The sequence below is a fragment of the Cynoglossus semilaevis genome, chromosome 15 (assembly GCF_000523025.1).
Source record: "Cynoglossus semilaevis isolate Cse_v1.0 chromosome 15, Cse_v1.0, whole genome shotgun sequence".
NCBI lineage: Eukaryota > Metazoa > Chordata > Actinopteri > Pleuronectiformes > Cynoglossidae > Cynoglossus > Cynoglossus semilaevis.
The window spans coordinates 11,864,810-11,935,538 of record NC_024321.1 but is presented as its reverse complement, the minus strand read 5'-3'; the positions used below and the strand labels follow the sequence as shown (position 1 = coordinate 11,935,538).

The 70,729-nt window shown below is 39.0% G+C and overlaps 4 protein-coding genes and 1 long non-coding RNA gene across 7 annotated transcripts; 3 read left to right on the top strand and 2 right to left on the bottom strand.

Moving 5' to 3' along the window:
* Positions 1–18,459: 18,459 nt before the first annotated feature.
* smu1a (SMU1 DNA replication regulator and spliceosomal factor a) lies at positions 18,460–23,795 on the top strand. The gene is made up of 12 exons (XM_008327175.3): positions 18,460–18,614; positions 19,405–19,615; positions 19,951–20,103; positions 20,390–20,500; positions 20,580–20,708; positions 20,797–20,916; positions 21,002–21,118; positions 21,271–21,398; positions 21,721–21,847; positions 22,100–22,267; positions 23,018–23,170; positions 23,371–23,795. The coding sequence occupies exons 1-12, from the start codon at positions 18,589–18,591 to the stop codon at positions 23,467–23,469; spliced, it is 1,542 nt and encodes a 513-aa protein (XP_008325397.1). The 5' UTR covers positions 18,460–18,588; the 3' UTR covers positions 23,470–23,795.
* On the bottom strand, positions 23,502–26,404 carry LOC112488158 (uncharacterized). The gene is made up of 3 exons (XR_003051954.1): positions 25,709–26,404; positions 25,263–25,309; positions 23,502–25,140 (listed from the first exon to the last, which is right to left on the bottom strand). It is a non-coding gene; the product is annotated as an uncharacterized LOC112488158 (long non-coding RNA).
* Positions 24,873–34,352, top strand: LOC103391056 (probable carboxypeptidase X1). Of its 2 annotated transcripts, XM_025063099.1 has the most exons (15): positions 24,873–25,179; positions 26,415–26,567; positions 27,844–27,953; positions 28,028–28,167; positions 28,390–28,474; positions 28,576–28,735; positions 28,818–28,909; positions 29,586–29,709; positions 31,453–31,649; positions 31,743–31,922; positions 32,138–32,335; positions 32,418–32,514; positions 32,594–32,733; positions 32,819–32,921; positions 33,416–34,352. In XM_025063099.1, the coding sequence occupies exons 1-15, from the start codon at positions 24,900–24,902 to the stop codon at positions 33,718–33,720; spliced, it is 2,364 nt and encodes a 787-aa protein (XP_024918867.1). In that variant the 5' UTR covers positions 24,873–24,899; the 3' UTR covers positions 33,721–34,352. The 2 variants fall into 2 exon arrangements, with proteins under 2 accessions (XP_024918867.1, XP_008325396.1); XM_008327174.3 differs by lacking the exon at positions 26,415–26,567 and having other exon boundaries at positions 33,416–34,350.
* An 8-nt stretch (positions 34,353–34,360) lies between these two features.
* Positions 34,361–44,213, bottom strand: elp1 (elongator acetyltransferase complex subunit 1). The gene is made up of 36 exons (XM_008327172.3): positions 44,117–44,213; positions 43,484–43,679; positions 43,258–43,410; positions 42,988–43,069; positions 42,787–42,867; positions 42,582–42,667; positions 42,301–42,491; positions 42,057–42,180; positions 41,708–41,801; positions 41,260–41,490; positions 41,011–41,181; positions 40,360–40,438; positions 40,115–40,270; positions 39,888–39,994; positions 39,499–39,602; positions 39,337–39,390; positions 39,158–39,263; positions 38,644–38,759; positions 38,467–38,540; positions 38,242–38,320; positions 37,965–38,044; positions 37,743–37,880; positions 37,539–37,624; positions 37,280–37,428; positions 36,972–37,095; positions 36,777–36,874; positions 36,475–36,676; positions 36,013–36,074; positions 35,850–35,912; positions 35,699–35,759; positions 35,507–35,620; positions 35,196–35,295; positions 34,991–35,118; positions 34,753–34,904; positions 34,580–34,664; positions 34,361–34,503 (listed from the first exon to the last, which is right to left on the bottom strand). The coding sequence occupies exons 2-36, from the start codon at positions 43,631–43,633 to the stop codon at positions 34,439–34,441; spliced, it is 3,945 nt and encodes a 1,314-aa protein (XP_008325394.1). The 5' UTR covers positions 43,634–43,679; positions 44,117–44,213; the 3' UTR covers positions 34,361–34,438.
* A 2,743-nt stretch (positions 44,214–46,956) lies between these two features.
* arhgef37 (Rho guanine nucleotide exchange factor (GEF) 37) lies at positions 46,957–64,909 on the top strand. 2 transcript variants are annotated; one of them, XM_008327171.3, is made up of 16 exons: positions 46,957–47,044; positions 49,480–49,655; positions 49,969–50,068; positions 51,249–51,724; positions 52,562–52,691; positions 53,232–53,379; positions 53,480–53,679; positions 53,851–53,981; positions 54,525–54,629; positions 55,173–55,286; positions 55,576–55,745; positions 56,147–56,294; positions 56,412–56,540; positions 57,184–57,379; positions 58,081–58,250; positions 60,483–64,909. In XM_008327171.3, the coding sequence occupies exons 4-16, from the start codon at positions 51,260–51,262 to the stop codon at positions 60,696–60,698; spliced, it is 2,322 nt and encodes a 773-aa protein (XP_008325393.1). In that variant the 5' UTR covers positions 46,957–47,044; positions 49,480–49,655; positions 49,969–50,068; positions 51,249–51,259; the 3' UTR covers positions 60,699–64,909. The 2 variants fall into 2 exon arrangements, with proteins under 2 accessions (XP_008325393.1, XP_008325392.1); XM_008327170.3 differs by having other exon boundaries at positions 49,966–50,068.
* The last annotated feature ends 5,820 nt before the right edge of the window (positions 64,910–70,729 follow it).

Here is a 70,729-nt window from a genome sequence, read left to right as displayed (position 1 = left end):
TTTTGGACACCAGATCCAGGCTCATGTTGCTCCTTTGTGTAAGTTTTTCCTGTGTTAAAAATGGCCAAGTCGTGACAGTGCGAGAACACAACCCACAGAAAATAAATATTTCTTCTGAGTTGGAAACTTCGAAAGCGCTTTTCTTTATGATAAAAGTGACATGTATTCTTGCACAGCGAGAGGGGTGTTTTCGAGATACAGCATGTGCATGTCCTGCCTGTCTGTCCCAACAGGAGGTGGAGACAGATGGGTGGTGACAGACTGACAGCACATCTTTGTGGGGAGAAACCACACAGTTGCAAAAGGCATCCGGCTCTGCCACATATATATTTAACAAGTTTAGTCCGGCTCTGCCACATATATATTTAACAACGGTTAGTTTAATATTGCTTTTTGTGCCTGCCATTTAGTCAATGCCCACGCTTAGATGTGGCACCAAAGATTTCACACAAACAATGGAAATAAAGAAAATAAAGCATACATTTAAAAAGGAAATACTAGAGAGACAAATAATTAACAACTACCATTATTATTTTTTAATATAAATTTGTATTTGTATATGTGGCTTTTACTTGGAAGTATATCACATCACCTCCTGCTACCATTAATATAAGAGATGAATTAAAAATGTCCTAGCTGCACTACATACATTAGAAAACCACACTCTCTGGAAATATTTCCTCTGCCGTATAGAAAATTACAACCAGCGCTGAACTAAATGAAGTGGAGATAGAGTCGCATAGACTCAGTGAGCAGAGTCGACAGAGCCTTTCTTCATACTGTGTTATATAAAAAAATGATTGACGAGTTTTGGTTCATATGGCAAAGAACAAATCCCAGTTCTTGTAAGTGGCCTTGGGGCTGAATAATTGCCTCATGGTCCCAGTGGTCAGGAGTGGAAATTACACACTAATGGTAGCTGACTGGCTCCTCGGATCACTGATGGGGGGAGATTGGACTGACAACACTGATAAGTTTGATCGCTCCATCTTCCCCACACTCTCGTTTGTCAATCTGCTCTACCTGGATATAAAGGTTACACATCAGTCTGTATGACTGAACCTGCGACTGTCATCTCAGAGATGTCCAAGGTTTCCTTCCTTGTCCCTTTTTTATTTAGTCTTAGACCTAGGTCCTCAGTCTTGAGTCAGGAGTTATTAAGTTCCAGAACTAATGCTTGTTGTAAGTCCTAGAATTAGAGGCAAAAATAATATTTGGCGTCTCAATCAGTACTAACAGTAACTATTTTGGAGGAATGTGTGATCAATGTCTCAGTGACAAAATCATGTTTTCTTCTCTCTCTTCCGGCTGAAGAAGTCTTCATGTTTAACTCATCTGTGCCCTTTTTAATTTGACACAGGCGACATGATTTTGCTCTGCCACACATGGCGTGCTCCCATAGGGAGAGCATGACAGTTGCTTGGAGACACAGACCTTCAGCTGCACTTCAGCTGCTCTGCAGTGAGAACATAAAAGTGCACTCTTGAGCTATTAGGCAGTGGAGGGTGGCATCTTGACCTCCAATAACTCCCTGGGCATACAACAAGTCCAGTAAGAGTTCACATACAAGAGCTGCTGCAGGTGAGATAATAATAATAATAATAATAATAATAATGGATGAATATTTTTTAAATATCATATGTAAACCACGCTGTAAATGCAAAAATAAAAACATTTTTGTTTTGTATTTAAGAGATTCTTATATTTTCATACGAATGTCCTGGATTTTATTCATACTTTCATCACTTACAAAAACCCCTAAACTGAGGGCCTCTTTGAAATTCCCATAATCCCATCAGAGCATGTGCACTTGAAATTCATCAAAACTCAAGCAAAGCTAAATTACTTTTATGGCAAGTGTTTTGGTATTGCAAAAGCATCTTGAGAGAAGTACATGTGGTAATAACATGGCTGACTAGTTACTATGTCCTGATTTTACGCTGTTTAAGAAATGCTATTTTATCATCAGACCAGTGTAAGGGAAAGGGATAGAAAAGAAGGCAAAGACATTCCAGTCCCTGGGGAACAACTTTCTCTGGAGGAAATGCTGATGGACCAGGACACATCAAAACATTTTTGTCCACAGCAGGAGCTGCTGCCCTGAATTGCACAGATGCCTGGTGGGCTAGACTTAAGCATATTTATGATGTGGAAAAATGTAAAAGAATTCAACCCAGAACATAATATTTTCTTATAGTACCTTTAGTATGGTAACTGCTTTATAATTTTCCTCAAGCACAGCTTTCAAAACACTATTGATTTTTGGGAAACTCTCTCAGTTTCACGCAGAAGTCTCATTGACTTCTAGGTGTAAATTGCACTGCAAAATGCATGCTTTCATTGTGTGGAGCCTTTCAACAAGATGGATATCAGGAGTCTATCATCAGCCATAATAGAGTGGAAGGTGGTGAACTTACAGCCAGGACTGATTGTACCAGGGTTATGAGAGTGATATCCTTCACAGTGTGGGAGCTGAGTGTTGGACAACTAATTCCATTACTCTATAGGGAGCAAAAGGAGCAACTTTCACCTTTACTTTATTTGATTCTCATATTGATCTGGTAGGAGATAGAAGCTCAATCCTATTGTACAGTCTGTCCCTACAATTGAACCTTAAAGTGTAGCCTTAAATAGTTGTTTCCTACAGTGGGGGGCGGGGTCCTCAGAGGTACACTTCTTGAAATGGGAATTTTCATGAGAGAAAATAATGCAGTGCATTTATTTAGATTTTTTCTATTCCTGATAAAAAATGTTTGGTAACATTAAAGGACACAGAGGTTCTTCTTCTTTTATTCAACCAGTACATTTGTATCCTGGTAGATAATTGTTATTTTTTTACCTTCTTCAAACCAGCAACCTATGGCCAATTCCTATATACTCAGTTCTATTAAGATTGATGGTGTATAATATTTTTCACAGGATCTCAAACTTAGATTTTATCCACTAACACTTGTAATTCAGGTCCATTGGGTAGATGGTAAAATGAGAAATGGGACTGTAGGAGTGTATGTGAGCGGCTTACCCGAACTGCATGTTGAAAAGATTTATTGCCTTGAAAGAAAATAAAAGACAAGGGAGGGAGTTAATGTGAGCAAAGTAAAATGACCTTTAATATCGCACTGAATCTGACCTGAGTTTCCCCTGAGATGTTTAGATTGTGTTTGTCATGTTTTTGCAGCCTGGCGGCACTGAGGCCCACTGCTGTGAGAATGAGTCTGATAGTTGATAAAAGAAGCAGGAAAATGAGCTTTTTTAGATAAGATAAGATCTGCAGAAGGCAAAGAAGGTCATTTGTCACCCCCGTCTGCAGCTTATATTTATAGCTTTTCTGACTCTTCATCATTAAGTTCATTTTTATAAACAAATGTCACATCTCACCATCAGAGTGCACGGTAATCACAGAGAAGATGTAGATAAATCATGATTATTCAAGGTAAATTGTCCTTTGTGAATATTACAAAAAACTGCAATGTAGAGATGGTGGATTTTATCATTACTGTGCATCTCAATGTTTTTTAACATGTGCACCAACTGTGAATATCGATAGATTAATGACATGGAATTATTAGATATACAGTGTACCTCAATCTGCCCCATGCGTTAAAAGTGTAAGGAACTTTACTTAACTGAAGTGATATAAATAAACCTCTGCTGCATGGTGGGTGTAGTGAGGATGATAAAGTTTCACTTTTAGGCAGCAAGAGGGAGGATCACAAAATGGGTGATGGGTGATACTATTTCACCCACAGGACATTAAATATTAACACTGTGATCCAGTCCTGAGCCCCTCTTATCAGAATAGCTGGGAGAGAAAAGTTCATCTCATATTCAACAAATCACTGGAGGCTATCTCTTCATCCCTTCAAAGTCTTTTTTTTTCTTTTGGACCCAGTAGGTTGTTGCCAGAGCTGTAGTAGCCACCACCATCATCATCATCATCATCATCATCATCATCATCATCATCATCATCATCATCATCCCACGAGAGGACAGAAAATCGTAGTAGAGCAGAAATATTCAGGCAGTGTGAGCCCCTCATGTAGAGTTACATTGTCAACTTAGGTGAAGCTTTAGTATAATGTGCCAGATACTCAGCCACAGCTCCATCTCTACAGATCCCAACCAAAAACTGAGTGGAAAAAGCGTTCTTGTATTAACACATCTTTCTGCTACAGTATATAATTTGTTACAACCAAGTTCATTTGTCAGCGCTGTGTAAGGAACATTGTAAGGAACAGGCCCATCATGAATTATGTGCCATGAAGGCAGACTACTTCAGTGACTAAAGGAAAGTTGTGTGTATAAATATGGTCCAGTAGTACTGTGTTATCATCAGGACTAAAAAAAGAGGGCTCATCTGAAAGAAACCAGTTGTCATTCCTGTAATAAACACACACAAAAAAAGGATCAAAACCACATACTTATCTGCTCCCCCACAGAGAGACCTCACCTCACTCTCCCTGCATCAGATTGAGTGGAAAACTATTTCAAGTGTTCCCTTGAGCAAGGCAGTCCAATGCTTATGCAGCTGCGGTTGAGCCAGCGTTCAACAGACAATGTTTTCATTGGGCTGCATCCTGCTGCGAAATCATTTCGCTTTTAGTGAATCTGATCACATTAGTGATAAAGAGAAAGCCTGCTCCGTCAACTTTCCCTGGAGAAATAAGATAAAATAAACTTTATTGATCCCCGAGGGGCCGCAGGCTACAGCAGCAACAGCAGCAACAGCAGCAGCAGCAGCAGCAGCAGCAGCAGCAGTAGTGAATAAGAGGCTGTATTTCTTGGAGGAAAGATCTAAAAAATTTTATCAAAATGTAATGATGGGATCTTTTAAGAAACAAATTATTTTTACAGAACATTGGGTACATTTAGTTTAGTAAAATGCAATAAATGCTCAGAGCTGTAATTTGGTACTGCATTTGAACCTTTATTTTCAAAAAAGGGACAATGTGTTTAAAGCAGTAAAAGATGGAGTTGGAGCTAGGTTTTTATGATCAAATGTTTCATGAGCATTTTAAAGGCATAAGTGTGGAGGTCGAAGTGCAGGTCTTCAATCAGGTCATAAGACCCGAGAAATGTTCGAAACTGCAAAAAGACACAATCATTTATTACCTGAGTGTCTTCAAAAAAATGTTCTACCTAATACTTAATTTACTATTTAAAAACATAATTCAAATCTCCACAAAATGTCTAGTTTTTCATCTTTAATCTTGATCTGACTGTTGTTTCCACAAATCCAGTTTCCATGCATACAATCATGGCTGTGAGAGTGAAGACCTGGCTCTCTTCCCACTGATTTAAAGCAGAGCCTGCTCTTGTTAGTCTAAAAAAAACTTGCCTGGAGGCTAAAACAAGATGGCTGCCAAGCGGCAGGACATTTCCTAGAAGGACTCTACTAACACCAAGTCTAGTTGGACTAACTCTATCATTCTACAAGACACATAGTTTGGCCCCAAGGCACTGACTTCTGCTGTTCACTGTCAGTAAACCAGCAAATGGCTGAGGGAACGGGGGGAGGTGTGAAAAAAATGTGCACTGTCTGAAAAATGTTTTCTTACATAACAAAAGAGGAAGCTGCACTAAAGTTTTTAGAGAATAAATATCACCATTCAGTATAGTGTTCATGCTGTTCTCATTCAGCCAAAAGTGTTATGGTGAGAGCGATCAGTGCATTTAATCATTAGGAGCAGTAGAACAATACACTGCAAAAGTGATATACTGCACACTCGCTGCAAATTTGGAATATAAGCACTGGTGTGAGGAAAGAAAACATGGTAACTATGGAAACAAAAGTGCAGTTTACAGACTGAAATAAATAGAGGGATCTCTGTCACAGCCGACACCTCCGCAGATCCTCAGTAATATGAGTGTGTTGAGCAGCAGATGAGAGGTTTATTATGAAACCATAATATAGAATGCCCTGGTTCTGTTTTTGTTTTTTTATTAATACTGAAATAAAGACGATATGCACAAGTTCTTTTCAGTAAAAATATGATGACAAAATGGATTCATCAAATCCAGGAATCTTCAAGCAGCACATTTTCTATGCAGATGACATAAATACATAAATTGTCATGAGCATTTTAAAGGCATAAGTGTGGAGGTCGAAGTGCAGGTCTTCAATCAGGTCATAAGACCCGAGAAATGTTCGAAACTGCAAAAAGACACAATCATTTATTACCTGAGTGTCTTCAAAAAAATGTTCTACCTAATACTTAATTTACTATTTAAAAACATAATTCAAATCTCCACAAAATGTCTAGTTTTTCATCTTTAATCTTGATCTGACTGTTGTTTCCACAAATCCAGTTTCCATGCATACAATCATGGCTGTGAGAGTGAAGACCTGGCTCTCTTCCCACTGATTTAAAGCAGAGCCTGCTCTTGTTAGTCTAAAAAAAACTTGCCTGGAGGCTAAAACAAGATGGCTGCCAAGCGGCAGGACATTTCCTAGAAGGACTCTACTAACACCAAGTCTAGTTGGACTAACTCTATCATTCTACAAGACACATAGTTTGGCCCCAAGGCACTGACTTCTGCTGTTCACTGTCAGTAAACCAGCAAATGGCTGAGGGAACGGGGGGAGGTGTGAAAAAAATGTGCACTGTCTGAAAAATGTTTTCTTACATAACAAAAGAGGAAGCTGCACTAAAGTTTTTAGAGAATAAATATCACCATTCAGTATAGTGTTCATGCTGTTCTCATTCAGCCAAAAGTGTTATGGTGAGAGCGATCAGTGCATTTAATCATTAGGAGCAGTAGAACAATACACTGCAAAAGTGATATACTGCACACTCGCTGCAAATTTGGAATATAAGCACTGGTGTGAGGAAAGAAAACATGGTAACTATGGAAACAAAAGTGCAGTTTACAGACTGAAATAAATAGAGGGATCTCTGTCACAGCCGACACCTCCGCAGATCCTCAGTAATATGAGTGTGTTGAGCAGCAGATGAGAGGTTTATTATGAAACCATAATATAGAATGCCCTGGTTCTGTTTTTGTTTTTTTATTAATACTGAAATAAAGACGATATGCACAAGTTCTTTTCAGTAAAAATATGATGACAAAATGGATTCATCAAATCCAGGAATCTTCAAGCAGCACATTTTCTATGCAGATGACATAAATACATAAATTGTAATATATATATAAATATATATATATATATATATCACACAAAGAGTTACATAGTGAATGACTAAAAATTACGTGAGCTCATCAATACATGTAAAATATTCAGTGTGCAGGTCTGCAACCTGAAGGAAGGAGCCACAACTAGTGTTTGCTAGACTTGCCAGGATGAATTGATCGTTTCTAAACGTTCTTACCTTATTCATGTGATAAACATCTCTGACTGAGTACTAGCACTAGCAGTTTTAATGTTCTCTCCTTTACTGCTGCCCATCAATATCTTAAAGTCAGGATGAAAAAACACTTTGGAGCAGAGTGTATGTGTGTTGGCAGGCTTTCTCGGAGACTGAATCAAGATGAGAATAGAAGCTCAGTCTGTTGTTGTGATGGCTTAATGACATACATGTACAGTATGTATGTATGTATATAACTCATGATGAAATATAAGTCATTTCACTGCAACACATGGCTGCTGAGCCACATGTAGCTCTGGATATTAGATAATGTCCATGTATGTATTCTGGGTTAGGCCTGGCTGTACATTTAAGAAAGAATTATGTCTTTGGTAAACACATCAAATCAGGCAGTTGGTTGCTGTGGAGGACTCGGCTCGACTTGGTTTTTCAGTTTACTTGCTAACAACAAAGGAGCATAATGTTACTGTTCTTGCTTAAGATTAGGGGAAGTAAAAAAATTGAAATAGTTGGAAATAGTTTTAGCTGTTAGCTCCAGCTCTTGTAAACGGTTAAATAAATAATTAAATTGTAAACATCTTTCTCACATCTTACTACATCAAACTGATTATGAAAATAGTCCTGAGTTCAACTGATGTTCTCTTATGGTACAAACTTTGCTATTTTAATCTAACATTTCTATGTGGTGTTCAGGGGGAAAGAAATAACATCCTTAGTATTTTCACCAATGAAATAAATATCCAGAACAATATTTCCTGTTTTCAAATCCAGCTCCTCGAAAACAATTACATAAAATGCATTTGAACGTCCAACGCAATTTTCAAGTCTCAGAAATCTTAGATGATAAACAAAGAAATCAAACAATATGCTTGACTTTTTTCTTTATTCTACTTCACAGCCCTGCTGTTTCTCGTCTCAGTGACACAGGTATGAATGTGTTTGTATAAACCTGACAATGTCAAGAAACTATAGTGTGAGAAAAGGGCACAGTTTTCAGTTTTTCCTGCCTGCAGGGAGAAAGCAGCATAAGTTCAGTCCCCTCCCTGCAGTGGCTGTAAGTTTCTGCAGCTCCACTGTGTCGACCTTGTGTGGGTTTTAGAGTTGTATAAAGTTTTCATTCTTTTTTTTTTACTGAAATAAATGGAGCTTTAGAAACACCTCTGCTCTTCTCCCACATCATTTATTTCATTCTTCTCTGGCACAAAAGACTCACATTAGAGGCTTCAGACTGAGAAACCTGCAATGTTTCTCTTAATGTCTCTTCTCAAACAAGATCCAAGGTAATGGGTTTGATGATTTGCGGACTAAACATCTATTCAAACTACTGGAGGGAGGTGCTTGTGCAGCACTTGTTCATTGACGAGTGCTTTTAATTTACTTTGTGTTTGGACAAAGTCATCATACTGGGTTCATATTATTAGTTTTATAATCTTAGGTTAAAATGTGTGATTTGAAATATACTGAGAAGTTTATAATGTCAAGGTTTTTCTACTTCTTTGTCTTATTACCAACTGATAAATGAAAAAAAAGCATAATCGACAGTAAACAGACGACCATCTGAAATCCAATGAATCAAATGTCACAATTAAATTATTATTTCCACTGCAATGTACAGTATATCTGACCAACAGGAAGTTGTATGAATCATACAATGGATAACAGTAACAACACCAATGTTGTGACTGATGTTTGTCACACTATGTGCAAGTGTCAATCACCAAACATTGTGTCAATCTGAGAAAGACCACTGTGGCAGAACGTTCTATTGAAACTGTTGCCTGTGGGTGAGATGCTCTGCTTTTACTATGCAAGAGATGAAGATGAAGATTTTGTCAAAATGTTACATTGTTAGCTGGAACCTAGTGTTATTATGCACGGACACTACAACTGAAAGGCTTGGAGGTGTTTTTGAAACCAACTGATGTAACCGTCTACCTGCTTATAATCCAGAAAGAATACACTAGCCCTCTGTGGCTCTGATGAAACCCAGTGAGTAACTTTCTTAGTAATGTCTAAAGCAGCAGCAACTGTTGTTAATGATGTGTAGATTTACCAGTATGTGGCTAGTCCAGTTCTTTGGTCCTTGAAGGCTTTCTCCTCCTCTTCCTCTCATCTCTGCGAAAACCCGCAGAGATGAAAGGTGTGCGATCACACATCCTTCAGGAACTGCCATATGGCCATGAGCTTCAAAGTTGGGGGAGAGGGATCAAGGAACGGACTAGTTTGAATCAAACTGAATCATTTAAAATTTTAGATTTTTTTTTTTACTTAAGAAAACATGTTTTTAAAAATGCTTTGCCTGTTCATTCCATGCAGGAGGCAAATATTTCATTTTTACAAGAATTTCATTACATGTTTAAGTCCCAACCTCTGTGCTACCCAGCATGTATCACACACACTGTGAGTTGCATCTTAAAAAGGGATTGTGATCTTTTAGTGTTGCAGTGTTGGCTCAGCAGAGGCAGAGCAACGTTAATAATTCATTACAACATCAATGAAGAACACCCAGCGATTATGGCATTAAAATAAATCCATCATCCATATGCAAGTAGAGCACATGGAATTCCATTTTTCTGGGGGAATTCCTCTCTCCTTGTGCTATGTGAGGGAACTGCAGGTGACCCTGAGAGGTAGCTATGGGTGGATGGATGGATGGATGGATGGATGGATGGAGAGTTTACCGAGCATGAGCCTTACTTCGCAGCTGAATTTGTTATTTATTCTATATTTTTTTTCCAGATTTAAGAAGATAGATCCTAGATCAACAGTGATGTTCTAGTCAAGTGCAGGTTGACTTGGAACCAATCAACTTCCTTCACTGCAGCAGACATCTGTAGCAGCAGATAATGCCACATGATGCAGTGGCGAGGAACTTCTCTTTCTCCTCACGTCCCTCTGATTGGATTCTCCTTTGAAGCTCAGTGATGGGTTGTGGTGAGTAAGGTGGAGAGACAGAGACAGAGACTGCATTAGTAAAACTGCAAAACATGTACAGTGTGTTTTTCTATGCTCTGCATATGCGTCGGTCTGGCAGTTTGTACACTGACATATGAGAAAATAAGGGAATATAATGTGGTTATGTCTGTGTGTCAATCAAAGAAAAGCCATGCAGCACTGAAGACATTCAATGTTAATTCAAACTGGGCAATGTAGAAGTACAGAATTTTTTTTTTATTTTAACCATTAAATCACATCAGCCACCAGAAACAACAGAAATGACTCAGTACTTCATTATTCATTATTTCCTTTAGTTAACCTTTTCTCACAGCTGTCTTTGATCCTTTAAAGAAATGTTGAAGCAAGAGAGATATTTCTTTCTTAATTCTGATTCAGCTGCTTTAGACTGACAATGATGCAATGACCTGTCTTCACCTAAAGGATCAATCACTGGATGCACAATGATGTTGCAGGAAAACCACCTGTCCATATTTGTCAACTGTCTTTCAATATTACTTTTCTTTTTGATTTTTCTGTACCACTACATTGTTGTGTCCAATACAAGCAATGAGTTGTCAATGGTGAAGAGACGGAAAAGACAGCGACTGCAGGCCAGGGACAAAGAAGAGCAGATGGCCCAGGTGTACCACTATCTGCAAGAGCGAAAATGGGTTACAGCAGGGAGGCTGGGCAAGAAGAAAGAAGTCAGGCAGGTATCGTCTGGGAATTGGGAGCTGAAGTAGGCCAGACAACCTGCAGCACCACCACTGCCTAATGGGGACAAGAAACTGGTAGACTGACCACTGTTACCATCTATGACTGGACGTTTGGAGCAGCAGTTGGTCCAAAATTGCTAAAGTGCCTGCATGAGGTGGTGCAAATCACATGGAACTGAATCAGAGCAGCTCAGGACCAGGATATGTACAGTAGCTCTTGACGATCATCAAGCAAGAAGGCACAGAACGTTGTGCCTGATGAGTCTTTTTTATATTTTTTTACCTCTGTCTCTCCGTGATCTTGGAATACTCAGATGTCTCTGCTATCAATGCAACAATTATTTCTATTTGTCATTAGAGTACTTTCATTATACAGCTTCAATGAATGATAAGAAATTGGAACCTAACAATCATTTAAAATTATACTGCTTAATTATAATTAGCAAGGGTGGCACAAATAAACATAAACTTTCAAACTAAAACTGAAGTATGTCATGCTCTCATTACTGCACTACAACCTTTGCAAGATGCGTTGTGAGTCTGGCGGTCATTCCTGTGGAGACCGAACGCCACAAAAAGTAATAAAACACTGAGTGGTGCTGAGGAACCGTTGAGAAGGAGAGGCAGTGACATTTGAGAAATCTTCTCCGAGACCTGCACTCAAATGCACTGTTTGAAAAAGGAGCCCTGCTTGTCTCACTCCTGCTGCTGTGGATGACAACTGCCATGGGGCACAGTGACAGTCCTTACACCATTATTTCAGCTTGAAACCGTCTTCATGCTGTGAAGCAGCAAAAATAGCCTCAGTTCACAAAAAACGAAATGTTTGAGGGTCTTTCTTTCAAAACCGTTTGAGCTTTAGGGGCCAATTGGTCTGTTGACATTGTGTACGGGTGTCTGTCTATGTGTGTGTGCGCACATGTGATGGGAGGGGCCTCAATAGACAGCTTTTTGGCTTGACATTTAACAACACCATCTGCCATTATTTTGATAACTTCAACATTTGTGCGTGTACAGAAACTCAAGACACATTTTGTTTTAATTCAGAAACAATAACGTCACCAACATTAACAACAAGAGGGCGTAGCACTCAAAAATTCCAGACACAGAAAACACTAAGTAGCTTACTTATAGACATAGTGTGTCATGCAATGATCTTATAAGATAAAATCGCTCAGTGTGTATAGGGCCATTACATCATTGAAAGATTTAGATCTTAGTAAACAAAACAGATTCATAAAATATTACACCAAATCACACCAGATGCTTAATCGTAACCATTAGAGAATTGTCCTTTTATTTCCTAAAGCAGTTATACAGTTGATCTAGCCATCCTTTTGAATTTTATTGTTTAGAGTATTTATATTTCATCAAAACTGCTTTTGTTCTACTCCAGCAGCAGACAACAATAAAAGCACCACAATGAATGTATTCCATTATTGGATTCTCTACGCCGGTTAATACACCAAATGTTTCTCAGTCCCCCTGCACTTCATTTCTGTTCAGTTTGGTGGGCTGGGACTGCACCGCAGAGAACAATACAGATGTAATCCTTAACAAAAAACCAAAGAAGAGAATTGGACCTCCATATGTTCTCTCTCTTTCCCACAGGAGTGCTGTTGCTTCAGCGGGGACGGACAGAAGATGGATTTACTTATTATCGTGCCTGTGCATGCCAATGAGTGAGGACCAGGGAATCAATAACTCTCAGGGAGGAGCGTGAGGTGAATACAAATACACGGTCAAAGCAGTTTAAAAACACAATCGCTTGAGCAAAGGTGAACTGAACAACAGAAAAACGAAATAGCCACATCCACTCCATTGTATAAATTGCTGGACTACGCTAAGACAATTAGCACATTAATTAACTACAAATGGACATCATTTGTCCCCTGTTTTCCACAATGACCCCATTTCAACCTGCTAAATCTTCCTATTCTGGCTTCCTGGAGACAGTTAGGATTTAACAGTGAGTCTGAATGCAATGATTTGAGTATGTTTTATCCCTTAATTCAGGTTAGGTTGTCACATTATTTTGTAAGGGAGATGTGTTTGAAAGAAAGAAGATAATCATGTCTATCATCAACCTGCAGAGGAGCTGTTGTGCAGGGTCTTAGATCTCCTAACTGATTAATAATTGTTTGACATCTTTGCGACTAATGTACCGTTAAGCCTGGTAGAGTTACGTGGCATAATTAAACATTTGTTAATCTTCTATGGTGTCTTAAAATCATATTACAACTCTTGAGCACACGTTTATCTCTTGAAATCCACCAGTCTATCACCTTTATTTTAATATCATGGCTACGCGTTATCTAATTACACTAACACCTACTATATAAAAACACCAATTTAAAAAGAAATGTCAACTAAGACCTCTAAATCTAGATTTTTTTTAAATAATCTGTCATGCACACATGTAAAGGACTTATCTTGTTACTGTTTGCAACAGCATTTAAGCACAAATTGCCATTTAACCAATATGCGTTTTTGTAAGTATTTTACTGCCATGCATTGCAAATGCACAAAGAAACATACATTATTAATATGTTTACTTTATCATTACATAATATTTTTTTATTAGAGCTGTTTAAGATTAACCTAAACCATCTTGTAGTGATGGTGCTACAGGTCTAGACTGCAGAGGGAACTCCCACAAATCACTTTTTATGCCACTCCCTGTCTCCCTAAATTTCTAAATATATCTTTCTTAATTTGTAATCTATCTCTGTTTAATTAAACAATCTCTACACTACATCTTGGACTATACAAGCATAAAAGGGAAACATTTGGAAAGGCAACTAGCCCATTTTTTTTATTCTTTGTACAGCCTTTTGGAAAAAACATGTTATGGGAAGGAGGGCTTGCCAGCGGCCAGAATCGAACCTCGACATCTTTGACAGCTTCAGCTTTCTTTATCCAGGTAATCTCAAAGCACCTGCACTCCTTTAATATTCAGTTGCAACAGTTCATTCTGTCAAACCATTGAAAGTCCGTTTTATGGCACTAGAATCCACTCTCTGGAATTCTTGCTGCTACCTGGTCTGTTCAGCCATGCTCCACTTGTTGCTCACATTTCAGTACTAGTGCATCGTTGCTGTTGTGTTTCCTCCCTGGCTTCTTAGTCTTTGCATAATTCAAAGGTCCTTTTGTGCATTAAGTTTATTTGGATTTGGAAAGTTACTCTCTGCTTCACTCTTTTATAATGACTGCTGGGATTGGTTCAAGCCTTGCCTTCAACCCTAAAAAGGAATAAGCGTAGGTTGACTGAATGAAGTTACACCCTGCAGCTTTTTCCTTTGTCTATTTTTTTTTAATTCCCTTTTAATTAACTTTGGTGTTCAAAATTATGCCCGTGGTAGACTCTTTTGTTCTTTCCATTTCAACACAGCTTGTTATCATCACCAGAGGTGTGTGGCAGGGTTTTTTCACTGTGGCCTTTGGGAGGAGTTTAGAGTTTGTCCTTCAGATGTTTTCAAATACTTTGTCATATGGCCTTATTCATTTCAAGCACACTGAGAATAAAGTATCTTAGTATCAAAAGTTCAGCAAGTATAAAAGCACAGAAAAGCCTTTGAAACTATTATGTTTTTTATGGCCTTGATTTCCCAGTCTTCTTTCACCTTTGAATCCTGTCCATGATTTTCACCTGAACTTTTTTTGTGTGTGTGTTTCTCAAACACAGCTTACCAAACGCTCATTTTTATTGCTCCTTCCTTTAAAAGATTTGTATATGTGTGGCCCCGGTAGCCATTCAGCTCTCTGGTGCATTTTAAAATGAAAGAATAGAAAAGAATATACTAGAAGTTTTTGATGTCAGATGTGCATGAGGTCAGGCAATTTAACAGTAAAGAAATAGACCAGTGAGCATAACTCCCCCCACTACATCCCACTTAAATCCAACCACTGGTGTCTAGCCTTGTGTCAGTGTTGTGTTGTGGTTTTTGTCTGTTTTTCTGCTATGGAGCATTTACAGTCAAGTGAGAGAGGTAGTCATATTCAGGCTTAAAGAGATATCTTTCTTCTCATACGTATGCATTGTCGCAGGTAAAAACATGCTCCATTGTGTGTGGCCCTTATCCAGGCAGCTTAGAGATGAGTACATATCAGTTCACATATGCACTCTCTTATGTGCACAATCCCATTTCCAGCTCGGTGCTTCGTCACCTCAACGACCCGTAATTCATTGTGCGTCACTGCACCAGAAAACCAGATTCTGTCTTTGTCTGAGTGTGTGTATGTGTTTCCTCTCACCAAAATAAATGCCACTGTATAGCCAGAGCAATAGTGTTTATTTCTGTGTTTGTGTCGGACGTTTGAACACATCAATATAGATTTCTCAACGAGTCCCTTTTGTCTTTTCCAATGCATCTATTCAGAATAGCAGACTTGTCCAATAGATTGAAGCGCAGACCCGAGAGGTAAACAGCCTACAGGGGCAAATCCCTCAAGCTTTATTGCCTTACTGCCATCAGCAGCAACCCCATTACTGACACCCCCCACTTATACAAACACTTCCACACAGACCATAGCTTTTGCCAGCTACCTTTGCTACCTCAGGCCTGATTGATTGATAAATTACACATGAGCTAGGAGTAAAAAGTTGTTTATCAAGTTAATGGACCCTTTTCATTTTATAAGACGGCCTGGTTATACTCCAGGGCAAAGATTTTGGAAAAACAAAAGTAGAATAAGATGGAGAAAAAAGCCGGTTGTTTTGCTCAGCTGGTCTGTATCCAGCGGTTAATGGAAACCCTATGAATTGTACAGCAAATTTGAATTGTATTTTTGTATTAAGTTACTGTGGATATTCACATAAAGAATGGTTGAGTTGGTTTGACTTCATGTCCAATATTTATTTTTTGGGTTACATAAATGCTAGATATTTGGTACAGCACAACGATTTGGAGTGAAACCATTAAAATCTAGAGAAGAGATATTTAATTATGACTGTGGTGTCTAATGTCACATAGTTTGAACTTTGACCTCTGCAGATATCCTAAAACTTACATGTACCCTCTAACTAAACCAATAGAATATGACGATTGCATTAGTAATGTTGTGACATTTAAGATTGATATTTAAGATTGAGAACGTTATGTGAGTTTTACTGAGAATTATCTTTAAAAAATGTCTGCAAATGATTCGGAAACTCTGGTATGTCTGGTACATCAGTTATGAACATATAATTTTGCTCTGTAATAGTTAAAAGAATCTAGGCAGAAACAGCCAACATTCCATTTGTTAAGGACACAGTGTTATTTTAAAGTAATCTTTTTTTCCCCTCCAATCATCAGCATCTATTCAGGTCACAAGCATCTGCTCAGGAAGTCCATCATGTACACCTGTGTTTCCCCAATCAACTGGGCTACAAGGCAATGAAATAAAGTAGTGCTGCCAGCTCATTTGAATTTTGATGCTGTAGAGTCAACTGCAGTACGACTCTCGGTGCTCTGGGGTGTTGTTGTTTTTATTTTGTTTTGTTCTCGTAAAAAGGTTTTTGGTTTTCAGTTTTCTGATGGTTTTGTCTGTTTTCCAACCCCCTTGCAGTGAGGTTTGTATCAGTTTCCCACTGTGCTTATCCTGCACATTCACATTTGTTAATATAAACAGTGATGCTGCTTAAGTCTTCACATTTAGAATTGACTTTTGTGTGATGAAGTCGTCTTCCATCACTAAATATTACAAAGACAAGATAAATGACTCCAACACTTGTGCAAGATTGTTTCTTTGGTTGGTGATTCATCAAAGGTTCAACACATTTGTGAGTTCACTGTTGCCTTAGCTTGGTCAGCTGTTTCTTGTTTCTATTAGAAACACTGTAGTGCTGTATCCCAATGCTTGGGAAATTACAGTTCTAATTAGCACAAGAAATGGATAAAGAAGAAAGGACAGATGAAAAGACTAGAGGCAAGTACAGAAATAGGAAAGGCAAGGGGGAAGGAAAGAGAAAGAGAAGTAGGAGGGATTGGAAGGGAAGAGGGATAGAGTGAGGAAGAGTAGAAAGGGTTACAATATTTGCTACTATCAACCCTATTTAACCCAATGGCATAATAATAATAATAATAATAATAATAATAATAATAATAATAATAATAATAATAATAATAATAATAATAATGCAGTCAAGATTATTCCTTCTGTAAGAGTTTCTTATAGGTTCTCAGTTAAAAAAATCTAAAATTTAGATTAGAATAATTATTGAATACTATCTCTAAGAATTTACTTCAAAAAGGGATTCTACAATGTTTTAAGGTTGCATGGGATATTCAGTCAAAGTGTCTTTGTTGGTGTAATGTGCTCTAATTATGATAATTTAGATGGTAATCTAATTAAGCCTCACAAAAATGTAGAAGTCTCCTTTCTTTTCTCGAAAAACATTACGTGATTACATTACAGCCTATTGTGTAGCTGTCATTCTTCCAGCATGGTGGTGATGCCTCTTTCACTAATTTTCCAAACAGTCTGCCTTGTCAGTCCAGTAGAACACAAAATCATCCCTGATGTCTCTCTTCTGCTCATGTGGCCATGCATTCAGAATGACTGCTGCATGACAGCACTGTATGGTATGAAAACACTCCTCCCTTCTTCACGCCATCCCTTCTCTGTATATTCCTCCATCTGCAGAGGCTAATGATTCCAAGCGCTGTCTGCTGTGTTCTTGCTGCCAAATCCATCTCTAGTGTGGATTGGGCTCAGAGTGGGATTATGTCATGATTGCAGAAACAACAGGCCCTGGGACTGCAGACTGAAGTGGTGCATCGTCATCATCGTGATCATACCCTTGAACGACCTTCACTGGACGGAGGGAGAACCTTTGAGCAAAAGCTGTGCAGATAGCACCTCCCATTGGTCATCTTGGAGGAAAATGAAAATTCAAAGAAATGTTGAATGTTATGCCCTTTAAACTTAAGATAATAGTCTACACCAAAAGCATGCAACATTTTTAAAATAATTTAATAGAAACAATAATAAATCATTAAAACACCTGTCAAACAGAATGATATGAATTAGACAATAAACGTTTTTATTACTCTAAGCCAAACACTGATTATTCAAAGAATATAAGTAACAATTTTAGTGAAAAGAAATAAAGGGCACAATTTAAACTCACCTATATGTATTTGTTTAAAAAAATGGCTATTTGTATTTTGGCTAAAAATGTATTTTTGATTACCCGTTTAGATAATTACTTCTGTGTTTCAGAAAACATAGTTTCTTTAGTTTTCCACACCAAAGCGTGTCAATAAAACAACCAATTTTTTGCTCTGATGTGGTTTTAGTCCAACAAGAGTTAAAAATTACTTTTGTGTCATTTAGTTTTATGAGTTTTATTTAGTTTTTAGGCACATCTTATTGTTCATTATTTTATGGTTAAGTGTGATAAATATGGAGAGGTGCAGTTGATCAACATCTTTGTATAAAGATTCAGCATGTACGGAAATATGCTGAACTTGAGACCACATTTACATCGTTTTTTTTCTCAAAACTTTTATTCTGAAAGTCCCAGACGCACTCTTTTATTTCCGTATTTGCGTCCTTCCTGCATGCTGCCTCTTCATTGCTTCTTTATACTTCATTCTGACATTGATCCTAAATAAATAATTATGTCTCTGGAGGTGGAATCTGCGGAGTAAGTCATTTGCGTTTTTTGGAACGTTTTTCTTACCTACTTCTTGTTATAAATTCCACTTTGTAGATGTTTCTGCTACAAGGGCCTACAGCAACTTGTGTCGGCAGTAGTGACTCAAGCTAAGCTAAGCTAACCCAAATCAGGTTGTGAGCGACTCTGTGGACATTGTGCATGCACATTTTCTATATAAAGTAAATGTTTAACATGTTACTTGTTGCAATACATTGTATTGATTGTATTTACACTTTTACTGTAAGTCTGTATATTGTAAACGAGAACCAAACGGACATTAATGGTGAGCAAAGAACGTTAGCATTAGCTATAGTAGCACTCCGGGTTTTTGCAACCAGTGACCTGTAGTAAAATTATCGCGGAGACACCGTTCCGTAAATAAATATCGTTGTACCCAATAAACAGATCTCTCCTATGTCACGCACGTGTGAGATGTATTCTAAATTATGCATTCCAACCATTTGAAATAAGACAACAACCAAAAAACACTGTCAAAACAACAAATACAAGGAAGCCAAAATACACATTTATTAGTTGTGCTTTTTCTAATAACTATTTGAATGCATGCAGTTAATTGCAATTAAAGGAGTTGTAGGTCCTCATTCTCACAATTGGCATTGGTCATTTTAATTTAATACTATTTTTGACAAGTAACCAACCAACTTGAAAGTATCGTTTGCAAACACTTAAAATAAACATACTTGAGTCGCATTATATGTAATTGGGTTTTTTTGTTTAAATGTTTACGTTCTTTACTAACCTCATCTTTTTTTCTCAGCGTGATCCGTCTGATAATGCAGTACCTTAAAGAAAACAATCTGCACCGCACTCTGGCCAGTTTGCAAGAAGAGACAACAGTTTCTCTGAACACTGTGGACAGTATAGACAGCTTTGTGGCAGACATCAACAGTGGTCACTGGGACACAGTTCTGCAAGCCATCCAGTCGCTCAAGCTGCCTGATAAAACCCTTGTAGACCTTTATGAACAGGTGAGGTTTAAATAAACTGGTTTTAAGTATGTTATTAGTTACATCTAAAGTTCAGACATACTAATCACTGGGTTGTAATTAGTCTGCTGTACAGGTTTCACATTTGTGGGATTTTGTACTCATTAATTTATGGCAACTGTTTATTGTTTTCAGATTGTAAAATAAATGTAATATTATCAATGTTGTATGTAGTCTGACTGGTGCTCTAGTCATTGTCTCATTCTCATTCACCCTCTAATGTTTCTGCAATCATGACATAATGCACATATTTCATGTTTAATGCTCCAGTGAAATTTCACTGTAACAATTAAAGACTTGTTTCCTGTACTTACCAGGTTGTGTTAGAGCTGATTGAGCTGAGAGAACTGGGTGCAGCTCGCTCACTTCTCAGGCAGACAGACCCCATGATCATGCTCAAACAAACCCAACCAGAGAGATACATTCACCTGGAGAATCTGCTGGCACGTTCGTACTTTGATCCCAGAGAGGTAAGGACTAAGGCAACCATGCATCAAGATAGAATTTGGTTCAGTTGAGTTAGGTTGTTTTCTAGGGCATCAGACAGAACAGGGTAGTTTTATTTCTATACCTTTATTTATAGCTGTACAGATCTGTGGTCCTGTATGGAGGCACAGAAACAAACACCGCAGCAAATAGTCTTGATGGAATTCAGTTCCATTAAAGCAACAGTAGATTAAGTAGTGAGTTGTAAATAGGCAAATAAAAAAAATACATATTTTATTGTGCATTCAGTACTTGTATTGTTTGGTGTAGGCATATCCTGATGGCAGCAGTAAAGAGAAACGTCGAGCCGCCATTGCCCAGGCTCTGGCTGGAGAAGTCAGTGTTGTGCCACCATCTCGTCTCTTAGCTCTGCTGGGACAGGTCAGTGTTAAAAAACCTGGAGTTCAAGTTTATTGTTTGTTGCTGGTGGTAAAATGTCAGTGTATTTCTTCTTCACCAGTCACTGAAGTGGCAACAGCACCAGGGTCTCCTTCCTCCTGGTATGACCATTGACTTGTTCAGAGGTAAAGCTGCTGTGAAAGATGTGGAGGAGGAACGCTTCCCAACTCAACTCAGCAGACACATCAAGGTACTGTTGTTGTTTTTACGTTCTCTTGGATGTGATCCGGAGGTCCTTTTTGGCTTTAAACATCTTATGTGAATTCTGCCGTTTACAGTTTGGACAGAAATCTCATGTGGAGTGTTCACGGTTCTCCCCTGATGGTCAGTACCTGGTCACTGGCTCTGTGGATGGTTTCATTGAGGTTTGGAACTTCACCACAGGCAAAATCAGAAAGGTACAAAACCAGACCACCCAAATAACATTTGCAAAAGTTTATTTATTGTCATGGATTTTGAATAAATCTTAACCCTGTCCTGCAGGATCTCAAGTACCAGGCTCAAGATAATTTCATGATGATGGATGATGCAGTGTTGTGTATGTGCTTCAGTCGAGACACAGAGATGTTGGCCACTGGAGCGCAGGATGGAAAAATCAAGGTAAAAGAAAAGGCTGATTGTCCATTCTAGCTCTGTTTTGTTCAGTCCTAAAATACATAGTACGTTTAAAAAGATAGATTTACAACCAAAATGATGAGGAGTTGTGTTGTATAGGAGTTGTTTTCTTTGTGTCAATAATGTTGTGGGTTTAGGTGTGGAAGATCCAGAGTGGTCAGTGTCTGAGAAGGTTTGAGAGAGCGCACAGTAAAGGAGTTACATGTATCACCTTCTGTAAAGACAGCAGCCAGCTCCTCAGTGCCTCCTTTGACCAGACAATCAGGTAAGTCTATAGCTAAAAGCAGCTAAATGAAGTTTGCAGTCAGAAACTTTTACTTCTGTCTGCTGATGATAACACTGAGGTTTTTGTTATGATGAATTTGACTTGATTTGACTTTGAATTCAATAAAAAACATCAGGTAAATTTAACACTACTAGAATAAATGTGAATGTAACATACATGCCCTAAATTAAGTAAAGTAGTTATAGCTCTACTTTGCATCATGGCCTTTGAAAAGTCTGGCTGAGTAGATAGATACTTTGTTCTGAGCAAATGTTTTGACTGATGCATGTTCTTTTTTGTCCCTTTTTCGATTTGCATCAAGAATCTTGGGGCTGAAATCTGGAAAGACTCTGAAGGAGTTTCGCGGGCATTCATCCTTTGTAAATGAAGCCACCTTCACTCCAGATGGACACCACATTATCAGTGCTTCTTCTGACGGTACAGTGAAGGTAAGACGAGCACCCACTAAATAGAAGACATCACTACATTACCTTTGTATTCTGTTTTTAGAAAACATTTAAGAAGATAATTGATGACATTTTAAAAAACTTTGTGAATGTGTATCTGTCTGATTTAATCTGTCTGAAAAAGTAGTTTAAGTTTTTGTAATACATACCTTACCATCATGGACAGTCTAATATTCAGCAATTACAACATGACACAGTAAATCTAACAGTCTTGTTTTTTTCCGTTACTCTTAGATGTGGAATGTGAAGACCACGGAGTGCACCAGCACATTCAAACCTCTAGGTTCTTCTGTGGGTACTGACATCACAGTGAACAATGTGATCCTGCTGCCAAAGAACCCAGAGCACTTTGTAGTGTGTAACCGCTCCAACACTGTGGTCATCATGAACATGCAGGGACAGGTTAGTGAAACCACTGCCTCAACTAAGTACAAAACAGCTACTGAAAATGCTCACAGGCTGCTACACCTTGAAGATAAATTAGGTTCTTCTTGTGTCATAATTTTATGAATCCCATGTTCTCCCCCTACTCAGAGATCAGGTACTGTTTTGTATTATTATAATTATTATAAATTATTATAATTATTTATAATTATTATATTATTCAGTTTTTAATAAGAAAAGAAAATGTCACTTCTTGTTACTATTTAGTTATAAGGTAAGGTTATTAAGTAAGGTTAGGTAAGCTGCAAAATTTCAAATCACAATTGTAAAATTTGTATTGTATTATTTTAATTGTTTGTATTTATTTTTGTTCATCGTGAGAATTTTAAATTATTTTACCATGTAAATAGCATTAGCACACATTTATCTGTGTCCTCTTTTAATTTTTATTATTTCATTATTCCCATCAGTTTTGTGGGTTGTTGCCGGTTTGGCTTGCTCCTCACTTGGAAACAAATGTCCATAATGCATTATTTTTTTAAATGATAAGCAATATGAGAGCCAGTTAGAATACATTTTAATTTGAAAAGAGTTTTTTTAGTAATTTTTAGACCAAGAACAACAAAATGTTTTATTTTTTGTCATTTCTTTTCAAACAGACATTTGTCCTAACAGAACTCTTATTTTTGTTTTTTTATTATGTAACCATGGTTATGAAATCTTTCACCTGCCTGACTTATCACCTTCCTGTGTTTGTGCCGATGTCAGATCGTCAGAAGTTTCAGCTCTGGTAAGAGAGAAGGCGGAGACTTTGTGTGCTGCACTCTGTCACCCCGCGGCGAGTGGATCTACTGCGTGGGTGAAGATTTTGTGCTGTACTGCTTTAGCACAGTCACAGGCAAACTGGAGAGAACGCTGACGGTACGTTCCTGCGCCTCAGAGGCATCAGGCATCAAAGGTTTCCCAAAATATCCCATGCTTATTCCCTCTGCTGCTACTGAACAAAAGTTTCGACTAAAGTTTTGATCTGAGTGGTGACTAAGAAGCAGATATGATGGTATTAACATCAGTCAAAGACAAAGCATTCTCATTTAGCTAATATCTGACTACGTACTTTTCAGGTCCATGAAAAAGATGTGATTGGCATTGCCCACCACCCTCACCAGAACCTGATCAGCACCTATAGTGAAGATGGACTCTTAAAGCTCTGGAAACCTTAAGTTACTTACCCTAAATTTTTCTCTCTCTGGACTTTTTTTTTTTTTTGCTTTTCATGCAGTTGTAAAGGCCTTGTCGCTTCACTCAGTCACAACCTTAAATACATTTAGCTGCATGTGTGCGCGCGTGTGTGTGTGTGTCTGTTATACATAAACATGTACAGTTGTTGTTTTTTTAATTTTTGTAAAGCAGAAATAAAGAAAGTTCAGCTAAATGTTGACAGTTATTACCAGCAGTTCTGTTTCTGTAGCTAAATAAGTAGCTTTCATTCCACTTCAAATGTATTGTTATTCCATTAATTAAAAAATATTTTTTCTCACTGTGAAAACAGCCACAACTTCTTTAGTGCATTTTATACAGCAAAGCTTACACGACCTTTGACTCAACCTTTGACACTCATTGCTGTCAAATTGACTAAAGCTTTGGTAAGTATAATTGCTGGAAATCCTTTGTTAAGTATATATATCCTCTTACCTCAGGCTCTGAGCCCCAGTGTAAGTCTCTATGTTGGTTTGCTGTTTGTATCCAGACAGATGTCCTTTGAATTGAGTTAGGTTAAAAAAGTCATTCAGACTGCGAATTGTTCATTGTAGATTTAAGTTTTGATTTTCCTGTTTTTGTAGATAAATAGCTTTTTTGTATTTTTTTTTTTTCTTAAACGTGGTTATGATATAAATAGGTTGATGATAATTCTCTGTAACTTGCAGTGATAAACTGTGGGCCACTAAGGTTTCAGTATAATTTTGAATAAAATAGAATAATACTGGTATTGTAGCACCAGGAATGTGTATTGGTGGGTATTCGTGCAAGAGAAAAAATCAGTTCCATGTCTCAGCCTGGAATGTTTTAATCTGTCCATGAACTGGTTTTAGCAAAACACTTTCTTTAAAATTCCGTAATGGGCTCTAGTTAAATAAAAATTACACTTAAATTAAGATATAATATTACATACACTTAAAAAACAGCAGGTGTCACTGTTCTACCATCATTTTAAGTTTAATGGTTTTTTTTTTAAATATATGGAGTATTAGTAATGGATTTGCAAACTCATAGTAAAAAGTATTTATCATTGTATAAATCCAAAATGATGTAACTTTGTATTGAATTATTTTAGGCAAACCGGTGAGAGTTCACCTTTGTTCTTCAAAATAAAAGCCTTTGTTAGTCACTTGCACATTTAAAGTCAGTTGAGTACGTAACTGTTTTGTTGTTTGGGAAACATTGATAGATATTTAACATTGATTTATCTAAAAAACAATTTGAGGTTAGATGCTGTAAAAATGATTAAGTATTGAAACAAACATTTGAGATGCTCAAATTCACTTTACACCCCACATGTGCCCCCAGCTTTTATTTTTCAAACCGATGGCAGGAAGACAGTGAAAGTATTTTCATGGGTCTTGACATCAACAGGTCACAGAGTGTGTGTTGAATGAGTGTGTTCTCAGTGTTCAGAACCACCATGGCAGTGCTGGGTTTGCACATGGTTCTGCTTCTGTCTGGATCATCTGTCCTTATCTCAGCTGCAGATGTGGACTTTGACGCAGCCTCTAATGCAATTCTGAGCCCTTTTTCAGGGACAACTGTGAAGACCACCAGTGATCCCACTACTTCATTTACAACCAGGGTTAACAAGACAACAACTCGACCTCCAGCGATCACCAAACACCTCACTGAAAAAGATGAAGAAGAAGAAGGTCCTCCAGAATTTGGTAAGTATTTAACAAACGTTACTGTATTATAGAATATGTATGCATTATATTTTTGGCACTGCTGTATTGATTTGTTCCATTACCTTGATTTTGCCTTCATGTGTGTAATTGTTTTAAAAAGGAAAAACATCTGCGGTGATTAGAAAGAAAGAAAGACAATAACAGTATTATTTGAATTAATTGCAGATTAATTAATATAATTAATCACATATTTACAAAAACTTCATATAATAAAATAATTATAAAATTAGTAAATTAATCACAGTATAATTTTGCAGCACAAAATAATCACATCAGATTAAAAAATAATGTTATAAATTGTTTTTTTTATTTTGTCATGAACTAGAATTAGCTTTGATAAGATCGATACAGTGTCAGTGTTGCAGTCTGATCTCTTCAGTTCAAGTAATAATAATTTATATTAAATAGATTAAAATATTCTGGTTGAACATCTAAATATACAGTATGAACAATGAAGAATGTGCAAGAAACACTAACGACCACAGATTCTGCGTGTAAAGTAACCTACTCAGAGTTGGGTCTTGAGGATGTTGGTCCGGGATCCCTGCTGGCAGAAATTGATGAAAAGAGCTTTGTTGGGTTTTGCATATCTGTGGTCAAGAGATCAGTGTCCGAGGGGTTGGGGGAGGATGGTCTTTCTACTCTGTGAGCAGTGGTGATCAGCCTCAGCCATGTGTGTTTTCTGCTGATGGAAACCAGATGCTGGACGGTGATGAGTAAAGAAAACAGTATTCCTGAAACTTGCTTCACTCCCCAAAACTAAGGTCATTTATAAATGCCACATTTCAGACCGTTCCTTTCACATTCTTCAAACGGGTTAATAGTTTGAATCATGTACATGAAACAATTTGTCCGGTTTCGTATCTTGTTTTACAAGATACCAGATAAAATATATACTACAAATACTGCATAATGTTTAAAGGTGTTTTTTAGCAAAGCAAGGTATAGCATCTGTTTTTATTTCATTTTGATTAATGTTCTTATCCACTCAACTAGAAACTAGATAACTTTGTGAGGAAGATCAAAATCTCTGTATAGAAATTGTTGTTTGGAAATTATTCACTATTTAATATGTTTTTTTCATATTACCAAATCTCGATCAGCTTTGTAGTCTAAGCATTTCGTTCTATGGTTCCTCTAAACTTAAATAATGACTAACCTTGTCTGACAAAATACAAACTCCTCAAGTTCCTAAATCGTTTACATTTTTATAGCAAAGAGATCCACCAGGAGCGTTGTAAAGAAGTCCAATATCCTCACGAAGAAACACAGAGTTGTCATCAAGAAGGCAAAAGTTGTTAAGAAAACCAAACCTCAGGTTAAGAAAAGTGCGAGCCAATCAGGGACCAGCATACAAAGGGTGACACGTATGTATGTATTGGGAATAGCCCTTTAAAATATATACAGTATATGAATCAGACATGGCCAACTCCACTAGCAAACAGTTTTTGGTGTTTTCTCCAAAGGCTTACTTTGGTAGGACGTGGTCTTACCAAAGGACTTCTGTCCTGAGGGCATATTCTCTTGGACAGAAATCCACCCATGAAAGCCCTTGTACGTCACAAACTATTTGCTAATTTCAGTTCTGGCCCAGATCTGATTTCTGTAGCTTCCGTTGAGAAGTACTACATACTGTATATTCAAAGCAGCCGGTGAACCCTGGACTCTGCTTTTGATTTTACTCTTTCTGTTTTTCACAAGTTAATAACATTGATACTAGATAATAATACTAATTCAAAAACAGTTACAGTGTTGTATCCTACGGTACTTCAGCAAGAACAAATCTCCATTGATTTGTCTGTCATCTGTCTTGTTTACATAGTCCTCTACACATTTATGTGTAAGCATGTATTTGTCAGATCTGGAACCATTACCATTTGCGTGTGTTTAGGTATAACCTTAGAATCCATGCTCACTCAGCAGCTTGTCAGATGACAGCCGTCAGTGCTGATCCTCATTAAATGTCCAGTCTAGTCTGTGAACCAGGCTTAACTCCACACATTCTGACACAGACCTAAACTGAGATCGTATTAATATTGTTCTCTCCGCAAAACATCTGTTTGTCTTTGTTTAACCACCAGCTGCCGGAGTTTAGTTTTTCACCTAATTATCTCACCCATATTATCTGAATTGTTTTAATGTACAATCATCTAAATGTGTTTGCCTTCCGGGCAGCAGCCTCGGTTTTCTGGCTCAGTAGAAATGCAGTGGTCAGCAGCAACAACAGAAAGACTCTTGGCTCTGAGTCAAATTTTTGAGTCATGGCTGATACAGCTGGACCATAATGGAATAAACTGTAAGAAGTGATTAGTTAAACTAAATGATGCAGAAATTAACCATGTAGTTACATATGTTTCCGCTGAGTTTTTCAGCTGTTGAGGATGTGGGTCAGACTTAAAGACATATTAACCAAAGCACTTTTACTTCAATGTGCTGAACAACTTCATATAAATAATAACATATGTATCATACAGATTTGTGACTCTAAAAAGCTTCCTATTTTACTTTAATCAAATAGTAAATTTGGTTATTACCGAGGCTTCTAACATAATTAATCCTAAATCAGTCCACATTTAGTTATAATATATTTTTCTACTTTTGTAATTGATGAAATTGTGGCTAATGCTTCCTTGACTGTGTCAGAATGTCCTCCCCTGGGTCTGGAGTCACTAAGAGTTAAGGACAACCAGCTGAAAGCATCGTCCTACAAACGTAGGGGTCTGGGCCCTCACCGTGGCCGCCTCAACATTCAGGTGACCACACAAGTCAAAATTGATATTGAAGCATATTTTGTGTACACCACCCTTATTCTGTGTGTTTGCATCAGTCAGGGATAGAGGACGGAGACATCTATGATGGAGCTTGGTGTGCGCAATACAGAGACAAGAACCAGTGGCTCGAGGTTGACGCCCGGAGGTTGACTCGCTTTACTGGCATCATCCTGCAGGGTCGCAGCTCCATCTGGAGGTCAGAACATGATGTCTGGGAACATGATGATTGGGAATTGTTTATTCTTTTTTTTTTAAGACATGAAAAATGTAGGGTTTTGTAGAAGCAATATTTGAATATGGGGATTAGTATTATTCCTTTATCCTGATATAAAATTCAGATTTTTTTTTATCTTTAGACTTCCATGTTGCTTGTCAAACCACAATGTGCTGTCAGACTTTGATGTTTTTTACACAACAGCTGGGATGTGGTTCACACCTACAAGGTGCAGTTCAGCAACGACTCTGTGGTCTGGAAGCCATGTATGAATGGGACCAAAGAGGCTGTGAGTCATTCTCTTCTTTTTTTGTTTGTTTATCATCTAATCTGTACTTTGTGCAAGAGTTTAGTTCATATTTGATAATTCCCTACTCTGCCTCTTTGTAGGTCTTTGAAGGAAACCAGGACACAGAGACCCCCGTGCTCGCTTTGTTCAACGTGTCCACGGTGGCCCGTTTCATCCGGATCAACCCTCAGACCTGGTACCAAAATGGGACACAGGGCGACATTTGCCTTAGAGCTGAGGTCCTCGGCTGCCCTCTCCCAGGTTTAAAATGTTTTACCTTAAATTTTTCCATTTTTTTCATGAATTTTTCCAACAACTTTATCCCAACTTTTACTACTCACAGATCCAAACAACAACTACGCGTGGCTGACAGAGCCGACAGAATCCAGAGACAAGCTGGACTTCAGACACCACAACTATATGGAGATGAGAAAGGTACAGTGGTGTATTATACATTCACAAGAATTCAAGGAGCCCAGGACCAAAGATTATATGAAACACCTGTGAGGTGGTGCTGAGATTAGCCCCTAGTTTTTGATTCACACCAAATCCAGCAGCATTTCTTATTCTCAGAGCTAACTGTACTTAGTCTTTATTGTTCTACAGAGAAAAAGCTATATGACAGACTATAAATGACATTTCAGTGTAGCCTTAATTAGCACACTCATTAAAGGGTTACTTCAATGCGTCTGCATTGCCCATAACCAAATCTCTGCCTTTTTGCTGTCGCTTTGTCTAAATGGATGCCCAGAGGCCGTCACGAGCTGTGGAAATGTACGGTTACACTCTGTCATTACCAGACGTTTCCTGGAATAAATGATTTATTTTCCAGAATTCTTTCATGTTTATTCCATTATAAGATTCACCAGCTCTCTGGCCTCTTCCTTAATAGACTCGCTGGTATTTTATTTCCATAAAGAAACTCTATTACTGGTGGATTTCTGGCGAAAGATATAAGGGAGATGCAACACTAATGTCAAAAACGTGGAAACAACTTTTATATCTTTTCATGTGGATTAGTTTTTTTTCATCTTCTTCTGAAAGATGCACTTAAATAGAAATAGATCAACCTTCTACATAACAACGAAGCTGACACATTTTTTGCCAACAGCTGATGAAGTTGGTGCACGAGGAGTGTCCTGACATCACTCGTATTTACAGCATCGGAAAGAGCTACAAAGGTCTGAAGCTGTATGTGATGGAGATCTCTGACAACCCTGGGAAACATGAACTGGGTGAGACATGATGAGATAACTGATTTCAGCTTCAGTTGAGAAGTTTCATTTATTTTAGGGACTGACAGAAGGCTGTAAGGGCAAAACTGTTGAATAATTCGTTTTTTTTATATGATCCAGCATTAACAAGGCCTAAAAATTCCTTCTTCCCCAATACAACCGCAAGGCATTCACTACAAGATGTGTTTTCATTAAATTAAGAAATGTCATGTGCTGACATGTTGCCTTTCTAATCAGCAACAGATCTTTTGCAGGCTGGTTATAAGGGTCATCAGGTCAGGTCCAGGCAGGAATGTCCACATAAGCGTCCAGTGTGTTCCATATCTAAACTAGACAGTCCAGCACTGTGTGAAACCTAAATGTGTTCAGGCCAGAGCTTCTCTGCATTTGCCCCTGAGGCTTAAAATGTTTTCTTTGGCCTCATCACCTCAGCTCAGCGCAGCTCAGTTCACATGTTAATGCAGAGTTGGGGCAGGATGTTTCCCGCCACAATACGACACTGAAGGCAGTACAGATGAGCAGATGGAGTTAGATATACTGTATATTTAAAGGTTGGATTTTGCTATTCCTTTTTTCATCTCAAGTTCAGTCAGTTGCATTTTCACGTGTGTATACTCATGTGATGTTAATAAAAAAACTCAGAAAACTCAAAAAACCAGAGCAGTGAAGTGAACACTTTTGAAGGGTACGTGTGAGATTTCAGAGGAACACGTGACTTTAATGTATGTGAACTGAACAGAAAAACAAATCCAGGTTCTTTTACAGTCCATGGTGTCAAGTAAGGTGGAATGTGATCAGAGGACATTTCATCTACTGAACTATTATAAGAGCATTGCCTACACCTGTCATGGTTGTTACATTGATCATTAATCCATATGATTTGTTGTGATAAGATCTGATAAGAATCTATGTCAGTGAAGGTGAGGTCATTCTTTCTTAAAGGCTAAAGTTGGATTTTTTTTATTATAGATTTATTTAATTCAGACTATTGTTATTATTCAGTTAATGTTTGCTTGTATGTTTAGTACTTAGTAGTGAGTATTGTTTAATACTCAACACAAGGTACCATTTCATAAAATGTATTCCGTTTCTGTTGAGAGACCACAGATTTTGTGGAGAAAATACTAGACTACTACACAGTACTGTTAAAGAAATAAGGAAACCACAGACACACCTGTGGTGATAGAGAGAAATCAGCTGTACTGTATTTGTGAAAACTGTAAAATCTGTTTACACAAGGTATTTGCACACATCTGGCATTTACGGTGCGGTCTGAACAGCCCTCGAAAACAAACACACACCATTGAAACCACAGTCCGTAGTTGATGTTCCAGTATATAAGACTTACTGACATCTATTGGTGAGTCTTCAAATGACAACCAATATAGGATTCTCCTCTAACCCCTCTTCCTTTTAAGTGCGTCAGGGAACGAGCCTGGCCTTAAAATAATAGGAAGGATGTAAACTTTATTTACAAGTTTGTTTATGAATCAAGATTGAGGTCAGAGCTCACAACCTGAATGCACATTTGTTTAGGCTGCTAAGCTGATGTGCCAAGATGAGTTTCTCTCCAACAAAACGCTACTTGTCGGTGGTTGATTCAATATGTGCCAATAAACCTGCCATAAATGTTACCATCTGAACTTTTTTAGTAATTTAAAGAGAGATAAATAACCCTGGTACAGTATTACAGTGTGCTATATATAACAATGACCTGTGTCTCTGTTTGGGCACACTCTGCAGGAGAACCAGAGTTTAGGTATGTGGCGGGGATGCATGGGAACGAAGTGTTGGGTCGGGAACTTGTGCTCAATCTGATGCAGTACATGTGTCAAGAATATAAACGTGAAAACCAGCGCATCGTCCATCTGATCAAAGAGACTCGCATCCACCTTCTGCCCTCCATGAATCCAGATGGATATGAGATTGCGTATAAAAAGGTCCCTGGTTTTATGAAGATGAAACTGAATCAGAAATCATTTCTGTAAAAGTTTTTTTATTTCTGAACTGTTTCCTTTTCCTGTGACCTGCAGGGCTCGGAGCTGGCAGGTTGGGCTCTGGGTCGTTTCAGCTATGAAGGCATCGACATGAACCATAACTTTGCCGACCTCAACTCAGTGATGTGGACGGCCATCGAGCTGGAGACAGATCGGTCCAAACTCATCAACCATTACTTTCCTATACCTGAAATGTATACCTCTGAGGAGGCTTTTGTAAGTTTTACACATGTTTATCTACAGAATAACTCAGTCATTGAGTCGGTCATGAACAGGCTGCATGTTGCAGACATTTGCCAATCTGCTAAATGTTCATGTTTGCTTTCAGACATTAGATTTTTTACACTTTTTGACACACAGATTTCCTTTTTTTCTTAAGTGTGTTTAAACTACAGAGAAATAGTCTTCTGATTTTATCCTTGCCTTTTCAGGTGGCGTCTGAGACTCGTGCCGTCATTAACTGGATGCAGAATATCCCCTTCGTCCTCAGTGCCAACCTGCACGGAGGAGAGCTGGTGGTCACCTACCCGTACGATATGACCCGTGACTGGGCTCCACGTGAGCACACGCCCACCCCTGACGAGAGCTTCTTCCGTTGGTTGGCCACAGCGTACGCCAGCACCAATCAGGTTCATCCTTTTTCTCTTGCTGACGTGAAACTAAGGATTGGACATAATTACCATAGTGACGTATGTGCCTGTTCGCCACTAGGTGATGTCCAACCCTGACAGACGGCCCTGCCACAACAAAGATTTCCTCAGATACAACAATATTATCAACGGAGCTGATTGGCACAACGTACCAGGAAGTAAGAAAGTGTGTGTAAGAAATTGTGTGTTTCCCTAAGTTAGTTTGATGAATTAATATGTTATTTCTTTACATTGCAGGCATGAATGATTTCAGCTACCTTCACACTAACTGTTTTGAAGTGACGGTGGAGTTGTCATGTGATAAATTTCCTCATGCCAGTGAACTTCCCACTGAGTGGGAGAACAACAGAGAGTCTCTGTTGGTTTACATGGAGCAGGTCAGTATCTTTGTATCTTTCCACTTCAATGTTTCTTTAAATGACCTCATCCAAACAAGATCCTTATATTTACCTATATTTTCAGGTTCACAGAGGAATTAAAGGCGTGATTCGAGACAAAGACACAGAGGCTGGAATAGCAGATGCTATAATTAAAGTTGAAGATATTGATCATCACATAAGATCAGGTGAAGTTATACATTTCATCTAAGGCAGTTTTTCTCACAAAAGGGATAAGAACTGAATTACAATGATGATCTATTTTCAATTTACTCACTTACGTCAGTGTGAAACCTTGGCCTATTTAGTTGAACACAGCATTGATGTATTCTGAGGAATTGAAGAAAGACAAAGAGCTTCTTTAACAGCTCTTAGTTGTCATTGTTTTAGTTTTTCCACCTAGTGGAAGAGTATTTAATTGTTCTGCTTGTCACTGGCACACGGATGAATAAGAATATTATTTGCAGTAAATAAATAATGGTTCTCACCCCAATGAAGTGAAATTTGCTATGCTCATCTGATATCTCACACCTAAGTGCTTCGGCACAGTGGTTGGGAATCACGGATCTGAGGTAGTCTGTTGTCTGATGATTTTATTTATTTATTCATTTTGTTTTTGTTATAAAAAATGCATTTAGGTGAAAAATCGTTTATGTTTTATTCCTGTTTCTTCATTTTCCAGTGGCTGATGGAGACTACTGGCGCCTCCTTAATCCTGGTGAGTACACTGTGACAGTCACTGCGGAAGGTTACCTTCCTTCCACCCGCACCTGCCAGGTCATGTACGACTACTACCCCACGATTTGTGACTTCCGCCTCACGAAGATACCAGCACGAAAGCAGAAAGAGGTTTTACCCAAAGGAAAACTGACCAAGGATCTGCAGCTCAGGCTCCGGCAGCTACGTCTACGTAAGCTCCGTGTCACCACCAAGGCAATCAACCAGAGGCGTGCAGCAGCTGCTGCAAAACAAGTCAAGAAGGTGTGATGAGACAATGATGCTAACGAGAAAGCAGGTCTTCACATGAACAGTTCTATGTTCACATTGGATTTTAGTGATTTGGAATTTCTTCTCGAAAATCATGTTCTGCAAGAATTTCCATTCTGTTTGATGGAAAGTTCAGCCACTTCAGTACAGCCCACTGCAGCCTTTAGGAGTTTATAATATATTTCCACACCCAGTAAGCAATGTTTCTTTTTCCTAAGTCTGTTTCAGGGTGTCCAAGATGGCTGTGCCAAAATATTACCCCAGGAAGATTATTTACTGGAAGGCTGTTCGCTGGGACTCAACTGTCCTGTCTTGACTTTGCAGAACCAGTGGTTTCATAGTGATTTTTTTCTTAGTGTCCGAGCTTGTCTTCTCTCTGTGGCTAAAACAAACCATGACAAGTAGAAGAAGATCTATGACCATAGATGAGGCTGGAACCAGACCAATGAATTCAGACTTTCACTGGACAACCTGGCCTTTTCTGAGTCGGTTTTATTTACTGCCCTCTAGTGATAGCAGAGGGCTGTTGTCATCAGAAGGTAGTTGGTTTGTTTTAAAAGCTTAAATCGAATGGTTTTTTTTTTTAACTTTTGTAGTTGGGACCATGTGTTGTTAAAAATAAAAATAAAAACAATAGGTGTATAATAAGTGAATATTTGTTTATTACAGGATTAACGTTGGATTTTACACTTGAAAAAAAAATGTAAAAATTAAACTACTAAAAAAGGGTTAGCTTCCATTTGACACCGTTTCTCATCTTTGGTGCCATTGGAAACTCGACATCTGCAAAGGAAAAACCAGAATGGATCAGTTCTGTTAGTATTTAATGTTGGCAGCAAATTCAAAAAATGCTGCTCACCTGGTTGTGAAGCTACAGGTCTCTGTTGTTGCTGCTGCTGGAAAGAAGCCATAATGCTGTTTGCAGTCGAGTTTGGCCCGGTCAGCTGGAGAAGAAAAATCGTCTTAAAAGTAACAAATAACTGTATTGAATTATTATTTGTGTAAAATGTACATTTGTGGTACTGTACTTACTGTAGCTTGGTTGTTACAGAGATTATCAGGCCACACCTCAGGCACTGCTGCCTCCATCATCTGCAGAGCCTGGTCATAGCTCAGCTGCAGCTTTTCTGCCTGTTTGTCAAACTGGAACAGAACTAGAGCTTTCAGCAGGCTGTGCACTTCCTCTGCAGAATAAAAGAAATAGACTGTCATCCCGAGGTGGATTACAAAAGTACTTAATATACAATATATGTGCAGACTGTATGTGTACCTCTCATCTTGTCCACAGTGGTGATGATCTCACCCAGGGCGTGCATCAGAGCTTTGTCCTCCAATGGATTTCCTTCCTTCAGACTGAGCTTCTTCCGCTCGGCCTTCCGACGGTTCTTCGACGACCTCCTGCAGGCAAAATCACAATTATTCAGTCCTGTGGGATTAATGTTTCACACGTGGGAAAACAAGTAAGGTTTCCTTACGAAGAGATGCGCGAGTTGCTGTGAGAGTATTTTGAGCCGGTCATCACACTGCTGGCCTCAGAGTACAGCTCAGCATCAGGTAAATCTGGACCATCCTCATCTGATAGAGAACAGCAAATCAGTTATTCCCCTGTGCTGTACAATCAGACTGGGTCTAGAACACTGTCTTCATACTGTAGATAGTTGAAAAGTTAGAAACAACTTCCTGGAGGTGTATTTTAAAATATTGTGGGTATAAAGCAGAAACAATGGCTCTGATAAGATCATAGGCTCTTCTACTGACTGTCACCTAAACTTGGACCTTTCCTCACCCAGCATGTCCAGCCTGGCCTTCTCCTTTTGCTCTCTGACCACAGCCAGTCGGGTCCTGTGTCGGGTGAACGTTGCTGCCTGAGTCTCCAGGAAGAAGCTCTGGGTGCTGGCAGCTTGGGCAAGAAAAAAAGTTCTTTGATTTCACTTCATCTGCACCAGTGAAACAGCAGTTACTCCTGACATGTTCCTACCTTCTAACAAAGCTGGTTTCAGGTTGGTTTCTGTGATGTCCTGTCTGTTGTGCATATAAATCTGGAACAGACAAAGGTTAAATACAAAATGTACTAAGAACGTCTTTTTTTCAATTCCAGAGAAGTAGCTAAAGATTTTTGGCAAACTGACCAATCGAAGTGCCTCCTCCCAGACTGCACCAGTGATCAGAGCCAAAATGGCTTCTTCACAGTCCTATTTGAAACAGAGACACAAACCTGTAAGTGTCCACCAGCAGCTGAAGACAGATTTATCTTTATGTTTTTAGAATACTTTTTAAACAGTAAAATCCTACTTTAGCGTACTGGTCCAGTAACAAAGCAGCTTCTGAGTACCGTCTCTGTTCAGTCAGCTTTTCTGAAACAGGAAAGGAAGGGTTCATGTGTAAAAACCCAAATACTTCCAACAGCGAAATTATGAAATGGTTGGTTTTTGGTCTTTATGTCATGTTATCATCATGTTTCTGAACTTTTTCTGCCTTTCATATTGACATAAAAATAAAATGTCACTATCCTTTTTTTACTACAGTCAAAAGAAAAAAATGTTGGTTTGTCTTCCTCTAGTGGATGCTATAGTAAATGCTTTAAATGGTCAGACGCCCTCTCAGCATCACAATTATTGTAAAAAGAGGAATAAGGATAGTGGATATTCCGGAGTAACCACATGTGTGTGTGTGTGTGAATCATGTGTCCTCAAACTGTCACAGTGACTTTAGTGTGTGAGTCTGAGGGGAAACTGTAGCTACTGTTATTGTTACCTGCCAGGTCTCTGGCCAGCAGAGCCAGTTGGTCAGATGGCAGTGGGATCTGCTGTGCCACACAGATAGCATTTCTCCAGCTGGAGCTACTGGCAAACGCCTGCAGGGCTCTGGCTGTCTCTCCGCATCGCCATAGCAACAGGCCAGCTTGCTCCGCCTGCTGCTGCTCCACTAAGTGCTCACCATAGGCACAGCTCAAAGCCTGCAGGTCAAAGTTACAAAAGGTCAAGGTCATAGTGATTTTTCAGCACCACTTGTTGGTTCCAAACTCTTAATATCAATTCCAAAATGTGAGACTGAACCTTGTACTGAGCAGCATCTGCCACATAGAGTTTCAAAGCTTCACTGTAGAGTTTTTGTTCCTTGACCAGCTGCAGAGCTTCAGGGAAGTGCTCCGGTCCTTAACACAAAACACACAGATTTAACGATTGAAAAAGGAGCAAGGCTATCAAGATCTAACAAAAGGAAAAAGATTGTTGGAAAAAAAAAAAACCCACCACACTGACTGAGGTGCAGCAGAGCTTTCCTGTAGCGTTTAAGGTGTTTGTCGATGGTGTAGCGTTGGTAGTTTGGCTCCAGGCTCTTTAGCATGTTTAAGAAGGGGAGGTACTCCTTTGGATCCTGTTGGTATAAAAGGCAGAGTTAAATTTAAATGAATGGAAAACAATAAATAATGAAGTTAACTGAGCACTTGGAGCACGAGTTAAGGTTTCAAAAGGAAAATTGTTGGCAGATTTATTGCCTCTTGTACTTTTATTTCTCAACTGCATGGTGGTGCTTTCATATTATAGCTCTGCTCTCTGACCTTCTGTGATTTCTCCGCCACCATGAGCACCAGGTCAAAGTCGTATGTTCCCAAAGAGTGTTCATACAAGTCGTTGACGTTGACGAGAAAGAGGAGGTACTTTAAGGCCTCTTCGGCAGTAACGGCGCCTGGAACTTGAGGAGGATTCTCTAAAAAAGAGAAAGGAGGAAAAATAAATGTGTAAAATCTTACTTTATATTGATTACTGTGTGTGTGTGCAGGTGTGTGAGATGTGAGATTACGTTGGCTGTGTTCTTACCTCGAAGCTCATGCACTTTCTGCAGAGCGATCTCCAGCTCAGGGACGGTCTTTTTGACATGACTCGTCAATATGGACAGGCAGAACCTGAGTGGACAGCATGAGAAATAATCTGTTTACTATAAACCTGACCTACGTTAATACCAGGTTAGCACTAAGCCATTATTTTTGCTTTACTGCACATTTTGATGGCAGCATCACTTACTTGTTTGGATCCATTGACTCCATCATACTTCTTAAGGCATCACAGACCACATCCACCTTCTTCTGTCCAGAGACGAGCTGCAGCCCAATTGGACTGCCCTCAGGACGAGGGTACATGCTGCTGGTGGTATCCTCCTCTCTGGGCAGAACAAGATGAAGTGAATTAAATATTTGTTTGTTTTTATTGTTACATGCTGCTATTTCAAATGTAACAAAGCCGTACTTGAGCTCTGTGAGGAACAGGTTGATGTGGTTGATGGTGTTCAGTTGTGTGATAAGCATCTTGGTGTTGTCCAGGAAAACCTGCAGGAAGATGGAAGAGTGTTTCAAGAAATTAGTCCAGGTTAAAGTCAGTTTATTTTATTCCCTCTCATGTACAGTTACGCAGTAATAAATGGGCAAAAAAAAAAAATCAGTCTAAAAATTGTGACAGTGTTTTTACAATTGACATTTTACAAGTGAATTTCAAATTTACTGTCAGTGGTTTGTTGATGGTGTACCTTTGGGTTGTGATCATAAATGAGGTTCAGGTTGATTCTCAGCTTCCTCATACATTCAAAGGCTTGTCTGAACTTCAAGCTGTGTAAAAAAAAAAAAGCAACATTTTATTATTTTATCCAAATGCAATTTTAATGCTTATACTTCACTTATACTAGTGAAATGGAGTAAAGGAATAGATTAAGTAAAGACCTTGATGGCAGACAAAGGACAAATATCAAACTCACTTGTCCAACCACACTCTGAGCTGAGCCAACACCAGAGCTCTGTGATGAACTGTCTCCAGGTTCCCACGAGGCATCTGGACACAAACAGTGAGGAGTGAGAATAACTGTACACCTTAACTACATCAACCCCACAGATAAGACATACTGGACATTAACAACAGAGTTGTCTGATCTGACCTGTAGAATCACTCTGGTGTCTTGAGGAACCACAGTGACGATCTTGGATCCTCTCTCCACCCGACGCAGAGTTTCGTCGTTTTGACCTTTATCTGTGGCCAGAGCTGTCTGTAGCCCTGTCAGGTCAAAGGTCATATGAATTAGCTACACAACTGAATACAGTGTCAACGTCACCAATATGCCTGTTTACTGAAGGACAACAGAGCAGCCAGGATTAAAAAAAAAACTAATTGCAACAATTACAGGCAAAAGATTTATATTTAATCAAATTGACCGGTTTTAATACATTTATATCGTTGTATAATTTTAGTGGCAAGAATTTCAATACAGCCTTAAACTTTGGTTTTTATCTACTTTGAGTTCAAAATCTTTTTATTCAATTTTTTTCAGTTCTGCCCGTAGAACTTCAACACACATTTTCTCTAGGGTTTTACACAGGTGTAAAAGAAGCAGAAACTTAAAGGTCAGTTTTATTCTAAATAAATAAATGTAATAGTAAATAAGAAGAGTTCACCTTTCAGGCCGAGTTTGCTCAGCTGGAGGCAGCGGCAGGTGTGGGAGTGTGTAGTGATGAGGAGGAAGTTGTTGCAAATGGCGAAAGAAGAAACATTAGAGGCCAGCTGAAAACAAAGATGAGAGGTTAATATATGGAGGACATGGGAAAGAAGAAGAAATGTAGAGGTAACAGTTTACCTCTGTGTCTCCAGCGTACAGGTGGGATCTATCTGTCAGACCGAGGAGATATTCCTGAGTGGAGGAAGACAAAAACATGAATTTCTTCTAATAGTTTTACTGTAGATATCAGCTTAATATAATGTTGCTCTGGACATGATCTAATAAAAGCATTGTGTGAACCTCTCCACTGATGCTGCAGAGGGCAGTCTGGAGGCAGGGGACAGGGAAGTTGATGATGCAGCCATTTGAGTCCCTCCAATCCTGTACTGATGGATCAGGACCATCTATAAAGAGACATGTAAACACCTGCCATCAGTTATGACTAGTTATGATTAAACTGCAGTCAAAGACAGTATGAAAGTATTTTTAAACTGAACGAGACTTAACTAAAATTAAGGTATTGAGACCATAACCTTCACATAAAAGACAGTCACTGAAGAAACAATGGAAAAAAATATTTTGGAGGTGGTCACTGAAGAAACAATGGAAAAAAATAAGTGTCTAATAAGTGTCTAAATATTGAATCACTCAATATTCAAATAGTAAAAATGTAAACGTTGCTTACTGACCCCAGAGCAGTTTCCTGATCTGTCCATCCTCCAGCTGCAGAGCCACGGTGCCAGTCTGAGGAGAATGAACCAAGCTAACGACGATGCCGTCGACCTCCACCTCAGCCCTGGAATCAAAATAGTTAGAAATGTGATTTTATCTTTTACAGACATAAAAACTTTAGTTCAACTCTGTCTCCGATGCTGCAGAAACTCAAATGACATCCTAGGTTGTTTTGTTTGCAGACCTGACAACAAGTGCGCCACTGTCATCCTGAGCAGGACAAAGCATCTGCACCGTGGAGGACGACGGCAGCGGACCAGAACCAACTGCCAAGAAGAGCTCGTCATCCAACCACAGCAGCTGCCGCAGACACAGAGGGTCATCATGAGGAGCTGTCATGCTGTGGGAGGAGAAAAGACGACATTTAGAAAACATTGTGTTAAGACACACGAACAAGAAGAGATGAAGCGTCATAGGATGTAGCATTACTTAAAGGACTTCTGGAGGACCAGGGGACGAGAGACAATCCTGAAACCATCAGCTGTATTATCAGATTCTCCCACTGAGTCTGGACCAGTACATGTGGAAAATAGAGCACAGGTAGGAATACAACTTTAAAATGGAACTCAAGAAAGTCATGACATTTTTGCATATATATTTTTACTAAAAAGTTGCAACAATTTAACCCTGCGTAAAAAATATTATTCCTATGCTAAGTAACCACTAGAGGTGTGTAAAAATTTGGCGATACGATACTAATCATGATATGGGACAACGATACCATATATTGCAATATACCGCAACACTGTAGCCACAACAATATAGAGTTTTTTAAGCAATTTAAGGAAAACTCTCAGCATAGTTAACAGATGCTTAACATCAGATTACTAAAATGGAACAAAGAGATTGACATTTGTAATAGCTAGTGAAGAAATAAAAGCAAAATAAAATGAACCAGCACCAATGAATATTAGATGAATATTTATGTAATCCTTAATAAAAAACAAAATTCCGATATTTCACATGTGAAATGAAATATTGCAAATATCTTAACAATATTTTCAGATCAAATTTATTACACAGTTAACCACCCACTGAATATTATTTTTTTAAATTAGCTCAACACCTTCAACAACCCACCTTGGCTGAAGATGCAGATCTGACCATTGGCAGTATAGGCTGCCATCTGATTGGTCCTCTGAGGTCTGCAGAGGAAGGTCACCTGGTTGACTGGAACCTTCAGCTGGAGCTCGAAGGAGCACATGGGAGGAGGAACGACGCCATGCCTGAAGGTCGTCAGCAGGATTTTGTCTGGAGGGAATGAGACCATTGTTAAAGTTAGTCTTTTTTTATTATTGTTATAAAAGTCACTGACAGGTAGTCCCTCACCTCCATCAATCACTGCTACATTAGCGTTGTCAGTGGAGTCCAGCCCTGGGCTGCGCTCTGTTGTCCAGCCCCACTCGTAGGTGACGGTTATCCAGTTGCGTCTTATTAGGTGCAGCTTTAGGGGGCGCTCAGGGTCCCAGCAGACACAGATCGGAGCCTTTTGAGGATCTCTACCAAAGTCCAGGCTCTGTTTCAGATACCAGTGGTAGTTTCCCATGGTCCACAGTTGGACTGCAGAGGAAACAAACAACAAAATGAACAAGAGAGACTCAACAAGTTGTGTTAAATGCAACAATTTTACAATAATTAATTTTCTCTAATGTGTAGAACCATTGTTTTCTTTTTATTGAATCTGATTTTTAAAATTAATCTAAATCAAACATTCTTTTTTTCTTTCATTTTTAAGTCAAATGAATGACATATTCAAGTTAAACTTAGTTGAACTCACTGTAGGTGTTCACTTGTCCATCCTCTCCAGGAGTCATGTCCTCCAACCAAACAGCGAGAGCCGAAGAGTCATTGTTCCACAGCAGTTCCTTCACCTACGCACACAAGTCTTCATTAAATTTGATAGCCTGTTAAAACCAAACTTAGAGAGACTCAAATCAAAGGGAACTCTATGGGTGCAGTTGAACACTTCAAATATGTGTTTATGTACTTTTACAAATTCATTTTTAAAATTATGTTGTTATACTTTGTTCTATATTGAAGTATAAAAGGTAAGAGAAAAGGTAAAAAAAAGTGGGTTTTTTCTATGTCCTTTTTTATTTATAAAGTGAGATTTTGCTAAATCCCACCTTGGCCTGGTCTTTGCTAAAAGGCAGTGTGAAGTCTCCATGCAGAAGTCCATTCTTCTCCATGAACACCACACTGTGTTTATTTGGGTGGCGTTGAGTGCTGGCTATCAAGCTGCCAGAGGGTCTGGAAACAACAGAAATGGAATCAGAGGTTTTGAAAAATCTATTCCACCGACAGAGACAGCTCTGCCCTGACAACCACCCTGAAAAAAGAAAAAGTATGAAGTAAGAAAATGACTCTTACTTCCAGCACAGTGCCTGCTCCAGCCCATTGATGGCCTCACTAGTGGCCTGCAGGACACCCTCTCTGTTCCACACCCTCACTTTCCGGGCCCCAGTCTGAGGACAAATGGCACTGACAGCAAAAAGTTGACCATCCCCTCGCCACGTCACTCGCGGCCTGCGGTCGTCCCACCCAGCTGCTGCCTTCACTTCCTGTGTTTAGTTTTCAACAGAAAATATTTAATTAATATTTAGTTTTATTCTTCATAAACATCTGAATTGTCACATGTATTTCCAACAGACCAGGTTATTTCTTTGTGCTGCTTGTTTCCCCTCTGAGCCATGGAATTGTGTCTCCTTCTTTCCCCAACCCACAGTTATAAACTTGCCTGCAAATGAAATTTAATGATAAGTGGACCATTTACATAAATCATATGACATTTTTTATGTTTTTGAATAATCTTTATGCATCTTCAAAAGGACAGCACAAATCTGAGTCAATTTCTACCTTCACCAAAGTCATCTTGGTGAATTCCAACCTCAATTATGGGCTCAAAATCTTTAGTCATCATGATGATCGATTCCAGTCCTGCACGTGCATAAATTATTAGTTATTGAAAGACCTTAATACTCATGTCAAAATTGCACCAAACTAGTTGCTTTTCAGTTTTCTGGAATTCAAGCTGACACTTTTTTATTAAGTACTGACCGGTGGTGAGAATGACAAGCTCTTCGTCTGGACTCCAACTCATCGAAGTCAGGCCACTGTCTACGCTGCCAACGCATTCCAACTATAAAACAGAACTTTTTTTTTTAAATAAAAAAATATCTGAAAAGACAGTTCAAGAGCTGTGGTTTTTCAACACTGAAAGACAGATGAATACTCTCTTAAGCTCACTTCCTACAAAGTGGGTTGCCTAAAGCCTTAGAAAACTTATATTGCTAAAAAACAAAACAAAACATGTAAAACCATGGCGACCTGAAAAGTGTTGAAGTTGAAGAGAACAACATCCCCACTAGCAGTGGCCACACACGCAGACTCCAATTCGGCCAGATCCTGCAGTCCGACCACCACGCCACTGCCATCTTCTGGGAGGAAACCATCTGCCGTCAACGAAGCCTCACAGACCACCTGCAGAAAAGAAAGCAGGAAGGTTAGAGATTAGCAGGAAAAAACCAAACTTTTTAATATTCCTGAGGCTCACCTGTCCGTTTCTTGGGTCGTACTCTGTGATGGAATACGGTGAAGCCACTAACAGTGATCCTGTGTCGGTTCGAACAGACAAGCACTGTGGTGAGCCAGGAGCCTGCAGCTCTGAGCTGTGCAGGTTTTTTAGCAGCTTCAGGTTTCTCATCTCACCTCAGGGCAGACACAGAGGCTGGATCTTAGGTCTGCAAAACCTGTGTTGAACATATGCCTGAGTGAACAGATTTTTTCCAAAAATTAAATATCTAATAACTAATCGGGATGTGTATGCCACATAATTATTATTTCGTTAATCTATTCCTTGATTTTTTTTTTATGAATGTACAAAAAATATAACTGTAAATTACAATAATGCTTCTTAGAGTTTCTGCTAAATCAAGATCCCGGATTTGAGGCATCAGCGACATTAAACAAGCTTCGAAAATATTTTACAGGTATTTAGGTCGTCGCTGTTAAAAAACGATAGATAGATAATTGAATGACTCGTAACGTGAACTATTACTTTGCAAACCTATTACATGTTATTTTAATGGGCAGGTAACACCCAATTCTTTTGGACACAAATGCTCTGAAAATCAAAAGTCTAAAAACAGGAAGCGCTTCATTTATCAAGAAAAAAGAGAAAACTCACCAAACTCTCTAAAGAGACTTCTTTAAAAGCCAACCATCACATCACAACACAACAACACTACATGTGGCGCTGTCACCGTGACAACCTTTAACCTCTGACGCAGCTACGGGACTATAGGTTACTAAATAATAACAGCGCCCCCTGGCGCCGTGGATGAATCACAATACAACATTTAGAGGAATGTCGAACAATAGTTTATAGTACATGATTAAATAAAACATATACAATACTTGTTTCTTTGAGTATCAGATCAATTCAACAAGATGGTGTTTAAAACATTTATTATGCACCAGAAAATGTACCAAGCAAGTCCAGAAATATACACTTCGGACAAGAAAGGATTAGGGACCAATGATCAAATATTTGGTTATCGTATTTAAGCTCTGTCTATGGAAAAAGGACATTCTTTTTAGACATGAGTAACCAAACCTTTAACAAATAAAGATTGAGAAATGACAAAACATAAAGGATGGCATTAAAAGGTAAAAGGAAACAAAATATGGACCTCACTTTTAACTGTGGTCATTTTAATATTTGAAAAACCATCACCACCATGGTCACAAGCACACATTGACATTTTCTATAAATATCACTTTTAACTGTGGTCATTTTAATATAAAATATAAAATAATATAATATAAAATAATATAAATTTAATTATAAATACATATTCACTGTACCTTAAAATGCTTTTGTACCCTATCAAATCTTTGATCTTTTTCAAAATACCTTTGATATTTGATGATGTCATTGTCCTCAGAGGTTGTTGGATGTCTGTGAGAAATAAACACAAATTACTAATTAAAAGCATGTTGCACATAAAGGCAGTAATGCAACATAATGGACCCGAGAAACAAAGTTCTCCTACCTGACCTGGTGACCTGATCATCAGTAGTAACTGCAATCACATCCTGATTCAGGTGGTACATGTAGAAAAGACATCCTCATGTCATTAATGATATTCTACCTTGGGGGTGCTGCAGTTGCCAAGGCCATTAGGAGACTCATTGAGTTTTTCCTCCTCCGCCGAGGTAGAGACGCAAGTGACCATCATTGTTCAAACTCCCATCATGATGAGTCAGACGCCAACCTGTGGTCCAATACTGATTCAGAATTTGAGGCCAACGCTACATCGGCACAAGGCAGCTTTCCATCAGATGCATTCAATGGTTCGTCAATCCCACACATCCACGTGTTTGTGTATAAACCTCTATATATTTATGAATTTGGATCCACAGCACACCGTGCATCAGCACCAGAGGAAAACATTCAAGATGAGATGGAGAATCTGTCCAGATCGGATATTTCAGCTGAGCGGTCGAAATTTTCTAATGAGTTCCAACCTTTTGACCAATCTAAACCAAACTACCAGTGTGCCTCCATCTACAGGTTCTCCAATGAATCTCTCAACTGCTGGTTGAATGCATCACTACAGGCTGTACTCAATCTTAGTCTTGTGCAGGACATCGCTCCTAACTGTGTTACCCGGCCAATAACACCAAAGCTTGGGAAATTGTTTTTGACTGCACTTTCAAACCCAGGACGTTTTTTCTCTCCAGGAGAACTGTTTGCAGTTCTGAAAGAACTAAATGAGGCCATACCTTATCTGCGTTTGGGAGAGAGCAATGATATACTTGACTTTTTGCAACCACTGTTGGGCTGGCTGGAGGAGTGTGGTGTAAAAACAATGATACAAATGAATGAAGTATTTCAGTGTGAGACGTGTGGATTTACCTCATCAGATACCTCACACAGCAGTATTCATTACTTGTCTTCGCCAAATTGGGGCGACTCCATTTCATCGCTCTTGCTGAGTTCACTAAATGAATGCTCAGGCCATGGACAATGTGAGAAATGTGGCAGGGTAGTTAGGAAAATCCTAACTGTTGACTTTCCTGATATTTTAACACTTCATTTGCCCCGGACAGAGAATGGCCAATCCAGAGAGCCTGTCAGTCCGAGTAGAGTAATAGAAGTCCCCAATTCTACACAGAGATTCTCTCTGTCTTCTGTCATTTGTCATAATTCTATCCGCACATCTGATGGGCACTATTGGTCTTATTTAATTAAAGATGATGTCATCATTCAGGCTAACGATGATCGTATATCGGTTGCTAAAAACATTTTAGGCATGTCTTGTGATGGCATTATCTTCATCTATGAAAAGTGTTTATAGGTGCCTAAAGATCAAGTATGTTGAGGTTAGAATCAATAACATCCAGTGGTGACCAGATAACTGTAATGTTTTCACAACCCAAATAAACCTGGAAGACTGTTTATTAGACATTTTTTATTCCCAATCTTTTTGTTTTAGTGTATGCCTCCAATCCATGAGAAAAAAAAAGTTGCCTACCTTTTGCCTTATAATGTGAAATGAATGTCTGTTTGCTGTTGAGGCATGCTGGTGAAAACAAGCCTACACAGAGCAAGCACCCATATCTAATTTGTATATATATAAATAACTGTTATGATGTGAAAAACGACCAAACAAACAGTTTCAATATTGTATTAACTATGCCCTATTTGGAAAATATTAATTAGTTGTGTATCCATTTTTGTAAATTAATTTTATGATGCCTTAGATAAATTAAATAAGTGAGACACTAATGTTTCACTGTGTTGCACATAAATATAGACTTTGCTGCAAATCTGACATGAACGCGTTCTCTGATCTGCTTCAGTTAATTCACTTCTTATCATCGATTGAATCCTAATTCTGCATAAGCTGTTGTTCTTTCATTTTCTCTTACTTTACGAAGTCGGCTATTGTCGCTTCCGGAGTGCCTTTATTCTGAAAAGAAATATAGGATATAGAATGTACTTTTATCGTTACTTTGATTGCACATTGAACAGGTGAACCAGAGTTTGAGCAGCAGGGTATAACGACGGACAGGGCTGTTTGGTTAGGAGAGACTACATATTAATAAGGTAAACAATATTTGAATTCGTATCTCTGTTGACATTCCATCCTGCTCATATTTATCCAACAGACAGCACACAGGTAGCATTTTCTCCCAGTGTTATTTCTAACGAAGCTTTGTGTCTGTACTCTTTTTTTTAAATACCCGCCATGCCCTACATTGTTCACGGCATTCAGGTGTTTAACCATCTTTGAGCCAAACATGTCGATCGAACGAGTAGACAATTCTTTGGGGAAAAAGCCATATATATATATATATGTCTTTTTTGTTGGCGGTGCCGCCCACCTCTCATTACCTGTGACTACCAAACGACCGTCATTAATTATCACCCTAAACGAGCGTTTATAAAGAATAACGTAATAATTTACACTAAACTAGGTTAAATGTTTAGACTATTGCTCGATAAAGCATTTTAAACAACACAGATGTAATCTTTGCACCTGCTACTGGGGCATTAGAGCTTGTAGGCCACATTGGTGTTTAACAAATTCCTGATGATTTATAAGAATTGCCTAGTTCACTTTACACTTCAAAGAAATAAAGTATAAGGCACATATTCTGTGTGTCCTTTGTTTTAACTCTACATTTAAAACAGACAACAAAAAGGACAAAACTGACAGTGATCACATACATTATGTTTGGTCATTCCTTATCATCGTCCTCTCATCTTATCTAGTGTTACCAAACAATGCTTTGGTAACTCAGGGTGTGTGGTTGTGGACAGGATGCAATCATCAGAATTCATTAAATTCTCCTCCTTGTTCTGTTTTCCTGCTGTTGGTCATTAAATCTGCTGCAGATAGACCTAAACATAAGTTGTTAACAGAGGAGGCAACAAATCGGAGCAGTGTGCACTGGCCATTAAGTAGCCCAACCCAACTATTAAAGTAAACATGGCTCTATGTTTAGATTTCCCAACTATTCATTGCAAACGTTTTGAAGATTGCATGGAAACAATGCTGGTAAAAGTACTTGCAAAAATGAATCAAGCTAAAAAGAAATTCAACCTGGAGTAGAATGACAGATGACAGTGACCATTTCTAAATGTTTTTCATTTTCTTCTTCTTTTTTTAATATAGATGGGGTTGAAAGTGATACAAAATACCACTCTTTCAGAGTAATTTATTCTTTCAGACTAATTCATTTATTGTGGTTCCATACTGTAGCAGTTATCACGCTTGTGTGGGAAAAAAAGCAGGGAGCAGAGTGTCCTGGGTTCAATTCCCACAGAAACCACATATTCTTCATGGCGCCTCCTGTGCCAGCCTGTGCCGGTTGCAAAGACTCACACTGTAGATTTCTCCACATTTGTGTATGTGCTTGTTTAAAAACCTCAGATACAAAGTGAAACATAGTTTTTTATGTACACGGTGAGCCAAGCTAGAGTCTTCTGTGTGGTAACAATCTTTTATGGAAAATATCTGTAAATATATGTTGGATTCTACATACCAGGTCTGAAGCTAGGAAATATTAGTTTGTCTAAAACTATTTCATAAAGGAATCCAGCACTGCAGTGTTCCCTCATGGCATTCTAATCGGATGAACAAGATCCTCTCTGTGACTCCCTCATTCCAGACTTCCAGAGTCTGGCTTCATTGAATTCCTCATTGTCTGTGGGAGTGATTGAATGTCTGTGTGTTATTCTTTTAATTACTAAGACGTATTCTGGTAATTTGCCCTACCTCGCCTTACCTGTGTGTGTGTATATACGTATATATATAATAAAGTTAATCCAGGAATTGTTGCCAACTTTAAGTAGTTTAGGGAGAATTGACAAAACACTTATCTGGCCCAACTTAAAATACATTTGTTAGTGCAGTTTGTTGGCAGCTGTGTTGAAGTCAACAACTTATGAACTTTGTCAATGACATTGTTTTTTTGTTTTTTTGTTTTTTACATGAAACTAACATGAAGGACAGCAAAAGGACAGTGACAAAATTTCAAGCAGACTAAGATAAAAAAAATCAAAACAAAAACAAAACCACGGTTGAAGTCCATTCAGCACTGATTACATCAGCTAGGAGAACAAATGAGGCCATGTAAACAGATCCAATCATACTAAGTGTGAACCAAAACATGTATGGAAGAATAGTTGGAAAGAACCACATACATAGTATGTGTACTGCATGTATACTGTATTATCTATTGTAAGATAATTATGGCAAGAATGTTATAACAGTAATAATATACAATATGTTCTAAATTATAATAAAAAACATAAAGTCGGTTAGATTCCTGCTATGAAAGCCTAGACAGAGTTTTTTAACGTTTTTATTTCAGTTCAATCAAGACCAAAACATTTTGATGTTCTGTGAACTAAATCCAGTTTTTCTAGAGAGTGACAGGAACGGAAGTTTTACTTCCACCGTCCTTAAACCTTTTTATTTCCAGTTGTGAAATGTCAAAAAGCCTGGGCTTTAAATCTTTTTTTCTCTCTGCCAGACAATCAAGGGATGGAACGTCCCGCTGTGCTTTTGTTTCCTGTGAGAGGAAAACTTCAGTCACGGCGCTCACTCCTCATTGGTCTGTTGACTGTTTCGTGAGACATCTCACAGTGTTGAGTGATTGGTTGGCCATCCCTCTTGGAAGACTAATCGACCCAATCGCCTGTTGTCTAGGTAAGGACGGCTTCCCTTTCCCACCAGCTGCTGCAGTCAATCAGCTTATTCAGCATTGTGTGAGTGAATTCAGGAGTGTGTGTTGGTGTGTGTGGTCCGCCGTCTATCCCTCCTCCCCTTCTTTTCCCCCTACAAAACAGCCAGCCCACCCTCCATTCCACTACCATCCCCCCTTTCCTCACACACTTGGTGAAAATACACTGAAGGACTTCTGCTGCTGCTGCACATGGCCCAGCAGCAGACCACAGTGTGTGTGTGAGTCACTGCAGAAAGTTACAACAGCTCGTGTGGGTTTGTGTTTTCCATGCAGCAGCGTTTCCTCTGCAACACTTTTCTGCCTCGGTCAGGACAGAGAGCGGACGACAGAGGAGAGATCACGTCGCATTGCAGCTGAGTTGAAGATTCTTCATTAGGTAATAACAGTTTGATTCATCCTCAAACCTCTTTAAGATTCTCTCCAGTCAGAATGAGAAGCTGACTTTGTGTAGGGATGCCAAACCGTTTTGCTGTGATTTTACTTTGGCTGGTTAGCAGCAGATGTTATAGCCCTGGGCTTTGTGTGGTGTAAGGACAACTCTGTCTGGCTTTATTTGAAACCTGACTCTCATCCCAACAGTTAGCTTTACATTTACAGTGTTATCTTATCATTGAACAATTTAACTTAGTCTCTTGTCATTTGATGCCAATGTTTAAGACAATGTTTGACATTTCTAAGTTGCCTGTGTCACCATATGTTGTTTAACTGAACCTCTTGTTGGAGGGAAAAGATACATCTCTGAAAGAGGATTAGCTGTGGGATAATCCAATATAGCACAGAAATGCTGATTAAAATAATAATATTGCAGAAAACAAATTTAAATGTATTTAGATATTATTCAAATACGTACATTTATATTACATAAAATTTGCTCTAGAAAACAAACACATGTTACTCATCTGTTTATTTACTATCACAGAGTCACAAATAAAACCTTCATTACAGGCAACTTTTTAAGTCCCTCACAAGGCTGTGCAGCTGAACCATCCAGTAGCTCATTTTCACAGCAATGGCAGCATTAGTCGCTCTCAGAGCAGTGTGCCAGCCTCCTGGTGGGTCCAACATGTGGTGCTACAGCTCAGATGATCCATGACAATGCCACCCTCCTCCCCACCCCACCTCTTTTTGTACAATGAGCAATGAAAACACATCTGTAGCTTTTGTCCTGTTGCTGTATATCAGTGGAGTCAGGAGAGCCAATTACCACAGGTTTGTGCAGCAAAACACCCTCAGCAGTGTAAGAGCTTTAACTTCAAGTGTACACCACAAAATCAAACAAAGGAATGTTTGATTATCTCTTGTGAAAGTCCAAGAATGTTCCTGCTGCTGAACAGATGTTTAGAATTCTTTTTGTTTTGAATTCAGGAAAGACATTTGTTATTATTTTATGCAGTTCATAACATAAAATTTAATCTTCGACAGAGGTAGTTGTTGCCAGTGCTTAAAAAGAAACCTGTCGTCTCACAAATTCTTATTACTGTTATATCTGTTTCTTCTAAAAAGCCAAATGCTTAGAAGTGGTACAGTGACTAAATGTTATGTTTTCTCTCTATCAGCGATCTTCACCATGGAGGTGCCGAGAAGGTTTCAGACTTCTTCATTCTCACTAGACCTACCTAAATCCTCTTCTTTGATGGCTCCCCTTGTTACTTTACAAAAGTTCACCAGGAAAAATTCTGCACTGGAAAAATCCCTGGAAGAAGATGGACTCACAGAAAAGAGTGAATGTGAAGAAGAAACATCAAGTACGATGATGGTTCCTGATGTGTTTGTTGATACAGCAGATGAGTCGAAGTCACAACTTTCCACACAGGACAGTTTCTCAGAAGATAGCTGTGTATCAGAGGAGAGTTTAGCGCAGGAGGCAGAGGAGGCCAGGAAAAAAGCTGAAGAAGAGGAGGAGGCAGCAAAACAGAGAGCAGCCCAGAGACAGCAGCTGGCCATTGAGGAGCTAGTGATGTCTGAGAAGAATTATCTACGGATGCTTCACCTTAGCACTGTTACCATCAGGAACGCCCTGCAGAAACTACAGGTAATGGGGATTAAAGTCAGAGACCGAGAGTGAAACGTGGCGAAAACAATGGGGGAAAGTAGGACAAAAGGTTATTGTCCTAAGATAATGTAATGTGTTTTAATGGATACTCCAGGCCTATATAGTAACAAGACAAACAAAAAGCTCATAATACAAAAAAGCTGCTTCTCTTCTGTTGTCTCTGTTACACAGACGATGTTTATTGTAGTATTTTTTAATTAAGTTTGAACAATTGCTTGTTACAATTTAATAATCATTTATCCTTGCTGTGGTAATGTAATTAGGCCCTGTGAAATCTGATGGATTTTTAATGACTTAATTCCTGCTAGGACTGTACTGCAGAAGAGCATGAGGATGGTTGAAGTACAGACTGGTGCAAAAATGACTGAGTAAAAGACACAAGATGAAAATATTATATGGAAAAAGTCATAGGAAAATGACCTGTCCGAAAAATTTTAAAAATAAACAAAAAAAAATTTATATAGACATATAGAACAGTGCTATAAAATGTGTGATGCTATGGACATAGTCTGATGAAGACAGACAGACTGAACCAGCAGAAAGGAGGAGGACTGAGCAGAGAAATGGAAAACATTCAGATAAATGAAGTCATTGTGATAGAAAAAGATTCTTTGTTTTCAAGTGGCAACGTGCACGCTCTCCAGTCTGCTGCTGCACCCACAGTTCTGCCATTTGTCCGTAACATTAGCATTTTTCTTGCACATGGTTAATGCAACATATTAACATGTTAAGTGACTTTTGGAACAGTCATATGTCAGACTTTTGCATTTCTGTGGTTCACTGATAAGAATGATTTTTTTTGTTTGTTTTCCTCAGCCTCCTTTAGCAAACCTGAACAGCATGTTTCTCCACATTGAGGAAGTGATTGATGTGTCAAGTCGACTCCTCAGCCTGCTGGACCAGAAGGAGGTCCAGTCTGGAGATCCTGCCTTCCTTGAGACACTCTGTAAGGCACATTGTTGTACATTTAATTTCACTCAAAGATCCTCTCATAGAGCTCATAGAACATAGAACATAGATAAAGCGTTTTTGGTGTTAAAATTGATGCCCAGGACTTAGACAGTGACAGTATTAGTGTTAGAGAGAAGCCTCCTCAGTCCGAGGCCTTTTTCTCTCCATTCGTCTGGTTTGTGTTGCGTTACTGACATTAGAGCTTTACTGGTAAAACAAATGTTATCTTGTTTACCACACACACTGCCTCCTTTAATAAATAGGTGTGCCTGCATTCTTCCTAAGATCACACAACACAAAAGACACCCTGGCATTCTTCTTGTCATTTACGTAGCAGTTGTGACCAAACGTAACAGAAACGAAGATGCATTTATTGTAAATACTCTCTTGGTTTCTCGTAACACAACTGTAAATGAAGGTCTTCCTTTTTTTAACTTCCTCATACATTTATTCTGATACATCTTTAAGAATAAAGTCAACAGTTTTCCCATTGTTGTGCCTTTTCTATTGTTGTAATTTCTTTCCTTCCTGACAGGTTCTTCGTTCTTGAGTCTGTCTTCAGACATTGAGGCAGCCTACAAAGAATACTTGGCAAACTACAACCAAGTTACATTCGTGGAGAACAGCTACAAACAGAAGGAAGCACTCTGGGACGAGATTGTCAAAATCATCAAAGCCTCAGCGTAGGTTCATATGATTTATTTTTCTGGAAACAAGCTTCACCGAATTGTTCAAAGAATATATCAATGTTTAGCTGCTGAATATTCTGCATCTATTTTTCAGGCCTGAAGTGAATGCCACTTCTTTGAGTTTCTTCTTGGTCATGCCAGTGCAGCGGATTGCCCGTTACCCTCTCCTCTTACAGACCATTCAGAAACACACTGACAAAGCCCATCCAGCTTATGCACTCCTGGAGCAGACCGCTCACACCTCCATTGCCCTAAACTGCAGGATAAATGAGTACAAACGCTTCAGAGAAGTAGGTGAGACAAACTTCTTCAGAAGCTGTTCAGTACTGACACAGCAGCCAGCAAACATCCTAGCTCTTTAGCTGTTTCACCTGTCAATTGCCTTTTATTGACGATCATAAAACCACCAGTGGAAGAGAAGACATAAAATTGACTGTTAGACTTTCTTTTCTTTGTCTTTTGTAGCTGACAAATACAAGAAGACAGAAACATTAACTATCATAGACAAGATCAACCGTCTAAATACCCACAGCATTGCCAAGAAGACCGCGAGGCTCAGCCAGCAGATCAAACATGAGACTGGAATAACACCCAAGGTGAGATAAGATTTAATAGTCCCAGCCTCCTGGTGAGGATGTATCGTTGGCTCCTACGGGATTCCTGTTGATGACACTTAATGTTTCCTGCTTTCGGAGTCTGGCTAGTTATCAACACATTTAGTTTATTTATTTTACTTCCTGAATCAAGTCTTTGTTACTTGTTACCTGTACAACTTCGTCTTGTGGTTATTGGTTGTTTTTTTTTTTACGTTTTTGTTTACTTACTCATAAAATATTCTAACCTTAGCTCCAGGTAGAAACAATGAAGGCAATCATTAACTCGTTTTATTTCTATGTATTTGCTTTGCTGAGGTCCCTGCTGTTGTGCAGCTGTGATGTTTTCAATTATAGACCTAAAATTTAAAAGCATTTTAAAGGCTAAACTAGTCTTAGTTTAAAAAATCTTTGTCATGGATGTCTACAAGATAACTAAACAAAAAAAACAAACAAATCACACAGTCACGTAAAGTACACGTAACTCTAAACACACACAGATTACGCTTAATATTTTACTGTATTTTTCTGTGATTTCTGGTACAGCTGGTTGATGAGGAGTTTAATGCTTTGGAAGGCTTCTTTTATCTTCTGGAACATGCCATCCTGGAGCTTCTCGAGAATGTGGAGACATATCTGCACCACCTACAGGTAAGATGTAAATGGCTTCTTCACTGAATAAAAACCATTTTCCTGTTATTGTTGTTTTATTAAGTAACCATCGCAGAGCATAGAAATAGGTGTCTCCTTTGCTGACACACAGCAGACAGTCAGTAGCACTATGAAGAATTGCCTTAGCCGTTTTAGTACTTTTTGTTTGGCTGCAACATTTGAGAGACGCTGCTTTATACTGTCCACTAGTCTTTTAAGTTAAAAACCACCTGTTTCCAGGAGTCAGTTGAAAGAGGATCTAATTTGTGGTTTCTGACTCATGCAGAAGTGGAACATGAATTTATTTTTAAACATGACACATTACATTTGAGTCACACTGTGCAAACACTGGCCTTTCTTAGATACGTGAGGAGCAAAACACAAATTCTCTGTTCACCTAAGTTTTCTTTTCCCAAATTACCATGTGTAGAACAATTATTTGTTAAAAGAAAAATGTGAGCAGAAAACCATCACTTTAAAAGAACAAGCTTTAAAAAACAATTGAATAAACTAATTTTAAATCTGTCCCTGATCCATTTTCAGAGGTTTCTGACCTGCAAAACAGAGGAGTTTGACTTTGACATGGATGGAGAAAAGGCTCCTATTTGCTACAAGGAGATCACCACAGCACTGAGACAGTGGATACTGCCAACATTTGTAAGTCTTCCCTGGGGTTTCAGTGTCTTTGGTGGGGCTGCTTCAAAGTTTTCAAGTGAGCACAACAATACCTCTCTTAGATACACGTGTTTCCCAGTTTTCTCTTTTAAATATGGCAATATGGTTAATATAGATTTATAGAGTTAGTTCAGTTTTAGTTATGTCAATGACTACTTTACAAACTCAGCCTCTGATATATAAAGTGTACAGTATTTCAAGCAACCCTGTAAGGCAGTGTTTTGGAATGACCACAATTGTGTAGTATTTTTTTTTCTCTTAATGCTTGTAGGAAAAGAGGTTGAGGACATTGATCCACAAGCCACTGTGTTTGCTCCGTGACCTCTTGGTGGGTCCTAGGAACCTGATCAGAAAGAGGCTTGACAAGCTGCTGGACTATGAAATGATCGGAGCAAAATCGAATCTGAATTATGAGGAGCAGGCTGTGGCCAACACGTACAGGTAGGCCTTCTTAAAATCCCAGAACAAACATGGACAAATATGTCACATAATTACAAGTTTATATGTCAGACCACACAGAGATGAGTCAGTGTAGCCACAAACTGAAGACATTTTTAATGTAATGTTTTTACAATGATGAGTGTTTGCCTAGTTACGGGCTTCTTATATGAATGTCACCTTTCTTTGCATTCAGTTAAAAGTTTTTAGAATTCTTTTTTAGAATCTACTCATATGAATCCTCACAATCCACACAATTAGACCTTTTATTACTGTTGAGCTTGTAGAGCGTATCTAATGACAAGGTTAAGAATCTTTTGATCCAGTCAAGTCTTGTGTGAAATCACTGGCTCCAGCACAGAACCTAAAACTTTCTTGTCTTTTTATTCTGATTTTTTCTTAAGGACAATCAATACTCTGCTCCTGAATGAGCTTCCTCGGTTTAATGGTGTGGCTCTGCAGATGATCTGGAACATGTTGGGCACATTCTGCTGTCTGCATAGAGACCTGGCCTCAGACATGGAGCAACTCTTCCAAAGCTTTGCACAACAGGTTTGAGAAACCTGAAATCAATTATGTGTGCAGTGAAATCCACCAAGCCTATGCACAATTACAGTAAACTGGTGAGATTATTTTTAACTTGTCAATGTGTCTTTTCCCCCCCTTTAGCTGCCTCACAGTTCTCTCAGCCATGGTGTATTCTGGGAGTGGGCAGAGTCTGCAGTGTTGGAAGGAATGAGGAGGCTGGAGACTCTGTGTCAGAGTGTCCAGGACACCCTCAATGTCCCTGCTGTCCAGGTTTGAGTCAAGATAATTACTGTTTGTTCTCAGTGTTAAAACCTATTTTTAACTCTTAAAAATAGGAAGAGGAAAAATATCTGCATTTAAAGAAGGTTGACCCATCAAGTCATTTTTGGGGTGGTTATCTTTAGAACAAACATCTAACATCATCGTTTAGTCATCTCTACTGTACATCATGTAAGATAATGAACCAGACACATGCAGACATCACAGCATGTGAATGTTGTTTTTCTGGTTGTGTTGCTTCCTTAATCCTGTAAGTGCTCACACAGTTACAGAAACCTAATGCTTTTGGTAACCTGTTTATTTCTACATTACTGTGACTCAGCATTTTAAATATAGTACAGTATAGTTAATTAAAGATAAATACAATAAAAAAGCAGGCAGCCAATTAATATATAATATAATACCAGTCTGCAAAACACTGGTCTTTTACATTCAGTTATGAACATTTTTAAATTGTTATTGAAAAGTTTTTAATTTTAAATTATTGTGTTGAAGTTAATATCACAAATATCCCTTCTCTTCATTCTGTTAATGACCAAGAGCATTTTCTGTTCTGCTCAGGGTTGATCTTCTCTTTTACCTGAGACAGAAGTTTAGTTAATCATCTTTTTTTTATGCTCTTTTACTCTATCAGCCTCTTAGCCCATCTTCTCAGCATCGCCTGACGCAGCTAACGGAAAAACATGGATCTGGAAAAATCTACCAGGTAATAGGTGCAGTGGTGGGAGGCCGGGACCTGGACCTGAACCTGGCCAAAGGAGAGCTAGTTGCCATTGTCAGCGAGATGGACAGCCGGGGAGATAGACGCAAGTGGCTGGTTGATGCTGGAGGTATGAAACAAATATAAAAAATGTATAGTCTATAGTCAGTCTATAATCTTCTACATTCCAATGTCCATGATGTATAATATAAGCATCCAACCCATTTTCTTTTGGCTGGTTTAGTAGGAAATATTTGCCACATCATGAAGGCAGCAATCACACATAGGTCTGTGCCTCCAGGCTCTGGTCAACAGCAGCAAGAGTAGCCAAAAATTCAATTAGCTAAAATGCAACAATTACTACTGTTTACAAATGATGGAAAAGCTGGTACATTATTGGAGGGGATGTGATTTAGTGCTTGATCTGATATAAAAGTAAAAAAAAAATTAACAAATTAACCATTTTTATTCTTTATCTTATTTTATTGCAATTTCATTTTTAAACGTTGTCCTTAAATCTTTGAAAATAGGAAGGGAAAAGTCTTATTGTCGATTTAGTTTGAACGCAGCTCATTGATGCCACCTTGTGGCTAATGACAGGTGACATTTAGAATTACTGGAGCATTGCTCAGCACTCTACTCTTATAATTGCCAATATGTATTTATTTTGTTGAATATATAGTTAAATATTTAAAATAAAAAATACTTAAAAATGTAGGTAGGTGTAATATATATATATATTTAAATCATACATACAAATATACTTTTATATATGATGTAAAAAAAAAAAACGGTTTTAGTTGATGTATTGTCTTGAAAAAATCTTAACAGGACGAAGAGGCTACGCTCCTTCCTCAAAACTGATTCGCTATCATCAGGCAGCAGATGACCCGCCCCCTTCGCCACACCCGTCACTGTCGGACAGCATGACGGGTATCAGACGACACTCCTACACCCCGGAGAGCCGACCTCTAACTACCATGAGCAAACCATGCTTTCAGGTGATTGATCGATCCATGGATGTATTCATTGATCGATTGTCTGTGTCTGACCACCATCACAGCAGATTTCATCTCCACGGGTGATCTGACTGAATCTGCATACATTCGAACATTCATTATTTAAAAACGTTTTCTTTTGGTTTAATTAATATGGCACGATTCATGCAATGTGTACGTGAGGCTTTTTTTGCACCCTGCTGGTCCAGCCATGATGAACGTCTAATACAGCTGCATGCGCAGTAGGGAAACTGAACTGTTAACCTTCAGGCCAAATACAGCCCACTCTACCTACTGGCCTTCACAGAACCAGTGATCTTCATGGTTATCTGTTGAATTTAAGACTCTGACAGTTATTAACTGACTGTGGTTAGGATAGGAACTGTAGGTTATGTTAATGAAAGTGTGTGTGTGTTACTTTAATGTAAAGGGCCATAATTAGATGTTTAACCTTGTAAGTAGGTTACTGTGTGAAAGGTTGAAAGTTAATTTATATGAAGCAGTGCTGCAGGCTGAGATAATGTGTGAGTGCGTGTGCCTGTGTGGGATTTTGTGTGTATGTGTGTGTGCACGTATGTGTCACTGTTCATAGATTGATTTACATCAGCGTTGCACACGTGATTTGTGAGAGATGGGAGTGTCTCACAACTCACAACATGGTTTATGTGTCTAAGGAGATTCAAGGGAGTGGATAAAAAGGGGAGTATAGTGTTTTACCCTGTGTGTATGTGTATGTTTGTTAGCCAGATAGACATGTCTCCACATTGGCCGTTACTGTGAGTGATTGCTCCAGTGACCTTTGAGAGGCAGGTCTTTACGCTCACTCCTCCCCCAAGTCCCTGGCTCTTGACCTGGAGTCTGTTCACAAACATAAGCCCAATAAACCAACTAGAGTGGATAAATAAAAAAAGAAGACGATAAATACAGTTCTCTCTTTATTCACAATAAACTTCCACTTCACAAATATCCTACAAATGTAATGCTACTTAGGCCTTATACTAATCAGATAGACCCAATTAAAGGTGATTTAATGATGATTTAGTGATAAAGGTGTTTTTATCTCATTTGTGAGACTGAATTGAAATGAGTATTTACGCAAAAGTCTTTGAGGGAATAGAGATAAACTCCCATAATAATAATTAATACATATTAATTCTCATTGTCAGTGTTTGCTTTTCCTTATCCCACTATTACTTGTGAATATTTACTTATTATTGGCTGGTAAATGTAGGCACATGATTCTGCCTCATCACTCTAAAATATAGACAATAATAAAAGAAAATGTAAAGTTTACTGTTAGTTTCTTTGATATGAACCTGTATAACTGAAGGCCAGAGTCTCGTCACTATTTTGTTTCTGTCCTTTTCTCTTTTTCTGCTAAAACTCTAATTAGATGCTAGTTAATGTAGACTGTCAGTGCAGAACTAATGTCAAAGCTGAGGTGAGGGGTTTGTTAATGACACCGAGCAGTTGGCTGAACTCCGCTATTAGCACCACTGGATCACTCTGTCATACCCACACAGGCTTCATTAGTGAGCCTCGTGTGTGAGCTTGTTGTTATTACCTCTTTGGGATCTTTTCTGGCAAAGACACTTGATCTTGTCAGGACCAGTTGTCCTCGTCAAGACAGAAATTGTGATTCTAATGAGGCGGAACGTCATCTTTAAAGCCCTGAGAGCAGTTCAAGATAAAGTTTAAATTTGTGTAAAGTTAGTGGAGGGCTATGGCTGAGGTTAGCAGTACGTTCTTCAGTTTGGGTGTGTGCATGAGTAGTGATGTGATGGGACACAAGTAGTGAGCTTAACCTTTCAGACAATATTTTTATACAATATTTCATTTATCAGTGTTGGACTTTTTTGTTTTTAAGAACTAAGTATTTAACTGACTAATCAGCAGACAAACAAGTTACGCGCTGGCTTAAATGTTTCCTGTAGTCCACTAACATGACTCTGGATTACCTAGATATGGTCATAGTTTATTCATTATTACCTTACCTTAAACCAAATAAGATGAATTCCAGCAAAATGGATTATAACCAATTCACCTTTTACAGTCAGAAAATAAGGCTGGTGTCACTTTGTCACAGTTTTACTTCCTGTCTAAAACTGATACCCAGGTGACTACTTCATATCACTGTACTTTGTATCTGAACTCCAGGCATCATTTGATTTTCTTCATCAATCCGTCCCTCCTTGAGGCCTTTCTGACCCTCCTCCTGACCTTTTTACTTCTCAGGTGCTGGCAGCCTATGACTTCACTGCCAGGGGAAACCATGAAGTGTCCATTCGAGCCGGTGAGCCTGCCCGTGTCCTGGAGCCCCATGACAAGAGAGGAAACCCCGAATGGAGTCTGGTGGAGGTGAGAGGGGGACAAAGAGGTTACGTGCCCTCAAACTACCTCATGGTCACACCACTGAGGACAGAACCCAGTGGCTGTTTTCAGCCGTCCTGATACTAATACCTGATCTGGTATAATGCAATAAGAAAAAAAAGAATATATATTTTGAATACTAACTGACCTTTAAACTTAAAATAGGAAAAAATGCTTTCAATTTTAAAATGAGAGGATTTCATTCTACTTTGTCTTGCACTGCTTTATACCAAGAGTCCAAATCTGGTTGTTTAAGCTAAAAATATTTCTTAAAAAAAAAAAAACACAACACAAAAATGCTTTAGTTAAACCTGTAAAAAAACTTGATTGTGTAGAAAGCGAGAACAAAGACAGACTTACAATCTGAGAGTGTCGGAGGAACAGCTCTGATGTCAGAACAGTGTTTTTACTGTTTACCTGGACACAGAATTTAAGCCTCTGTTAATGAAAAACATAAAGAGACGACAGTAGCCAGCTGCAGCCTCAGAGCTGTGACTATACATCACGCTGACCTGCTTCTGGAAACAAGGACAGGGCACGTGCCTTAGGAGCCCAAGATGAGAACATTTCATCTGACGTCTGAAGGACAATCTTAAAAAGTTGTGCTGCAAAGTTTTTTTTCTGGACAAAGTTACAAAGCAATAGAGACGATGTGAGGAGAATGTCTGAGGAGGGCTTTAAAGGAAGACAGACGTTTGGATCCAATGTCCACACACCTCAGTGGGACAACTGGGACAACAAGTAAAAGAAGAAACGGTATATTCTCATGTGTGTGTTTGAGTGTGTGTGCCTCTTATAGATAGTGTAAGTAACTGTACAAATATTAAGCTGACTCATCCAAAACAAGACGGGACTAAGAAGCCTGTTGTGCAGATGTAACGTCTTTTTCTCTACTTTTCATACTGACTCTTTTTTACAGCAACCAAAGCTAATTGTAGTCTGTTTCCAGGGATACATTTTTGCTACAGCCTTGTTTTGTCCATTAATCATGAATGGTGCAAAGATGAAACACAGAGCAAGCGAGGTTTTTAGGATTCTTGTTTTTGGGGACTCGTAGTCTCTGGGGTGGAGTGGACGACAGACGTTCACAGCTGAATTGATGTGCCTTTTTTTAAGCATTAATAACACAGTTATTGCTACAGTGCTGTCAGTGTGTGTGTGTGTGTGTGTGTGTGTGTTTGGATGTGGGTTTGAAATTGTGCTGACAGGTGAACTTACATTATGTGCCCATGTACCAGACTGTGTGTGTGTGTGTGTGTGTGTGAAAAGTCTTCGCCTTCTCCCCTGACTCCTTTTCTTCCTCTTCCTCCTCCTCCTCCTACACATCTAGTGGAAGGATCAGCACTGTATTGAGACTGACAGGTACATGGCGCTCTCATCATCTCGGACTGCGTAATGTGATGTAAATGTAAAAAGTCTTCAGGCTGGAGGAGACAGCGAAAGCGCACGTGAGTGAGAGAGAGAGAGAGGAAAAGGTGAGGGAGTTGCAGGTAAAATAGAAGGAAGTTTAATAACAGCCTTGTTCACCCCCTCTCTCCCTGGCTTTTAAATTCTCTCCTCATGTTCACTCCTGTTTCGTTAAAGGTGAAGCGTCACAGCTGTGCTTTTGTGCTCTCTCTGCCCTCATTACCAAGCAGAATTCTGTTCCTCCATCAGAGCCAAAAAAGTTTAACATCAAAGATATCAAGTGGTTACAGACATGAAGGAACTGACCTACTTCAGTGTCTATGGACACCTGATGATGCTAGTTGCCATGGAGACGGTTCAATCAGAGCAGGTGGCGTTGCGCTGGCGTTTTCACTGCGAGTCGACCGGACTGTGACAGTATTTTTCACCTGCATCTCGCGAACAGTTTTCTTACTGCGGCGTTTATTGCTCAAGGTGCTTGGGTTTTGGAACCAACATAATTTCAAAGATGTTGATTTTGCAAATCGATTTGTTCGTGTGTTCTGTCAGGCCTTCACTGACGTGCTGCAAGGGGAAAATTTCAATGCTCTGCTTGTGTAACCTTTGTTGCCCCCTTGAGGTGTTGTCAGTAATGACAAGTTCTGCAAATGATCTTTGTTTTCCTGGTTATCATGTTATCTGAATACCAATTCACAGAAAGGCGCAGCGTATATTGCATTTTTTCAGGTTTTTAACTGTGAGAGTACAGTGGCCATTCTTCACCTTTAAGGTTTGGTGTTTGATCCCAAGCTTGTTTTGTGCAATTCTGAGGCAAAATGCTGTTATCAAAACAATCATTAGTACCTAATCTTTATGATATATATACGTATGTGGCAGTATTACTGAAGCAGTCGCACCTACTGTTGGATGTGTAAAGACTTGAACTTTGAGAGAGCAAGGGGCGTGGGTGGGCTCTCTGTCACCTGCAGTGGTGTAGAGGACTGATAGCCGTGTTTGGATTCAGCCAGTTATTTTACCTGCTTGATTAATGATCCCAGAGAGCTTGGCTTTATTCTCCACTGTGATATCACACCGCATCAGCTGCTGTGGGTGTGCAGCACAGACACAGAGGGTGGCTGAGATCTGGAGCTGTGTGTTACCCATCAGCCTGAATGTCAGGACAGAGCAGAGCAGCAGGAGGCAGCAGGAAGTGTGTGTGTGTGTGTGTGTGTGTGAATGAATGTGTGTGAATGTGCGCTTAAATACCAAATCTCAAGGGTAGAAAGATGGAAGGAAAATTTTAACATTTATCATCTTTTCTTTGTTAAATGTCAGTTAAATTAAAAGAAAGATTGGCTCAATGTTTAAGAAGACAACGATTCTGAGTTGTTGATTCTATTTTAGATTCACTACAAAGACCATAATATCATATTGTGAAGCTGGTGATTAACCGTTTTCTAAGCAGATGTGAATCATCATAAGTATATTATAAGTATTCACTTATTTTAGGATCTTAACACATCACTGTATTGTTTTTGTTTTTCCTTGTCTGAGAAAGAACTGGATCAAATTTATTTTTTGACATTTTGATGTATTTAATTACCTTACCGTCCACTAGAGGGAGAAAAAGACCCCTGTTTTGCGAAGGATCTCGTTGATATGTATAGTCTGTGCGTGTGTGTACGCACGCCTTTGACAGTATTAGTATCAAAGTGGTGTCAAATTCTGTACATTTGTTTATATCGTTCAGCTTCCTGCGGATTTTTTTAAAGCTTAACACGCCTTTGAAGTGAATCACGTTTAACCTGCTGTTGATGTTGTGATACATTAATCTGTAAAAAAAGAAATCTCTATTAATAACTTATTGCTTTAGTGGTGCGTTCTGTTAGGACTTGAAGTATTAAATGCCCCAGGGCGATGTGATGAAGTCTTTGAAGTGTGGAGAAAATCTTTCTGATAACTCATCGGCATTTCGTGTTTTTTGTATGTTTTAAGGCTGCAAGGCTGTAAGGATACATTTGTAGCTTCAATAAAACTAAGCAGAAACTAAATGGTGTGCACTGTCGACGAGTCATGTCATCCATCTGGATTTAGGGTAGAAGGGTTTTAAAATCACTTTTTCACCACAGCAAATGTTTCAGACTAATGTGAGACCAGTGCAGTGATTTAACAGACCACCTGAGATGATGGATGGATGACGCTGGCTGTGGACAAGTGCTGGTGATTGGAACTAAAGGAGTTCTTGAAACCCAAGTCATTTTTAATTCTGCTAATGCACAGGCATGTCTGCAGAAAAGTCAACTGAACGGCCTAAAGAAGGTACAGGAACAGCACAAAAAATAACCTACTCAGGATGTTTAATTCAGGTTCTACTGTTGACAGGTTTAATTGCAAATCATAAAGAAAAGTGAAGGAAAACAAGAATGCTTTTCTGCAGTGATCTTAAATAAATCAATACAAACTGGTAAATAAAATCTGTTTTGTTACATATCGTATTAAAAAAGGATTTGGAAAAGTTTATAATGATGAAAAATATACAAGAGGTGGTGTGATTTGGTGATGAAAGAAAAATATTCATAGAATATTGGTTGTTTATTTATTTATTTCTTACTGAATTTCAATTAAATTCAAATTCAGTTTAATATCCAGGCTGAACAGAATAACTGTTGGTTAAAAAATGAATTTTTATACTGAATTATTTTCAGTCTAGTCTGAGATCATTTATAAATTACTGTCTAATCCAACATTTAATAATTAAAAAGATCATTAATATCAATGTTTTCCTGAACTTTTATTTTTTTTACTACTACTACTACTGAAGTTGGAAGCCTTAATGGAGGACTACTGTCTTTCCTATTGAATCTCAGATGGAGTTGATACTTAATTTGTGTCCAATGAGTTACGAGGAACAGCAGACAGTGTCAGCTGATCAGTAGTTACGAGGAACAGCAGACAGTGTCAGACAGTGACTGAGGAGAAACCTGTTCTGTCTGACTCTTAGACAGTAATCTTGTTTACCAGTAAACAGCCATCTCCCCACTGGTCTCCTCTCTTGACAGTGTCAACAGGTCTGTTGTCAAAACTGGTCAGAATCTTGACGCAGCAGCTGCAGAATCTTCAACAGGTCATTAAAATAACTGTCCACTGCTGGGTCTGCTGTTGTGGACAAAACACAAAGGTACGGGTGTCTGTGCAGTGACCATGACCTTGACAAATTATCAAAAAAAAAAATGTTTTCACTATTTACAGGTGACAGTCAGTGACAGAGTATAAACAGAGTATTTTCAATTATAAGTGACAATTACATTTATTGTGATGTGGCCATTGATTTGATTATTTGATTAAATGTTTTTTTAATTACATTCTTTGCATTAATTTTTTATGGAATGTAAAACTGCAAGTCATAATAATGTAATTTAGTTTAATTTTAAAATGTAATGATTTTTTAAAAGAACAAATTACAGAAGTGATTTCACTCCTGAAAAGCACCAAAAACCTCTGTTTTTCCCCCTAGCCTGTTGTGGCTCTGTTTCTGTTCATTGGGACTAAACCCTATAACTGACTAACTGTTCCAGTCATTTTCTTTTTTGTGTCAATATTAACTCCATTCTTTTTTTTAAGCCACTTAAGTCAATTTGTTTTTCAGCGTTCACGGTTGGTTTACAGCCCACAGGTACAGCCTTCATCGTCTTACAGCCTCTGTGCAGTGGAGTGCAAAGTAAACACACAACACAACTGCAGAAAAGTAGCACACACACACAAGAACAAAACACACACATTTATATGCTGTGCTGTGTTCAGCCCTGCCCTGTTTTGGTTGAGCTCAGCGCTGCCGTCAGTGCCTCCTTCACCTGCTGGGTGAATGTAAAGCAGAAGGAGAAAATGCTGCAGCCGTATTTCTATATTTTTAACAAACACACTTATTTGTGTGTTTGTGTTTGTCCTTGACTCCTCATTTATTTATTTGTGTTTCTTCTCTCCGTGACTGATTGTTTCACCAGTGTTTGTTCATACAGCAGAAGAAGACGATCATTCAGTCACACAGACTCCATCGTTGTATTAGTCAAACAGTATTAAAGACCTGAAATTGATAAAAAATTCAAATACAGGACTGTAGGTAGTGAGCAGGAGGGACCATGGTCCTACAGCAGTAATTATCAACTGGTGACCCATGAGCGGGATGCAGCCCACCAAAGTGTCCAGTGCAGCCCTCGAAATTTTGAGGGTCAAAGAGAAAACATTGTGTGGTCTCCACTATTAATGCAACTGAAAAACAACAACAACAACTGACACTGAAATAACTAACAGTAACCCCCACCATTTATCAATCTATTTACATTCCATTAGATTTTTATTTGCGTGTTCGGCCTCCAAAGTCTCCCCTAAATTCCTGTCCGTCCAACAAATATAGTCGTGACCCCTGACGAACCTATAGAGACGTTTCTTCACCAGCGTATCCTGCCTTTGCTCTTATTTACTATAGTGACTTTACTAAGTTAATAACATGTCATGCCGTAGTGATAGACATATGACAGAAAATAGTCAGCATCACCGATTTGTACCTGTGCAGTACAAGTAACAGCTGAAGAAGGATGCGACGTTGAAGTAATGTTTCAATAATCCAAAACAGTCCATCAGATGAACAAATGTAGGGATTTGAAGTGACTCACCGTCACAGGATGTTTACACTTGGGCACTATCACTGCTGAAACATCATCACGTCTGCGGAGTGGATTTTGTGTATTGTGTTCAAGGCAGGAGCTGACGGTGGAACTGTTGTGAGTGTGTGTGTGTGTGTGTGTGTGTGTGTGCGTGTGTGCGTGCAGAGTTCTCCACAGGGAACATTAGCAGGGCTTCAGTGGGCACTGGAGTGTGAAGTGGAGAGCTGGTTCGGGAGCTTTCAGAGTGACACTCTAGATGAACAAATGGCACCTTTGTGTTTGTGTGGAGGCCTAGCAGGACGCTCCATCACACACACACACACACACACAGGGATGCTCCCTCTGTGTGTGTGTGTGTAAAATGGACATGACAATCTTATGCTTATTTGTGTACAGTATTTGGAGACTACAACGATTTCAGTATGGGTTTCTGTCTTAGTGCGTTATTCCTTACATGTCTGTCCAATTTTGGCTGTTGTTTTGATGTATTGTGATGTATGTGTGTGCGTGTGTGTGTGCTGCTTATGAGTGCTTACGTCAGCAGAAGCTTTTTCGGTCAGCAGCAGTGTGCGGCGCTGAAGCTCCTCCAGGCGCCTGATAGCCTCTGAATGACTGCAGTGCGTGTGAAATTAGTCCTGGAATAAATGTGTGTGCGTTATTCCCTCCAGCCTGTGTATGAGGATGACATCGCTCACTCACTCTCCCTCTGTGTGTGTGTGGGTGTGTATGGGCGTTTGTGTGGCTGAGCATCATCATCATCATCATCATCAGCAGCAGCAGCAGCAGCAGCAGCAGAACAACAGTGAGCATCCTTGGCTATAAATATCTCGCCCTCCAGTTGAAACTGAGCTAAAAATAAACACACTGATCTCACGGCCACCTGGGGGCCAACAGAGGAACTGCAGCATCAGTGCAGCGAAAGTTGCTCCTGCTTCAGCTGTCTTCAGATCAGTCAGCGTATTGAGATGTGCGTGTGTGTATGTCGTGTGTGAAGGGCGCTAAAGGGCAAACGGGGAAATTGGTTGAAAACAGCTTCTCACAGATTAAATTCATGTTTGCAGTGACACAGATACAGTATATAGTTCTTCACCAGCACTCTGCCTGTTTGTATTTTTTCTCATTTCTTTCTGTAAGTGGAAAGGATGCTTCTGGGTTTAAACATCAATAACAACAGAAGGGAGTCAAATAATTTGAAAAAGCCATAATAGTTCAAAGAAGAAGAAAAAGAAGAAGAAGAAGAAGAAGAAGAAGAAGGCAGTTTTAGCTTTAATTCGCTGTTTTGTACAAGTCAAGAACACTATAGTAATATATTTTTATATCACTGCAATGCAGAACTGCGTCCTCTGTGTCATCAGTCCCATTCACATGATCCACAGATATTGATCTTTCTCTATTCATGTCATATGAAGCTGTTCCACCTGCTCCACAGCTGTGTTCATGTTTAAGGACAAAAGTTTGGAACCATCATACCACCAGTGTGTTGTGTCTGCGTCTCGGTTTGACAGCTGCCCGTGTAAGTGTTTGTGAGTATGTGTGTGTTTGCCAGTGTGTGCATTAAGGTGTGTGTGTGTGCTCTACGGGGCAACAACAGCCGTCCAAATTGTTCATGTTTGCTAATGGCAGCCTGAGGGTGAGAGCAAGCCATCTGTGCTCCTGCATGCAATACGAGTGTGTGTGTGTGTGTGTGTGTGTGTGTGTGTGTGTAGAGAGAGAGAATATACAGCCTTATTTACAGCTCATCCTGAGTAATATGATTTATCGTCAAAGCAAAATAAAAAACCACACACACACACAAAACCACTGTTGCCAGTGTTTCCTCAGTGTGTGATCTATTCTAGTTTTGGATATTAATGGATGTAAAACACATGTAGGCCCATTAGGAGTTACAGCTACACAAATACAATTGACTTAAATCATGAAATGCGTAGAAACAAGAAGGGAAACAACAATAAACCACAAGAGGGCGACTGTGCTTATTATAGAAAACAAGATATATTTGGGAAAATAGACCTTCAGCCTCTTGGATTATTTGTAATGTTTCAGCTGAAACCTTTACAATCACACAGCTGCAGTATTGGTTACTATTTATAATGTGTTTGTGTGTCTGTGTCTGTCTGTGTGTGTGTGTGTGTGTGTGTGTGTGTGTGTGTGAGATGTCCGCCCACTCCTGCACCTTCTCGTCTCCTCTGGGGTTTGACTTTGGCTGGTCCTAATTTCAGACATCAGCTGTCAGTCCTTACATGCAGCACACACATGTAAACACACACACACACACACACACCAGAGAGAGAGTTTTGGTTAACGTTTCCACATGTGGGTCATCAGCAGTGAAGGACATTTTTCTGCTGTTCTTCCCTTTACCACCTCATCGTGATATCTTTTGATTTAATTTACTCGTGTGTTTGTTTTCATTTCATGTATGTTTTGATCATTCGTGTAGATGGAGCGGGAGCTGGATCTGCAGGATTTAATTAGTAAGCTGATTAGATTCTACTGTAAGACACGTGTCATGAAATGATGGAGATGAGCTCCACGTCTGAATGATAAAAATATAAAACCACGGTATTGTAGCTAGGACACTGACCCACACACACACATGGAAACACACACTCGTGACTGACAGCTCCATGAACCTCCTGCTGGCGTGGATATTTGTGAGTCCCGGGGTTAAATCATTTGTTCGTGCTCGTTGTAAAACGATCCATAATCGTCTCCTTCTAACAAACCACAGACACATTGGAATCAACCCTGTCTGCACAGCAGCAATATTCACTTCTACATGGAAACATGCATAATAACATGCTGTTTAAGTAAACACACACACACACACTCCTATCTCCCAGTCTGAGCCGTCAGTCTTCATTAGTGTGTTGAATTTACGTGCGGTGAGCTCAGCTGAGCGGCATCCCTGTTCAAATCCCAGTGAAACTGAATCTGCTCTGAGCCGTCGTGCTGTTTGTGTCACATGATCTGAGTAAATGAATATTGAAAATAACTACAGTATGTGGTGCTAATTTATTTTCCCTCTTTGAAGTCGGAAGCAGTGTTTACTATGACCTCAGTGAGAGCGAAATCTTTGGACCCAAATTCCACGGGAACACTTCACTAGTCTGTTTGTAGTTTCATGTAAATTGATGACGATCTGTTCAGAAATAGTTTGTCTTTCTCATCAAAATCTAATCAGCACCCATGATGTAGTAGCTGGTGTTTGGATGAAGTATGCCGGAATCGACAAAACTCCTATCTATCAAAGGAGGAGCTGCAAAATCAGTTTGGTAACCACTGTGTCGAAAAATGTTTTCCCTATCAAAAAGATCAATGTTTAATTTAAGATATTAGCCAGAGGTTAGCCTTTCATCGCTAAGAGAAGCTCCAGCTCCAGACGATGCAGCGTCCGTTGTAAAGTGAGTCCTGATGGAAGAACAAACACGACCAACCTGTTTGTTTTGTTTTGATTTTTTTTTTCACAAGGACTGGTTCCACTGTGGTTTTCCTGGTGAGAACACCTTTACAGTGATTTGTAGCCTGTAATCTTTGATATGAGAGGCTGCGAATTGGACCACACGAGGCAATAACTGAAGGTCGAGACCTCCGTCTGCTCGGCTCTCTCTTTCTCCCCCCGTGTTTCCTAGAAAGAGCTAAATCCTGCTGTGACCTTGCTCTGCTCGATTCACCTCCAAGTGCCGCCTCACTGAGCTGTAAAAGAAAAACTGAAATAAAAAGGGATAAGTGGCTATCTGTCTTGGACGGAGAGGGTGATGTGGAGGGAAGCAGGTGGAAAAATGGGGAAGAAGTGGGTGGGAAAATAAAAGATGTGAGGGTTAGGTGAAAGGAGGAGCGGGGTAAGAGGAGATGGAAGAGGAGGCAGAAGAGAGGGAAGAGGAAGCAGAAGACAGAAGATGAAACCCATAGCTGATAGAGTACATGTAAAGGAAGTCAGATTATATAAAGACACAGTAAAGATACGGGGCGAGGGGCAGAAGTGGGGGCAAAAATGGAGGTAATCAGAAGATGTGTGGTGAAGGATTCAGTATATCAATGTGAGCGATGGAGGGAGAGAGGATG

Bases quoted from the DNA above. Each gene is read 5' to 3' on its own strand.
- smu1a (XM_008327175.3), top strand. From the start codon at position 18,589: ATGTCTCTGGAGGTGGAATCTGCGGA. The intron at 20,501-20,579 runs GTCAGTGTTAAA...CTTCTTCACCAG, and splicing joins TCTTAGCTCTGCTGGGACAG to TCACTGAAGTGGCAACAGCA. The intron at 20,709-20,796 runs GTACTGTTGTTG...TGCCGTTTACAG, and splicing joins AACTCAGCAGACACATCAAG to TTTGGACAGAAATCTCATGT.
- LOC103391056 (XM_025063099.1), top strand. From the start codon at position 24,900: ATGAGTGTGTTCTCAGTGTTCAGAACCACCATGGCAGTGCTGGGTTTG. The intron at 28,736-28,817 runs GTTTAAAATGTT...TACTACTCACAG, and splicing joins CCTCGGCTGCCCTCTCCCAG to ATCCAAACAACAACTACGCG. The intron at 32,515-32,593 runs GTAAGAAAGTGT...TTTACATTGCAG, and splicing joins TTGGCACAACGTACCAGGAA to GCATGAATGATTTCAGCTAC.
- elp1 (XM_008327172.3), bottom strand. From the start codon at position 43,633: ATGAGAAACCTGAAGCTGCTAAAAAACCTGCACAGCTCAGAGCTGCAG. The intron at 38,321-38,466 runs GTGAGTTTGATA...TTTTTTACACAG, and splicing joins CTCAGAGTGTGGTTGGACAA to CTTGAAGTTCAGACAAGCCT. The intron at 37,881-37,964 runs GTACGGCTTTGT...TGTTCTGCCCAG, and splicing joins CTGTTCCTCACAGAGCTCAA to AGAGGAGGATACCACCAGCA.
- arhgef37 (XM_008327171.3), top strand. From the start codon at position 51,260: ATGGAGGTGCCGAGAAGGTTTCAGACTTCTTCATTCTCACTAGACCTA. The intron at 54,630-55,172 runs GTAAGATGTAAA...ATCCATTTTCAG, and splicing joins CATATCTGCACCACCTACAG to AGGTTTCTGACCTGCAAAAC. The intron at 58,251-60,482 runs GTGATTGATCGA...TTTACTTCTCAG, and splicing joins TGAGCAAACCATGCTTTCAG to GTGCTGGCAGCCTATGACTT.